The sequence below is a fragment of the Aulonocara stuartgranti genome (assembly GCF_965226115.1).
Source record: "Aulonocara stuartgranti genome assembly, chromosome: 3".
In the NCBI taxonomy this organism is placed as follows: domain Eukaryota; kingdom Metazoa; phylum Chordata; class Actinopteri; order Cichliformes; family Cichlidae; genus Aulonocara; species Aulonocara stuartgranti.
Genome location: NC_138941.1, coordinates 46,142,440 through 46,197,134, shown reverse-complemented (window position 1 = coordinate 46,197,134; position 54,695 = coordinate 46,142,440). Strand labels below are relative to the sequence as shown.

General features: G+C 41.9%; 3 protein-coding genes across 3 annotated transcripts; all 3 read left to right on the top strand.

The window, feature by feature from the left end:
• Positions 1 to 4,467: 4,467 nt before the first annotated feature.
• Positions 4,468 to 32,099, top strand: LOC309703815 (adenylate cyclase type 2). Its single transcript, XM_082528725.1, has 26 exons — positions 4,468 to 4,780; positions 6,328 to 7,578; positions 10,221 to 10,418; positions 10,618 to 10,779; positions 12,780 to 12,929; positions 13,648 to 13,802; positions 15,158 to 15,269; positions 15,387 to 15,514; positions 18,648 to 18,806; positions 18,888 to 19,047; positions 19,841 to 19,978; positions 20,127 to 20,152; positions 20,298 to 20,351; positions 21,178 to 21,241; positions 21,351 to 21,448; positions 21,549 to 21,633; positions 22,198 to 22,335; positions 23,361 to 23,438; positions 23,766 to 23,941; positions 25,882 to 25,966; positions 26,076 to 26,234; positions 27,480 to 27,626; positions 27,743 to 27,850; positions 28,044 to 28,158; positions 28,391 to 28,515; positions 30,433 to 32,099. The coding sequence occupies exons 2-26, from the start codon at positions 6,682 to 6,684 to the stop codon at positions 30,565 to 30,567; spliced, it is 3,852 nt and encodes a 1,283-aa protein (XP_082384851.1). The 5' UTR covers positions 4,468 to 4,780; positions 6,328 to 6,681; the 3' UTR covers positions 30,568 to 32,099.
• On the top strand, positions 32,010 to 46,576 carry cyld3 (cylindromatosis (turban tumor syndrome) 3). The gene is made up of 17 exons (XM_082528726.1): positions 32,010 to 32,099; positions 32,346 to 32,568; positions 33,054 to 33,171; positions 33,509 to 33,666; positions 36,373 to 36,873; positions 37,053 to 37,158; positions 38,427 to 38,887; positions 40,347 to 40,512; positions 40,666 to 40,807; positions 41,901 to 42,023; positions 42,479 to 42,570; positions 42,665 to 42,728; positions 44,076 to 44,274; positions 44,363 to 44,471; positions 44,557 to 44,675; positions 45,090 to 45,297; positions 45,381 to 46,576. The coding sequence occupies exons 2-17, from the start codon at positions 32,401 to 32,403 to the stop codon at positions 45,563 to 45,565; spliced, it is 2,919 nt and encodes a 972-aa protein (XP_082384852.1). The 5' UTR covers positions 32,010 to 32,099; positions 32,346 to 32,400; the 3' UTR covers positions 45,566 to 46,576.
• Positions 46,577 to 47,273: 697 nt separating this feature from the next.
• emc4 (ER membrane protein complex subunit 4) lies at positions 47,274 to 53,868 on the top strand. Its single transcript, XM_082525959.1, has 6 exons — positions 47,274 to 47,423; positions 49,052 to 49,196; positions 49,928 to 50,042; positions 50,657 to 50,810; positions 50,887 to 51,047; positions 53,153 to 53,868. The coding sequence occupies exons 2-6, from the start codon at positions 49,093 to 49,095 to the stop codon at positions 53,186 to 53,188; spliced, it is 570 nt and encodes a 189-aa protein (XP_082382085.1). The 5' UTR covers positions 47,274 to 47,423; positions 49,052 to 49,092; the 3' UTR covers positions 53,189 to 53,868.
• The last annotated feature ends 827 nt before the right edge of the window (positions 53,869 to 54,695 follow it).

The window sequence follows — 54,695 nt, the reverse complement described above, 5'->3', positions numbered from 1 at the left end:
TCAGTTTGTCTCTGTAGTCTGTACTTCCTGTCTTACTTTGTCACTTCCTTGTCTTGTGTGCATTGTGTTTAGTTAAATTTCTCTATGTCCCCTTCCTCCTGTGTCAGTTCCCTTGCATTTAGTCGATTCGTGTATATGTTACGTTTCCATTTAGTTATTTCCCTCCTTTGTTTCTTCCCCATGTTTACGTTTCATCTCTGCAAAGTTTGTGCTTTGGTCTCTGTCTCAGTGTTCATGCTTCCTGTTTTATTTTGGCGTCAGTGTTTCGTTTTTTCCCCTTTACAAAAACCTAAATTTAAAGTTTCACAATACATGTTTCAGCAATAAAATGCACCAAAAATGAAAATGTAGTAAATACGATACAAATTAAAACTCGTCAAGTTGATATTTAACTTGGTTCAGGTTTTAAAGGGTTCAACAGAAGCACCAGACGCACATTCACGTCATTCAAGGTGTGGTGCGCTTAGGTGATGCTGATGATGTTGTTAGCTCTCTAGTCAGTTACGTAGTGTCTGTTTCATTTATTTACATTTATTTAAATCATAAATTCAGGTCTATGTTAAATTCTTTGCGACTGTTCTGCCCTTTGGGACATTTCAAAAACACTTCATTTGTTTTAAAAATGCACTCTGTTTATTTTATTTCTTTCTAGCACACTAGCAAGCCACGATAATGGCTGTATTTAGCTGTATAATACACAAATGATCAGGTATGGACAATGGTGGATGGTAATAGGTTTCGCTAGAGACAGGGGCTGCAAATCAAGTTCACCTCGGGGCTCCATGAAACCTTGGGCTGGCTCTGAGTTCATCTTATTTACATAGCGCCAGATCACAACAGCAGTCCTCTTACACCGATTTAGATAAAGCCAAAGAATAAAACAAATCTACATGTGTAAGCACTTGGTGACAGTGGGGAGGAAAAACTCTCTTTTAACAGAAAGAAACCTTCAGCAAAACCAGGCTCGGGTAGGAACGGCCATCTGTCGCCAGCAGTAGTGCTGGGAGTGCATCATGCAAGATCAAGCTGTAATCTGAACCTACAGCAACGTGACTAAAAAGTTGATTCAGGATCCCCTGATCCAGCCCCAACTATAAGCATTATCAAAAAGGAAAGTTTCAAGCATAATTTCAAAAGTAGAGACAGTGCAAATTCCCAAAATCGAAACTGGGAGGTGTTGCCACAAAGCTGAAGGCTGTGCCTCCCATTCTGCTTTTAAAAACTCCTTCTGAGAGGTACAAAACATTTTTTTAAAAAGTGCTTTTTAAGGGTGGAACCTTGATTCTGCTTTAACAGTTGTGTCAAGTGACAGATCGCCTCATTGTCAATTCAGCATTTTCACCCCAAAACACTTCTGACTCTGAGTCGTCTTGAGACTGATTGGTGTTTACATAGAGCTGATCAGAAGTGCCATCCGTCCAGCCTACATAGGATACACCGAATCTAAGCTTCAGCTACATCTTTGGATGGAGGAAACTCATGTAAAAGCCAGAACAGCTGCACCACAGTGCCACCTTTAGCACATAAAAAGTTTAAAAGAAAAATAATCATTCTTTATTTATTCCAGAAGCCAAAAATAAGTCACAAAACACAAAAAACAAGTTAAATAAAAATAAAAAAGACAGCGTAATCACCATGACGAGACATCCACACCAGTGTCTCCATAATAAAAACCGATAACATTAACCTGATATCCATCAGGGCCATGATGATCCCATTCTCAAAAGTGTTGAGCCTGCAAACAAATTTACGGTATACATGAGGTTTCATAATAGAGCTTCAAATGTGCTGACATGGACTGTAGATTGCATACACTCAAAAAACATGAAATCTCACTGTTGCTGGTTTAAAGAATCATCTTTAGTTTTATTTTAAGAAGTTGTGTAATGTGGTTCCACCCAACTGCGTTAAGCAACTCCTGAGAAACTGACTGCTTTTATGGAAACGTTAAACTGGCTCAGCAAAAAAACAAAGTTTCACTGAAATAAATCAAACACATCAAGTAAACTTCTTCTCTGTTTCTTAGAATTCAGATCAAGTCAGTTCAGTTTTATACTGTAAGGTAAAGACCCTACAATAATAGAAAGAAAACAGAGAAAACCCCCCTAAGAGGAAGCACTTTGGTGAAAGTGGAAAGGAAAAAAATCCCTTTTAAGAGGAAGAAACCTCCAGCAGAACCAGGTCAGGTTTGCCACCAGATATTAATAACAAGTAATGATTCGATGCAGAGAGGTGTATTAACATATAGTGAGTGAGAAAGATGACTGAGGAAGATACATTCAGTGCATCATGGGAAGTCGCCACCAGCCTACGTCTACTGCAGCATAACTAAGGGAGGATTCAGGGTCACCTGGTCCAGCCCTAACTATATGCTTTAGCAAACAGGAAAGTTTTAAGCCTAATCTTGAAAGTAGAGATAGTGTCTGTCTCCCGAATTCAAACTGGAAGCTGGTTCCACAGAAGAGGAGCCTGAAAACTAAAGGCTCTGCCTCCCATTCTACTTTTAAATACTCTAGGAACAACAAGTAGGCCTGCAGAGCGAGAGCGAAGCGCTCTAATAGGGTGATATGGTACTACAAGGTCATTAAGATAAGATGGGGCCTGATTATTTAAGCCCTTGTATGTGAGGAGCAGGATTTTGAATTCAATTCTGGATTTAACAGGAAGCCAATACAGGAGAAATCTGCTCTCTCTTTCTAGTCCCTGTCAGTACACAATTAGCACACTGCTGTGTGTTTGTAATTTGAGATTTAGTGTTATCATGCATACCTGATCTTAGCACCCGCATTCATCACGCACGCTCTGCAGGATTGTAAAACCAGCAGCTGCACCATGGTACGAATGTGTGTGTTTGCTGATGTCATAAAATGACTGGTTTGCCAATATAGAAAAAATATTAGTTGACCAATAAACCTGATTTGAAAGATACTAGATTTAAATGTATATTACTTACGTACTATATGTGCGGTGTGTGCCTTTCAATCTATTATATCTTTGGCCTAAAGATACAATTTAAAATTGGTTATTTGCTAAGTTGTCACAACACTGGTTCATCCCTGTTTTATGCTTGAATGGTCACTGGTCACTATATTCTTCATTTCCGGTTAATACTTGTACAGCTGCTGTTATTGTGTATATACTTATTTATATTTAGATTTCTTCATACATTCTTATATAGTTCTATATTGTGTATTTTGTTGTACAGTTACTTTATTTTCAACTTTAATTTATATATTTATCTTTATCTTATTCTTCCCAGTTAAATTTACCCTTCATTCTAATTTGTGTTGTACAGTTATTTCATTTTTAACCTTAATTTATATTCTATTCCTTCCTAGTTAAATTTAGCCTTTTTAATTTTTCATATTTATTTCCTATCTTATTCATAGCCTTTTCCTTTTTTGTTTTCTTTAGGTCACGAGCAGTTGTCCAAGCATTTCACTACATATCGTACTGTGTATGACTGTGTACGTGACAAATAAAATTTAAAATTTGAATTTGAATTTGAATGATTCAGAGGTCAGTGTGAAGTGATTCAACAAATAGCAGAAATATTCCTCTGAGAGGGGTCAACAAACAGGCTCTATGTATACCTGCAAGTTGGTGCAGTGATTTCGACCTCTTACATCTATGCAATGAAACAGCTGTGATGTTTTCCCCTTTCGTTGCATATTTTTACTCCTTGTGAACTATTTGTACCTCCCATTTTCTCTCTTTTCCTACATCTTTGCTGTTTCTGCTGAGCTATACTGTTTTCATCATATATTTGCGTTTCTTGTTGGCCACTTTTTGTCACCAGTTTTCCACACAGTGTACTCTTTTTTGCACTGTTTTCATCTCATGTCTCCAGTTGTTTTGCAGTCTACAGTTACAAAAGAAATAGAAGAACCATTTTTCTGACCAAAGAGAAGATCCCATCTGAGTTTCTGCATGAAGTGTGGGTTCAGTTTTGGTAGCTTTTGTCTCTAATAAATGAAACCGTTATTTAAAAACTGCTTTTTTTAATTACTTGTTATCTTTGTCTTATATTAAAACTTGATTCGTGATCTGAAACTTGAAGTCATGATAAATATGGGGGGGGGGGGGGGGGGGGGAACCCAAAGAAATCGGGAAGATCACAAAAGCTAAAGATTAGAATCAGCAACTGGGGGGGGGGCATCTGTGAAATCCACACAGGAGTCAGAATTCAGTTATTTTAAACAAGAATCCAAAATTCCAGAGCTGAGGTTTGCTTTGCTGAAAACAGTCCAGGTTCACTGCAGCTCTCTCATTAGCTAATATCACCTCTAAAACCCCGAAACAGCGTCAGATCTTCAGCTTCCACGCAGGATCGCTGAGGAAAACACGACACACCTGCAGCCTGACCTTTGACCCGTCCTCCTCGACAGTCTCTGCCTCTCTGTTTACCTTCATCATATTTGCATAGCTGCTGCTGCCTGACCGGAGCGCTCGTCCTCGCGTGCTCACACACGCCCCCGCCCCCGCTCACCTGCCTGCCTCGCGCCAGAACCAATCCAGCGGTCGCTCGGTGCGCACAGACATACAGCAAGTTTCTGACGTCTGTTCTCGAAAAGAAAGGACTAAATTCACAGGATATTTTTCACCTTTTTTATTTTATTATTAATTTTTGTGAACTTCTGTGAAAGTGAAGCCTGCGTGTGAGCGCTCCGTGGATGACGGAGGAAGTTACGCGTAAAGAGGGAAATGAGGTTTACTGTGTGGGGGGGATCTAAGGCTGTAAGTGACAGTGAGTGAGACGTTAACATCATTAAAAAATGAGGTAAGAATGTCACCTGTCTTTCTAACACACTGACGCCGTTTAAATCGAGTAACTGTAGCGCAGATGTTAATGCGCAAAAGCGCCTTTTTTCCGCCTTGACGCACAGTTCACGTCGCCGCTTTAATTTATTACAGTTAAATCGGTTTTAAAGCGACAATAACCACCCAACAAAAGCAAGAGCCGCACGTCAAACGGATAGACCTATTTTAAACTGTTCTCACTCCTTAATATTTTCTCCCTCTCGTTTTAGCCAATTACTAGTTTATTAAACTCTGACAGATGCTTCCATCATCCATCAGAAACAGAGACAGAGGTGGCTTTGTTACCTTCCCCCTTTTATCTTTTTTGTCTGAATTTGCTTTTAAAGCTCTCTACAAACTCTGATTTCCAGGTTTTCCGTGCAGGTAAAATCTCTCTGTGAGAGGCTCTTTCTAAACTTCACCAGCTGCCCTTGAACTTGTGCGAGAAATCCTTAAATTGTGGGACTTTCTTTGGCTTGACCAATGATTTTTAGTCGCCAAAGTCAAGACAGTGGGTCGAGTTTGTGGCATTCAGCACACAGAATTAAGTTTAAAATAATTTTATAACGAGATTTTTTTTGTATGCTTTCAAATTGCCTTTCTTTGTTATATAACCTAAAAAAGGTGGTTTAAAATGGCTTTAAGTGTCCTGTAAGTGTTAAAAAAGAGATCCTGTTTTGTACACTTTATTAAACTGTCAATCTTAACTATGAAATAGTCTTTTACACAGTTTTGAGAACCTGGACCAGGTATCTGCATTGATTTTCTTGGAAAGCCCCTTCTTCTTTCTGTAAAGTGCTTCACAGACACAGAATAGAGTAGTGAAACCAGCAGGCATTGGAAAAGGACCACAAAGTAAGAACAATAACTGCGCTGTCTCTGCCACATGAGCAGACACAGTGCTCCTGTGTTAGAGAGTGAATGAAAGAAACCACGCTGTTGTCATTCAATCTCAAAGTGTGCGGCTTAAAGCTGACCTCCTGCGCCGGGTGCAGGTTGGTCAAGGTGAGCGGTTTGAATCAGATGAATTACTGGGTAATCCCTCCATGACTCTGCTATTAAATCTGATATCTGATGTTTTTTTTGCAGCAGACTGGACAGATCAAAAGAATATTTTAATCTGTGAATTGATGGGGACTTGGAAGTGGCAGTCATGATGTTTTGCACACTAATCAGATAGAGTGAGGAAAGGGGAAGAGGCAGATCAGAGCAAACCACTGCATCTAGGTGGTGGCTTGAAAAAATGTTTCCAATGCTCAGTGAGTGCGTCAGCTGCGTGTCATTCCAGTACACACCTGAACAGGGTAACAGTGTGTTACTGGGGAAGTGCCTGCAGCCAGACTAACAAGTTTTTTTTGCATAATGGGGAAAGGACTAGAAGAAGTCAGTCATTAAAATAGCATTAAAACCGAGGGCAGGTACAAACTGAGTGCGCGTGTTATCAGGCTTTGGAAGCTGAAGGTGAAGGCTTGGCTTGGTTTAACCTTTGCTGAATGTGTGGTCTTTCTGTCTTTTTCTTGTTGACAGGGAGACCCTTCTTCCCCCCAGTATGGATCAGAGCTCATCTAAAGAGGTTATCTTGCAGTTTAAGATTCCTTATCGACAATCTTTGGGTCCGTAACACATCCAGAGGGAGCGTCTTTAGCCTCATCGCCTGACTTGCAGAGTGCTGAAAACAGAGGAGCTGGACTCTCTCTGAAATACTCTCTGACTCTTCTCCTTGCTGCTCAGACGTTAACAGCATCCGACAAGGGAAAGTAAAGACAAACAAACACTGTTCAAGTGTGTTTTTGTCATGCAGAGGAGCTGACGGGCACAAGGGGAAAAGCAAAGTGACAGGTTGGCAGACTGTGAAAGCCCTCGCACTCACACTGGGTCACCATGCCAGACGAGTCCCGAGGCATCCAGGACGAGGGGAAGCCTGGAGCAGAAGCTTCGCAGCTGTCCTTGGTGCCAAATATTGTTGTCGTCTCCAACGACGGGGAGGGCAAAGTCAACGGGCGCAACATCATTGAGCTGGAGGACTTCACAGACAACTTAAAGCGCTCTGCTAAAAGCAGAAATGGTAGCACAGGCAGCCTTGTCATCGGAGGCGAGTCAGGACTCCGTGCATCCCAGGTTTCCGTAGAGGTGGGAGTGGCCAAGACTGGACAGGCCCCCGAACCAAACAAAGCCAACTCTTTGGTGAGGGGAGCAGGTGCAGATCGTGATAAGCTACAAAGTGACAGCAGGGATTCGATGCAAAAGAACAGCTGCAGTGATTCGGACTACGGCAGCTCAAAATCCCTTCCCGGTTACGGTGGCGCAAGTTTAAGCGCTGATTCCTGTGATGAAGAGCTGTCTGAGCTCGATGGAAATGTATTCGAAAAGGCTAGCCGGATCTCTCCCATCAATCTGTCTGAATCCAGCTTGAACACCTCTCAGCTTGAGCAAACCCCTAAAAACAGTCATGACAACTATAGCATTAATTCTAAAACTGACATAACTACTAAAGCAAAAACGAAAAATTCACTGAGTGGAAGCTCGCCAGAATTACCCAGTGTTTCCCCCAGGGCCAGCCAATCCGGGGACAGCATCGACATCAGGTGGGCCAACGAAGATGACGACCGACGAAGCAACCTGTCCAGGCAGACTGTGATAGAGGGCGTGTGCTGCTGCTATCAGGCCACCCACAGGGCTTGTCTGCAGTGCGTGGAGGAGACTCCGTTAATGGTGTCTGGACTGGTGCTGACATTGGTCTTCAGTTTGGTCATTATCATCGTCCTCGCCGCCACAAGGGTGAGAATTAAAGTGAACACTAACCAGCCATGCTTCAGTTTGGGAAATGCACCCCACTGAGCACCAGAGGTCCATTTCCTGGTCCCTTTATGTCTGATTTTGATGCAAGAGGGAAGTAGATGTCCACATCACACACAGTTGCTGTTTCCAAAATAAAAGAACGTGGATCTGTAGTTTCTTGAGTTCAAAATTTGATTGAAATTGTAGATCAGACAACATAATCAGTATCTTATTCTTATCGTATTCAGAGTTTTTTCTAGTTTTTGCTATGTAACTTTGCACTGTCCACTTTCTGCTGTAACAGAACAAATTTCCCACGTGTGGGACTAATAAAGGTTATCTTATCTTATCTTATCTTATCTTAACGCAGAGTAGCCTCATTGATGGCTATTTTAGTCCAAGTTTCCCTGGGCAAGATACTTCACCCCAAAATGCATCCATCGAGGTGTGATAGGCTGAGAGATTAAAAGTTCTTAGAGTTCAGTAAACAGTAAAGAGCTCTATAACTGTGTGTGTGTGGGAATCTGACTTCTGTTGCGCAGATGGTTGCCAGTAGGTGGCCTGTGACTGAGACCTAAAGCAGCAAAACATAGCCAGCATATAGAGTCAGATAAGTGCAAGTCACGTAGATGCCAAAGAATTAAAAGAAAAGATCAGAACTGCCACTTTTGAGATTATCAACATGAGCGTAAGCAAAGGAGAAATCTTACAGCCAGCGGCACCAAGAAAATGGAGGATTAAACCTGTTTCACCAAAACGCAACAGCATTCCTGTTGCACTTCACTTAGACCACATGACTTCTTACAATTGCAAGTCACTGTTGTACATGAAAGCCGTACATACAAGTATTACCTGCCTTTGAAAAGTCTGTTTTAAGTACTGTTTTCTGTCTCTAAAAAGGGGTGATCTGTAAGAACCGGTTGCTATCGTATCAGACGATACAATAAAAGTAAAACATCAAATTATCTAAAAAGCTAAAAAAAAATTATCATTTTCAGATAAGATCATATAAGTTAAGATATCCTTTATTAGTAGAGGTGGGAATCACCATACATTCCTCGATACGATATTATCACAATACTTAACGCACGATATGATATTATTGCAATTTTTTTAAATATTTTGCGATATTCAGATTCTGTACATAAAGGTAAACTTTATCAATATTCATTTTATCTAATATCAAAGTCTCACACTCCAACTTAACTCAATGCAACCATCTGGTACAATTATAGCTATTCTGAACTATGCAATTTATGAAAACTATGCAGCCCCTTCAGCAACTGAAGAATTTGAAAGTAAATTAAAACAAAATATAATTTTACATTAAATAAAAAAGTTTTAAACTTAATTAAAATAAAACATGTCTTAAATTAAAATAAGTAAACTGTCATGTTTATTGCTGCCATAAAAAAAGTTAAACACATTTGGACAGTGAAGGAATGTCAGGATTCTTGTTCAGAAAAAGGATCAACATGCTCTGAAGCATGTTCCAGTCCACAAAAACTTTTTTTGTAACAAAATATCGATTTCTGCTGTCCCTGTATTGATACATTATTAGCAAACAAAATATCACGATACTACACAGTATCGATTTTTTCCCCCACCCCTATTTATTAGTCCCATAAATGATAGGTAGATAGGTACATTCATATCATTACAGCAGTAGATTGGACAGAGCAAGAATAAATAGATCCAGTATAACCAAAGAACAATAATATTATACAAGATAAAATGTACATATATGCAAGGTAACATTTTCACTAATGGTATTTACAAAGGCTTCCCTTTATATCTAAATTTTGGGTGGGGGGGAGAAAGTTGATTAATCGCCTTTTTAGGCTTGAACAAAGGCTTTCACTCGAGCTTATCCCAAACATTCACTATTCACCTTTACCTGCTCAACAAGTTTTCTGTTTTGAGGTCTAAAAGACATCTAAGAAGTTAAATAAGATATAATCACATTTTGCTTCTCATTTATAGCCCAGCTAAGCTATATAATGACAAAGGAGAAAGCACTTCTTTTCATTGTACTCGTGAATTTCAATTCACTTTATGTTCTCTGAAACACATAAACCTACATTTGAGTCATAATACTGTCCAGTCTTGTGTTTGCACAGCAGTATTTAGTGCTAACGCTAGCCGCACACTGCATGTGCATCACCAAGCTAGCATGCTAATCTCCCTCCTGTTTAATTTATAAATACCAACTTTTAAAGTGGATAGATGACCATAACCCTTAGTCAAAACTAATATTTCCATTTTAAAAATAACCAATCCTCCCTGTCATTGTGAAAATTAAAATACCTTTACTTCCTGTGGCTGAAGCAGATTAAAAACATGGCACCACCTGTTTGAAGCTGAGCCCGGCTTTCACGTCTGATGAATACAAGCATTTTAATTTTGCTCCTTTGTGCTAAGCAGGCAGGTGTTTTTTGGATATAGTAAACAGCAAAGTAAGCTCTTCCAAATGCATTAATATTAATAGGAAGTGCTCCTTTCCCTGCCACTGTTAATGCTGTGCAGGAGTTTGTGCAGGAGCAGACAATTTAGTTTTCTTTTAGAGCATTTTTTAAAACTTTCAAACAGCTAAGATGTTGGTGACATTAAAGCACTATTTCACTTTTTCTGTCGCTTCACAGACAATAAGCGAACATGTGGGCGCTCTGTCCATTGTTAGCATTGTTCTTTGCCTGAGCACGATGCTGCTCGTCTGCCTGCCCTGGCTGGCCACGGTGAGGCGCTGTCGAGGAGCGCTGGCCCTCTTCGTCTGGGGGATACTATACATCACTGCGATGGTCTTCGTCTTCACGGGCGGACAAGTGACAGCGTGGGAACAGGTGAGTCCCAATGGTCCTGAGCACAGATAAATGGGAGGGTTACATCAGGATGGGCTCCGGTGTAAAATCTGCGCCAAATACACATACACATCTATCCGTGGTGGCAACTCCTTGGGAAACAAAGGAGAAGTTAAAAGTGAAAAGACGCCCAGGACAGCTGGGATAAGCTCTAAACTGCTGCATGTTTCTTTCTTCTTAGGTTGCGTTCTTCCTCTTCCTCTCTCTCAGCGTGTACACGGTGCTGCCTCTCTCGCTGGCCTGGGCCCTCATGGTCGGGATAGGGACCAGTGTTTCGCACGTCATCATCATCAGCGTCTACGTTCCTGTCACCAGACCAGAGACACCAGATCTGGCTGTGCAGGTTCACACACATGTCATATTTGAATATATTTAAACTAGTTTCTAACGGCACGAGGGTCATGTTAACCTTCCTCTTGTGACGTTAATTGTTTTTCCCTATTTCTTATTAATGAAAAGGGTTTGGTCGTGCTGAAATTATAATTGGTGTGTGTGCTTTGGAAGTTCATATGTAAATTTTGGAGAGATGCTTCCTTTTGCATGAGCCAGAAAAGAAAAAAAACAAACCTCAAATTCAAATAGAGTGATATAGCGGTATCAACAGGGCTCAGTTACTTTGGAAAAATGTAAATCACCTGTTGTTATTATTAGTGAAGTCATAAACACATGCAGTTGTGGTCAGATGTTCATATTCACTCATCATGTGCGTGACTTTTAATGATTTCTTTTGGATTTTCAAGGGTCAGATATAGACACACCCCCCACTAATAATTGGGTTACTGTCTCTTGACATGTTGGGTCTTTTGATATCCATCAACAAGCTTCTGGCATAATTCTGGCTAGATGTGTGGCTACTTATCTTGGCAGAATCACTAGAATTCATTTAAATAAGTTGGTTTCCTGGCACAGACCCGGCTTTTAAGCATAGTGAGGATGGGGACTGGCAGCGGCTCCCGGGCCTGGCAGATCCCCAAAGAAGGCATCCCCTAGAAAGCAGTAATAACTGTGTGTTACGAAGGTCATGGACCTCTGCAGTAATATAAGTGGTAGGCCTGCTAGCGAAGATAAGTAACCCCTGGCCTCAATAAGGTGGTCGAGGGGACTTTTGAAGGTCTTTCCAGAAGTTTAATGTTAGCCTACTCTATCGGATCCAAAACCAGTTTTTATGTATGTTTGGAAATCTCAGTATCTAGGGTTACTTCATGTCAAGTTGTTTGTAAGTGGCTTAGCGGCCCTTCTGTTTTGTTTGCTAGTCTTTTGCCTCATGTACATTGTGTTTAGTTTTCCTTCCTTTCCTGTCCTGGTTTAGGTTCATCTGGTTCGTAATTGCCCTGCTGTTTGGTTTTTCCCGATAACTCTCGTGTCTATTTAAAGCCTTTGTTTGCCTGTGTTTGTTTTACTGTTTTTCCTCCTCTGTTTCCTGTACATTGCCTGCATGTTTCCGCATTTGGATTTGAGGACTTTGTTTTGGGGGTCTGGGATTTTTCTGCTTCTGTAAACAAAGGTCAGTGTCTGTTTATTCAGCTCGGCTTTTGAGTCTGTATTTGGGTACGTGCTTTGCAATTCATAACAGCCTCATCTGACAAGAAAACTTTTCTCTGGATGGCATTTGGCTCGTACATGTGGAGAGCTGCAAATTCCTGTCGAGATTGAAGCAGAGGCTTCTCCCTTGGTCAACGCCCTCTCAATCCATGATGTAATATTGGCTTCAAACTGTGGACAGTGATGCTGGTGTTCCAGCAGTTTCCACTTCATGTTAGTCTTGAGCCTTGGTGGTTCGTGGGTTATTCCTGAACATCCGTGGGTCTTCTCTCAGGTCTTAGTGGTGACACATCGGATAACTTGTACTTACATAAAATCATTTAAACTGATGAGCTTTTGTAAGTCTACAATCTTTCCTTCTCAGATCTTCTCGATGAGTTCTATCAAACAAATCATTTTTATGCTGCAAAGAGAAACTACCAGTTGGAGTCAGTCATGACCACTTACGAGAAGTTAGTGAGAAGACACTGTAGAACATATTAAATGTTTAAGTGAGTGCATGTATATATTTGAGCCTCTATGTATACTTTTAAGCAGTATATGTTCAACCTTGTCCACCCTGGACAAAGAACAGCTCAAAGAAATCATTAAAAGTCCAAAAATTGCCACGGCATTCATTCAAGCTCATGATCCATGGATCAAATCAAATTAAATGTGTTTGTAAGCAGCTGTGCAGTTTGCAGTTCTCAGTTAGTGAAACATATCTCGTGATCTGTGTCTCTAATTTTCATATAACAGCGCATATGAGAGGACGGCTTTAAGTATAAACACCCCCTCTCCTCTGACTGTTTCTTCTCTCAGCTGGTGGCGAACGCTGTGCTGTTTGCATGCGTGAACGCCGTGGGAGTTTTTCACCTGTACAGGACTGAGAAAGACCTCCGGATATCCAATCAGAAGCGAGAGGAGTTCAGCGCCATACGCTCCCAGAAGGAAATAAAGAAATATCAGCAGGTCAGCTTCTCAAACAGACGTGACTCACATCAGGCCCACGAATTCCTTTCAGACCCGTTTCATTGTCGTTTCATTTGGGCAGAGCATTCGTCCGCTCTGCTTACCTTTGTTTAGCACATTGCAGTTATTTGCTTACATGAATGACACAAAACTAAAGTATCTGACCCCGCCCTTTACTGATTTTGGCTTGGCTTTAATGAAATATAATTTTGTTTCAATGTCTCTTTCGCTGCCAGCGTGACGAGCCAGAAAGTTAATTTTCTTCGCTCCTGCTTCAAATTTCCGAAATAAAGATACAAGAGTGTGCTTTAATCCATCCTACAGCTAAAGTAGTAAAATAAACAAATGAGATAATTTGATAAATTAATCTCTCCTCCATTCCTCTTGGGGGCAGCTCATTTAATTGACTCGTATGTGTAATCGCTCTCATTAAAGTCCTCTTTATGTGACACTGTATGCTTTTCTTGCTATTACTCCAATAGATTAATCATTCACTTGTCTGAAGTCGAGCAGCGTATATAATAGGCGAGCCTGAATGGGAACCATTTACAGCAAGTAAACAAATAGATGAAACTTGATCCACCGAGTAAACATGGCAGCGCTTCAAGGAGGCTTTTGATGGCCATCTCTTTCTTTTACAGCCATTGTGAACTCCTCACCCACCTTCTCTACACACACACACACGTAACCCCCGTCCTGTCTGTTTCCCCGGCAACAGGAGCAGCTCCTGCTGTCCGTGTTGCCACGGTACATCGCCGTGGAGCTGAAGACGGAGGTAATAAGCAGGCTGTCGAATCCCAAGAGCGACGACGAGAATAAATCAACTTCAAACAACTTTCACAGCCTGTATGTACGGCAGCACAGAGACGTCAGGTGAGCATCGCCGGAGAAAGTGCTGATTGTCCTTTCGTGATGTCGACTGTGATATCGTTCTATTATTCATGTTTGGTGGGATTAACTATCTCAAGAAGTACACGAAGTCCTGAAAATGTAAAAATATGCAGTGAATGACATCAGAATAAGAGATAGCAGACATTTTCAAGCAGGTTAGTGGGGCGGACTCGCCGGCTGTACACACGTGTACCAAGAAAAGACTTCAAAAGTAGGAAATCAGGAATGTCAAGCTGACTTTGCATCGTGGGACGCAAGCACTGATCTTAAGGGGGTCAGAAACTCTCCTAAGAAGACGTTTAACTACTCTTTGAATCGCTGACATACCTTAATATAAGAAAAAGAAGGTTTACATGACAAAGCAATGCTGCTGTAAGAAATCTAATAGGAGTAAATGTGTCAAATATCAGAAAAAGCTTTGGGTGGTCATTAATGAGACTGACCCGTAATTATAAAACAGAAGGTTTTTGTTAGCTGACAGAAAAGCTGTAAAACTGATGAAAATACAGTTAAAAGTGGGTCAGATTCGATTGGCGTCTTTACCGGCCAATTCCGGCACACGGCCCTTATGTTTGGCACGCCTGTATTAAATTGTCTCAAATTCAGGTGTGGACGGGTGAGGTCACAGTGAAAGTTTCCAGCACACGGTTCTGCTGTTTACACCACCCCCCCCTCCACAAACAAATGTAGTAGTAGCGTCATCTGTTTGTGTCTGATGTCTGATCAAATGACATAATGCTGACGTGAGAACAAGGCCCGGGCCCCTTCCTGAAGACAACACAAACACAGCGCTGTGTTTGTGAACCACTTTGATCTAGAGAAACATAATCATCTGTAACCACATGGCACCAACTTTGATATGGCGTCATATATGTGATATTTACGTTGTTCTTTAACATTACCGCAGGGTGCTGTTAGTTCAGACTTACCAAATTATGACCAAATGTACAATCTAAACATAGAAAGGTCTATATTTAGATTGTACAATAGGGCTACACCTTTAACATTTACACACCTGTTCTTATGTGTGTAAAAAGAGTTTGAGTTAGCTGATAAGGTATCTTAGCAGTTTTATCTAAATGCTTATAAAACATCCTGATTTTAGCTTGGTAGCAGGCTAACACAGTCTTGCAGTGCACTTGTGGAAACCTCAGAGGTGACGATGAAGGCAGTTTATTCGTTAGTCGCCAGAAATGGGAAGGTGTGAGGGTGGCGTGCAATGATTATGATGATTAGAAAGACTTTAAGGCATAGAACAGATCCTTTAATGAATGGATGAGTGTCAGTTAATAAGGCTTAAAGTAAAGTGGTGTGTTTGTCTGTGTGGGTTCATGTAGCATCCTGTACGCCGACATCGTGGGCTTCACGAAGCTGGCGAGCACCTGCACACCCGAAGAGCTGGTCGCTGTGCTCAACAAGCTCTTCGGCAGATTCGACGACATCGCCAAGGTGCAAATACCAGCTCACCCACCCTGAAATAACCCTTTCATTTCCCCACAAAGACTTGCTTTGTGTCAGCTCTGACCTCCCGGACTCACTTTCTCGTCCCTTTCTTTCCATATGTAGAGGAATGGGTGTCTTCGCATTAAGATCCTGGGGGATTGCTACTATTGTGTGTCTGGTCTGCCTGACCCCATTCCCACCCACGCCAAGAACTGTGTTAAGATGGGGTTGGACATGTGCACTGCCATCAGGTCAGTTTATCTCAAGTTATTTCAAGTTTTACTCATATGTATTTCAGGCGATTTTGTTTTTCTCCACACATACAGACGACTGTAAGAAAAAGAAATGTGCTTTACGTTTGTTTAAAACGTCTGACGTGCCAAAAATAATTTTCCATCTGAGTGAAGCACGTCGGTTTTGTGAATTTGCATGTGATGTACCCTGTTTAAGTTCCTCTTTGTGCTTGTTGCGCTCATATTCAAATGTACGACTGAAAGCAGACTTTATCCTGCTGCTGGGAGCATACAGTGGCAACTATAAAGAGTCCATAATACACTGGTGCTGTTTATTTCAGTGAGGTCTTGTGTGATTTTGTCCCACAATGTTCATGAAATGTCAAAATATCTGGCTTTGTTTGCACGGTTTTGCTCACATTTGGATAAAAATAGGTGTATAAATTTACATTACAGTGTCATGTGTCAGTCTGATGGGAAGATTAGTGATTGACATTAATGATTGGGGGTTATTTTAATAGTCTTTCATTTTTGATTTCCCCTCTAAGGCATAAATTAAAAACAACATTTTGTACAGAAGCAGCTTCTACAGGGCGGTCAGTGTGGGTTATTGTTTAAACTAACGAAACGTTAACATGAGATTATAATGTTCTTCCGCTGCATCACCATCTTTTCTTGTGTTTCACTGCACAAACAGGGGATTGCCACTTCTGCAAAGTATTTGCAGCCCTTTGTTTCTTATTTTTGTTGCTTTCATCATTAGCAGTTCCCAAGAACAGAAGTTTAATAAAATACAGTGTAAAAAAAATAGAAATGGAAGTAGAGAATAACAGAACAGAAGTTTCTTTTTTTTTAAACGCAACGGAAGAAAAAAAAAAGGAAAAAGATAAAACACACACAATGGATGTTTTAAAGATAAAACACAAAGGAACGGAAGTGCTGGATGTTTTTGATTTTTGATTTCTTCTTATTTTCCTTTCTTTTGTTTCTGGGTTTGTCTGTCTCACTGGCTCCTTGTTTTACTTTGAAGGTTTGCTTTTGCATGTGACCTGATCTGGTTTTACTTTCTATTCCTTCCTCTCCCGTTTCCCCCTCACTCATTGTTGTCACCTGTTGACTTATCTTTCCGTCTCTGCCCTTTGTTGAGGTCCACAGTGGTGCACTATGAGATTAACGGCTCAGCGAGCTGTGTCGAGCTTGACGTCAGAGTTTTCCATGTCAGGAAAACTGCTCGTTTCTGACCTAGCTAAATCACCATGGTAACTGATGCTGAACACAAAACCTAGTCTGGAGCAGGTCCGGAGTTTTTCCTTCCCACTGTCACCAAGTGCTTTCAAATACGGGCTGTCTGATTGTTGGCGTTTTCTCCGTATTATTGAAGGGTCTTTGAAGCAATGTATATAATATATATACAGTGGGGCAAAAAAGTATTTAGTCAGCCACCGATTGTGCAAGTTCCCCCACCTAAAATGATGACAGAGGTCAGTAATTTGCACCAGAGGTACACTTCAACTGTGAGAGACAGAATGTGAAAAAAAAATCCATGAATCCACATGGTAGGATTTGTAAAGAATTTATTCGTAAATCAGGGTGGAAAATAAGTATTTGGTCAATAACAAAAATACAACTCAATACTTTGTAACATAACCTTTGTTGGCAATAACAGAGGTCAAACGTTTACTATAGGTCTTTACCAGGTTTGCACACACAGTAGCTGGTATTTTGGCCCATTCCTCCATGCAGATCTTCTCGAGAGCAGTGATGTTTTGGGGCTGTCGCCGAGCAACACGGACTTTCAACTCCCGCCACAGATTTTCTATGGGGTTGAGGTCTGGAGACTGGCTAGGCCACTCCAGGACTTTCAAATGCTTCTTACGGAGCCACTCCTTTGTTGCCCGGGCGGTGTGTTTTGGATCATTGTCATGTTGGAAGACCCAGCCTCGTTTCATCTTCAAAGTTCTCACTGATGGAAGGAGGTTTTGGCTCAAAATCTCACGATACATGGCCCCATTCATTCTGTCCTTAACACGGATCAGTCGTCCTGTCCCCTTGGCAGAAAAACAGCCCCATAGCATGATGTTTCCACCCCCATGCTTCACAGTAGGTATGGTGTTCTTGGGATGCAACTCAGTATTCTTCGTCCTCCAAATACGACGAGTTGAGTTTATACCAAAAAGTTCTACTTTGGTTTCATCTGACCACATGACATTCTCCCAATCCTCTGCTGTATCATCCATGTGCTCTCTGGCAAACTTCAGACGGGCCTGGACATGCACTGGCTTCAGCAGCGGAACACGTCTGGCACTGCGGGATTTGATTCCCTGCCGTTGTAGTGTGTTACTGATGGTGACCTTTGTTACTTTGGTCCCAGCTCTCTGCAGGTCATTCACCAGGTCCCCCCGTGTGGTTCTGGGATCTTTGCTCACCGTTCTCATGATCATTTTGACCCCACGGGATGAGATCTTGCGTGGAGCCCCAGATCGAGGGAGATTATCAGTGGTCTTGTATGTCTTCCATTTTCTGATGATTGCTCCCACAGTTGATTTTTTTCACACCAAGCTGCTTGCCTATTGTAGATTCACTCTTCCCAGTCTGGTGCAGGTCTACAATACTTTTCCTGGTGTCCTTCGAAAGCTCTTTGGTCTTGGCCATGGCGGAGTTTGGAGTCTGACTGTTTGAGGCTGTGGACAGGTGTCTTTTATACAGATGATGAGTTCAAACAGGTGCCATTCATACAGGTAACGAGTGGGGGACAGAAAAGCTTCTTACAGAGGACGTTACAGGTCTGTGAGAGCCAGAGATTTTCCATGTTTGAGGTGACCAAATACTTATTTTCCACCCTGATTTACGAATAAATTCTTTACAAATCCTACCATGTGAATTCATGGATTTTTTTTTCACATTCTGTCTCTCACAGTTGAAGTGTACCTCTGGTGCAAATTACTGACCTCTGTCATCATTTTAAGTGGGGGAACTTGCACAATCGGTGGCTGACTAAATACTTTTTTGCCCCACTGTATACACTTATATATATTGTTTTATTTGTCTTTTGGTACTTTTTCTTATCTTCTTAGCACTGTGGACGAAACAAGGCCAGAAATGATCAGGGCTGAACTTTACTGATTTGATTCATGCCTTTGTCTCCCTGTAGTAACCTGCGAGAGGCAACCGGGGTGCAGATCAACATGCGAGTAGGCGTTCACACGGGCAACGTGCTCTGCGGCGTAATTGGCTTGCAGAAGTGGCAGTACGACGTGTGGTCAGATGACGTCACCTTAGCCAACCACATGGAGTCCGGAGGTCTCCCTGGGTGAGAGACGCTTAAAGTCAGTTTAAACATAATGAAACTCTGAGCTGTGTGTATTTTATTATTTCTACTGTTCATCTATAGGCGGGTCCACATCACAGAGGAGACGCTCCAACATTTGGACGGAGCGTACGAAGTTGAGGATGGGGACGGGGGGAGTCGGGACCATCTTCTGAAGGGCAGAAAAACATACCTGGTGATCGACCCCAAGAAGCCACACCGTCCTCCCAGGAGGCACGGACTGGTAGGTGTCTGCCCATCTATGAGGCACGGGTCAGGTATTTATATCAAACAAATGTGAACTTCATCCTACTCCTTTCCAAGTTTATAAACTATGTGGTAAATACAGATATTCACAGAAGCTGTTTGGTTTTTTCTTATACTTTGGTTTTCAGTTTACAGTGTGTTATGTTTTTATTTTATCAGTCAAATTTTTGTAGTATTTTTGATCCCTGGTAACCTTATTAATACCCACATTAAATTTTCCTGTTAAAAATACTGCAGCCAATCAAGCTGAAACACCTTTCATTTCCTCGAACCTTGGAAATCCCAACCTCTGACTTCAAATAAAACACGTGTTTGTCTTCTTGTGAATTTCTTTACAACTGCGGGGAAATCATCTCAAAAGGACTCGTGAAAATACCATCACTGTTCCCGCTCACTTGACCCGCGACTAAACAAACTTGTGACACGTTGTCTTTAAAAGGCAGAAGGTGCCAGATTGAATCTTTCGAGTGTTTTCTCGCTCTTGTGCCGCGCCAGAAGATCAAACATGTTGTGCCTCATTCCATGTTAGGAATTTCAGCCGTGTTTGTGCCCAGCTTAAGGAATCAACACGTTGCTGTAATATGTAATTTCACAACAGCAACCACAATGTAAACCGTTACGTGTAAAAAGGGAAGCTGTTAGATTAAAAACTGTTAGGAAGATGATAGTGGTGTCCCCTCTGGAAACCCTCTGTTGCATGTATTGTAGCTGTTAGGAAAATGAATCACAGTTCAAATCATGTTAAGCTGTAATATTTGCCCCAATTTCAGCCCAGCCATCTTACACCAGGGGAGAACAGGCAGCGAGCGTCACTGCGGATGTCTCAGTACCTCCAGTCCTGGAAGAGCGTCAACCCCTTCGAAGGCCTAAGCAACCCCGAGGCCAGACGGCCCAAGAAGTCAACCACCGTACGTATCTGTGCATTTGTGCTGTTGCTGCTTAGTTTCTCCCTCAGAAATGCAGCGTGTCACGTCACCTCCTTTGCTTGGCCTCTAATCAGCGTTTCATTATTAACTCCATTGTGTTTATCTTTGTTTGTTTGTGTGATTGATTCAGGAACGCCCGGTTTCACAAGATGACTGGTTAGTAAAAGATCACCAAAGATCACTAGAGAAGTCATGCAAAAAAGCATTAGTTGTTTATTCAAGTTTAATAGAAATAAATAGAACAATAACATCCATCCTTTAATCCCTGGATGTGTCTAACATGTTCCTCTTTCTTTCCCAGTTTGGTCATTGATAACAGTGTTAGGGGATCGCTGGACACGCTGGACATTAAAAGGTAAGATTTATTGTTTTTGTGCTCCTGTAGAGTTAAAACGGTTTTAACAGTCCTCTGAAAAACTCAGCACACCCCACGATTCAGTCGCTCGTAGAACTTTTTTGGTCCACTGTTCTTGGCAGTGAGGATTTATTTATGCACAGTCAAGCATTTGTTTCAGGTTGAGGTCTGGACTTTGCTTGGGACCAGTGTTGTGTTGCATCAACCAGTTTCAGCCAGGCTTTAGGTGACTGATAGATGGCCTCAAATTTGACTCTAGAACACTTTGGCAAACAGAGGAGTTCACGGTCGACTCAGCGAGCACAAGTTGCCCTGTGGTTGTAAAACAAGCCCAAATCATGACCCCTCCACCACCGTGCTTCACAGCTGATAGTCTGTGTTTGGCTGCGCTTTGTAAACCTAACCTGTTCATTTTTGAGAGAAGAGGCCTTCCATACATGTTCAATCTTTTTCTAACTGTGCTGTCATGAACTTTAACATTTAACATGCCAACTGAGGCCTGTAGAGTCTGAGCTTTGTGCAGTTTCTCTGAACATAGCACAGTCTGACCTCGGGGGTGAATTTGCTGTCAGATCATGTCATTGTGTTAACAAACACCTGACTGCTCCAGAGCAGCAAATTAGGTGCTCTGACACCTGCTGATGTTCAGTTAATTAAGGACATTTGACATTAACAGTGCCTGACTCCAACTGTACCCTCTTAACTCCTGTGGACGCCGTGGGGGTGTATGTAGCTTTTCATTAAAATTAATTTAAGAAACTTGATTTGTTGAATATTTCTGGCTTCTGTGATTCGTCCTCTGATTGTTTTCCAATCTTTCACTCAGGAAGAGAGCAAAGAAGCTCAACTGTTTGACTCTGCTGTTCAACGATATCAACTTAGAGAAACAGGTAGATTCATTCAGGTCAAAGATGAGATTACTGGACTTTTAAGCGCCTTTAAGGTTCTATTGAGCATTTTTAAGCCATTTACACTATTTTTTTGTTTGTTTGTTTTCAGTTCCGCTTTTCAGAAGTGGAAGGTTTGCACCACTCAATGAGCTGCTTAGGTTTAATTTTCGTCGCTCTTTTCACCGTCCAGATGCTGGTCTCTAAGACGTGAGTAATACTGTTTCCTGCTTGCCGTCTCACAAGCGCACACGTCTTTTATTATTTGGGGAGAAAGTGGTGTGAACTATGAATTTTCACTCTTCCACAGGAACTTCGTGATGGCGGTGTCCTACGGTGTGACCTTTGCAGTGATGGTGGTGTTCTTGTTCATTGCTTTCACTGGATACTTGGAGGTAAACAAACCCAGGCGGGCTGTGTTTAATACATATCAACAGGTGATCCGCCTTTTATCGACAGTCCAGGTTTCAGTGTCAGTGGTTCTTCAAATGAAGAGAAAACACGCGTACGTGCACCTGCGGTATGAACGGTCCAGGTTCAGGGTTGACCGACGGCTCCAGAGGAACACACAGGAGCTTTTGCACATTTAGTCCTGCATTTTTTATTTTTAATACAAGACAAAAGCAAAGAAAACAATGAAAACCAAACCATGCACACCCCCAATCTTATACCAACTCTCGCTGAGACACATTTAACACGCCTCTGTCCATCTCCTCAGTCCGTTTCTGCACAAGAGTACCCCTTCACTTTTACCGAGTGTTATCAACGTTATCATCTCACTTTAACTCTGAAAAGAGCAGCGATTTAAATTCAGTTTAATTTAATGAAATAGTGCTTCACAGTTTGGATGAAAAGTGCAAACGTCTCAATATGCAGACACTTGTTTATGCACAGTTAAAGCAACTAAAATCGCTGCAAATAGCTTTATTAAGATAGCATTTTTTTTTATTGTTTCACAGAAATGGCGTTCCAAGATGCCGGTGGGTGTCCAGTGGATATCTGGGCTATCCCGCGGCGTCGCCACCAGGGCTGTGCTGCGGTTGTTTGTGATCATTATCTGTGTGCTCATCACTCTGCTGATGGCCATGCTCAACCTTGTAAGTTCCTTCATCGGTCGTTCTGCCAGTAACGTCTCAGAGTAAAAAACAACTCTCTTTTTGTTTCATTTTTATTTATTTTTATTTTTTTAAAGTGCTCTTGACCAACAGTTCTCCAGGCTTCCTGAAGTTCTTTCAAAGTTGGACATCGGGTGCTTTTTCATTCATTTTCAGTCCAGTCGTTTTACTTTTAGAGGAAATTTTCTGTTTTCTACTAGCAGCTGGTCGTAATAAACACATTTGTTCCCATTTCTTTAGTTGAATCTATTAAAAATGTGAAAGATAACTCAGTCTGACAGACATAAAAATTGTGTTTTTGTATCAACAAGGTTATTGCCAAAGAGCTGAAAACCTGCTATATCTCATTATAATGAGTGTTACCTTTTTTAAGGACACACTGGACACCAGCAGATGATCCTTAGAGAAAAAATCCACCAATCTACTTTTCTCTGCATATTTCAGAGTGGCCTGTTGTTGTTGGCAGTCTAAGGCACACCTGTGCAATATTCGTGCTGTCTAATCAGCACCTTGACACCTGTGAGGTGGGACGGATTATCTCGGCAAACGAGAAGTTCTCACTAACACAGATTTAGACAGATTTGTGAACAGTATTTGATAGTAATGGGTCCTTTGTGTCTGTAGAAAAGGTTTCAGATCTTTAAGTTCAGCTCATGAAAAATGGGAGCAAAAACAAAAGTGTTGTGTTTATATTTTTGTTCAGTGTAGAAACAGTATCAGCCTCCCCAGAACTCTCCCAGATCTCAACATATGCCCTATATAATGTATTTCAAAGCACGTTTGCATCTGTTTCAGTAAATCACTGCAATTATTTCCTATATTCCTAACAAAATAAAAAGAAATTAGGGGTGACTCAAGACTTTGGCACAGAATAGCGTTTAGCTATAAATTCATTCAAAACAAAACAGTTTATGGCTAAATAATTATTGATCTTTTGTAGATTAACTAAATGGGCCTCTTTACTCTGTTATATCTCATTTACTGTTTTAACTTTAAATTTCTTGCAGCACTTCCTTCCTGGAAATAACTGCACCAGCATAGCCAACACCACAGTGTGGGAAAGTTTGAAACTCCACACGCTGCCTGTGAGTAAATAAATGCTTCACTGCACCTTTATTACATGTTAAATAATGTACTTTATCATTTCTTTGGGGCAGTATGATAGTTTGTTAGATTTCTTCATAACATTGTTATCTATAGATCTATGTGACTTGTTTTTTTGTCTCTGCACAGACTTGAACGTTGCTAAAATACTTGACATTTAGCTCCTACATTTCTGAAAGATATTTGGCCAAGAGAGTTACATAGCTGCTTGAACTTATTGGAACATTTCACTCGAAGTATTCCAAGTCACGCCTAACCTGTTGTACTCACATATTTCTCCTGCTACCTCCCTCTGTCCAAACATGCAGTATTACCTGTACTGCTGCCTGCTGGCCATGCTGGGAGTGATTGTGTTCACCAGGACGTGCATGTCTGTGAAAACACTGCTGCTCACGCTGGCTGTCGTGGTTTACCTCGCCCTCTTCCTCTATGTTTTCGAGTCAAGATCAACCTGCCTCATCGAACTGTTTTATAATGGTTCCAAGTGAGTACATTTCACTTCTCCACATATGGAAAAAGCCAACGCTGATAAACAAGCAAAGCACTCGCCTCATTCTCCACATTTCCCAGAGCAATGGTTACAATAACTTTGCAAGGTTCAAGTCCTCCAATATCTCATGTTTGTAGCAGATTTTAATAAATAGATTTCAAAAGGCACTATTGCATCAGTTGATACCATAGTGTCTAAATGAAAATGAAAAAAATAATAAAAATAAATATGTTTAAAAAAATAAAGAATTGTAAAAACGATCAATAATAATAATAATAATAATAATAATAATGAAATGCAAATAAATAAATAAACAAATAAATAAAATAAAATGATAAAATTTAATTATAAAATAAATAAATCTTGAATGAGTTTGAATCTTAACCTCAAGGTCAATCTCAGGTTTTCAGAAAATGCTGTGAACACGATGACTGGGAAGGAACGATTTTCAAATAACAGGACATGAGGGGTGGTGGTTAGTATTTTTAAATGTTGGCAACCACATTTAAGCTGTAAATGTGATTTTAAAGACAGAACTTTTCCTCTTATGTTAAACTTTTCATGATAAATAAAGCTGCAACTAACATCTACATGTGTTTTCATGTGTCTTTTTAAAAAGCCAAAAATGAAAGAAAAGTGTAACAGTATTTTACTAACACCCCCCAGCCCCACCACCACCACCACCCTCCCCTCCACAATAAGAATAGTCTAAGCAGACAAGCCCAGACCTCCCTCAACCCCCAGGCTGCCTCCTCTAGTCTCAGTTTATCTAGTGTGACACCCTGGTGTTCTCAAGCTGGCTGACAGATGTAATCTACAAACAAAACACTTCATGTAGGAAGCATCCCAGTCAAATACCTGAACCACCTCAACTGCCTCCTTTTATGTGGAGTATTGGGTCTACTCTGAGCCCCTGAGCTCCTAACTCTGGGGCTACGTCCACACTCGCCCGGATAGATTTGAAAATCCACACTAGCGTTTTCAGTCATTTTCACAGAGTTGTGCGTCCACATTGAAACGGCTAAAACGCTTACGTTCCAGTACAGCGCATGCGCAAAAGCGAGTGAGAATTAAAGAGTTTGAAAAGCTATCCGGAGCATGTACAAACTGATGTTAATCTTTTTTAGGGCTGTCAAAATTGAGAGCAATCAAAACAACTGCTGTATAATGCCCTCCGCTATCTTTGTTTAATTGGTCGCATGACGGCATCACATGACTAAAATGCGTCATCGTTTTAGAAAGTTTCCATTTTCGAGTGTCCGCACTGCGACGGGACAGCTCCGTTTTCAAATGTATGTGTTTTCGTGAGCGTTTTCGAAATGCTCGATGTCAATGTGGACGGGAGGCCAAAACTGAGAGAAAACGATGCGTTTTCAAATGAAAACCCATTAGTGTGGACGTAGCCTAAGTCCTCCACCCTTTTCCAGTTGAGAAGCATGACCTTTTTGAAAAAAAAAAGGTAAACACATCACCAGGATTTTGGTTTATAAATGATCGGACACAAATCAGCCGCTCCACTTTAGAAGTGTGCTGCTAATCTTTAATAGGGGGGGGTCTTAATTATCCACTTCAGCTTTAAGCTATTTGTTTTAGAACAGCACTGAATGTGGACGAGCCTCCACAGGAAGTAAAAGTGTGCAGGGAGAGGGTGTAGGAGATGAGGTGGAACTGGGCCATAGTGTGCTTTGCCAAGCCAAAGTGTTGGATTTCCTACTCTTTGTCTACCTCTGAGAGTCCAGATTGTGAATCCTGGTCTGGAGTTTCACATCAGCATTACTTATTCATCGGCTTTCTATAGACTGAGGCCCGCCTGGGGGCGCCGGCCGCATCGGCTGTGTGTGATACAAGACACTGGTCTTTGAACATATGTAATGGAAACATGTTAGAAGCCTGCACGGTTCTACAAATAATAACATGCATGGGATTTTCCACAGGCCCGGGGTCCTGAAGGACCCTCAAATCATGTCTGGGATTTGGCTGTCCATCTTTTACATTGTATGCATCATACTGGCCAGACAGGTGAGTGTGTGTGTTTGTGTGTGTCCGTGTGCAAGAAGTTCTTTAACAAAGGAAATGCCGTGCATGTCACATCCGGGTTTAAACCAATGCTTCTTCGCTTCTCTCTCAGGATGAGCTGAGCTGCCGTGTAGATTTCCTGCTGGAGCGCTGCTTCAAGACAGAGAGAGATGAGATGGAGACCATGGAGAACGTCAACAAGCTCCTCCTGCAGAACGTCTTGCCACTCCACGTCGCCTCTTTCTTCGTGGGCAAAAACATCAATAACCAGGTAAGTAAGACATTCCCAAGGTGCACAGCTTCTGTCCTTTATCTGTTCAATACAGATCCAGTTGGAAACAAGCCTGATATTCATATTTATCTTCCACTGTGTGACATTCCGAGGAATTTAATGAGGAAATATGAAAGTGGGTGTGTAAGGAGGATTTGCAGCACCACATTTTTGTCCTTGGAGCTTTGCATGATTCACAGTTCAAAATAATTCTTATTTATCAAGAACTGCTCGATTGAGGCAAAAATCAGTTATCCCGTTTGATTATTTGGCACAATTGAACATAGATTTAAGGAATATTTTTAACAAACCGGCACGGTGGTACAGTGGTTAGCGATTTAGCCACACAGCAAGAAGGTCCTGGGTTTAAATCCACCATCTGGTCTTTCTATGTGTGGAGCTTGCATGTTCTTCCCTCTGTGTTAGCTCTGTGACAGATTGGTGACTTGTCCAGGATGTACCCTTCCTCTCACCCTGTGGCAGCTTGGATAGGCTTCGGCCACCCACCTGCAGCCCTGAATTGGATAAATGACAGAAGACGGATGGATTGATGGGGAAAAAAAACTTTATTTGAAAGCCAAAAAAGAGAATTTAGGTTTAAATCTAGTCGGTTGCACACCCCTATATTTGTCTTTTGGCTTTGGTGCAGCTCCTCAGTTCATCCTCTATCAAAGACAAGCTGCTTTATCTCTGCCTTTAAGCCAGTTTTCTTCTGATTGGCTGTCCCCTGCAAACAGAAGGTTTGTGAACGATGGGCATTCTTGGCTGAGATGGCCATATTACGGATGTCCACTCTGTTTGACGTCATACAGTGAAAGAGTAGACGACAATCTCAAAAACAGTGCTTAGAGTGGTTTTAATTCTCATGGCCTTTACTTGTACATACTCTGACCTTGTGTGAATTATTGGTTAACAGCACATATTTGACAGGAAATAAAGGGAAAAAAGTTTCTGCTTCATATATTTTTCTTACTATTTGTACCACCTCAATCATTCAGTCAGCCATATTTGAGAGTAGTTAGTCTGAAAACACTGTGGAGGGAAAAAAAATCAATGATTTTTGGATGTTGAGTGAGTTGAGTGTTGGCACCAACACGCTAGTTTCCAGTTATGAAACCTTTTTGGAGTTTCATGTGCAAAAAGCAGCAGAACAGGTTTGACTTGGCTCCTGCATGCAAATTGGATGAAAATAGGCTTATGCTGGAATTATTTTTTTAATCATAATTTTATTTTACATCCTTTCAGGACCTGTACAGTCAGTCATATGACTGCGTGTGCGTGATGTTTGCATCGGTGCCTCAGTTCAAGGAGTTTTACAACGAGACGAGCGAAAACAAAGACGGCCTGGAGTGTTTGCGATTCCTCAACGAAATCATATCAGACTTCGATGAGGTATGAGGAAGCTGACGGTGTGAAGTCCTGCTGCTGTCAGCACCAGCCTGCTGGAACGTTTTGTCTTTTCTGCCTCTTTCTCACTCTCTCTTCCTCTTTGTGTCTCTTTCACGCAGCTTCTTTCAAAGCCCAAGTTCTCCTCGGTGGAGAAGATTAAGACCATCGGCAGCACCTACATGGCCGCTGCAGGGCTGACACAGTTGGCTCCGGGGGATGAAAGAAAGGTTTGTGACCCTGAAGTCACAGCTTTAGGTTATTACCTGCAGGTTGCACACAGGATGACTGACATACTCAGGAAAGGAATTTGGATTTGCAAATCCAGGCTTGCAAAGCCGTCTTCTGGTCCACTTTTAAAGTGTAAACAAACTGCACACGCTCCCTCTGACTGAATACTGTGATCTCTGGCTCCCCCTACAGAAATGTGACATGTCCTACAGCCACGTGCGCTCCATGGTGGAGTTCGCCATCGCTTTGATGGCCAAGCTAGAAAACATCAACACACACTCTTTTAACAGCTTTAAATTGAGGATTGGTGAGTCTCTGCAGAAGAATAATGCAGATGTTACAGATTATTTATAGTCTGGTTATTTATTGTTATTTTCAGAGTCGAATCAGAAGTTGCATGATGTCTGTTTATTTTTCATTTTTATAAACAGCTAAATGATTTAAAGAAAGACAACACGGGTGCATGGATGGTGCTGATCTCACCTCCTCAGACAGTCTTGATAACCCTGAAATAACTTCTGTCTGCTGTTCACCTTCAGGGATCAACCACGGCCCAGTGATTGCAGGAGTTATCGGAGCCCATAAACCTCAGTATGATATTTGGGGGAACTCTGTTAACGTGGCCAGCAGGATGGACAGTACAGGAGTACTGGACAAGATCCAGGTCAGTTTTGTTTTTTGGAATATATCCTGAGTCTGTTTCTCTCACCAGTGTTTGATGGATTTGGTGTAACAAGCCTATAATATGATAATAAAATATTGTATGGTGGTTTATTGATGTTTGTAAAGGCATTAATGCATTATTAAAGGACGCCAGTCTGATGAAAGTTTCAATATTGTTCAGTAAGATAAGATAAACTTTATTTACTGACTCTCAAAGGTTAGGAAAGTGGTTTGTTACAGCGGCTACAACTCAAACACGACCTAAAATAGCTTATAGAAGAAGAACAAAATATATGGCTCAATAAAATGACATAAGGACACAATACGACAAAACAAATATTTCAAGGTAAAGTTCTATTAGATAGAAAAAAATCTAATAAAATTTTAATGGAGACTATTTTTGTTGTGTGTTTTTTAGGGGTATTTTTAGTTTTCTGGTAAGAATGCCACACAACAACACTACAATAAATGTAATGGTTTTCTAGGCCTGCAACTTCTTCCTTTGTCCGGTTTCCTCAGTATTTTAAGGACATCCCGCTCATCAGGCTGAGATATGCCAAGTTTTCAGCCAATAGCTGCCTGTGAATCACCTTGTTGGTCCAAAAACACTATTTCATGTATGTCAAGCTGCCATGTGCTGGTTGTGTGAAGCAGGCAAGAGAGGACTCAAGCGCAGACTCATGGAGGCAAATAATAAATTTTTTAAGTTAATAATAATTTATTGCAGAATATCACACAATGCAAAACTAACTAAAACTGGAATGTACAAGTAACTAAGCAGGCAGGCAGGCAGGCAGAACACATAGCAGGGAATGAAGGAGACGCAACACTGGACAGAGGGAGACAGAGGCTTAGATACACAGTACAACGACGAGGGAACAGAAAACACATGGGAACACAGCTGAGACAAATTAGACATGACGAGACCAGGGAAGCTAAAGTAAGCACACTGAACATGGAACATAAGACCTTCACAATAAAACAGGAAATGAAGGAATGCAAGACTGACACACGAGTTTGACAGAGCGGAGGAACGGCAGACAAAGGGGGGACATGACGGGCTGGGGGAAACGTAGAGTGGAACGCAAGAAAAACAAGACACAAGAGGGAATCTAATAATCAAGGAACTAAACAGAGACTACTAGTGAACCAGAACATAAACCATAATACAAAATATTACCAAAACACAAGAGACTCAAAATGTAGGGTCAAATTGACCCAGAACCATGACACAAGCTATGCTATCTTTGGCTTTTTTTCAATAGATTCAACTAAAGAAATGAAAAACAAATTAAGTGTTTTTACAACAGGTTGTTAGTAACAAAGTGGCTAAATTTGGTCCCTTGCTTTTTGTTTGGGAGCCTTTTTTATGCTTGAAGGATTCAAGCATAAAAACAACAAACATTACTCTTAAAAGGCAAAAAGAATGAACTGAAAACGAGTGAAAAAGCAGCCAATGTCCAAAGAAAACTTTGAAATACCTTCATAAAACCTGGAGAACTACTGTCCAAGAGCATTTTAAGAATGACAAGAAAGCTGACTCTTTGGAAGCAAATCTAAGGCTTTAACATCATACTGTACCATGGATAGATAGATAGATAGATAGATAGCACCATCGGGTTCTCGTTACAATAAGGTCTTGATGTCTACTCCCCTCGTCATTGGTTGGACGTGCTGAGTGACAGGACGTGGTCGGATTCATATAATCGAATTAACTGGGGTCAGGACTTTTCTTAATGTGACTCCAGCACAACACCATCTTTTCTTTCATACTGAGCTGTGAGCTCTGCCTTGGCAGCTCGTTGCCTCTTGTGCTTTTCTGTTGCCTCAGGTGTGTTTTTTTTTTGGCACAGCAGCTTAAAGATGCCTGGAGAGACATATAACCTAACTCTTTTTATTGTCATTTTCTGGCTCGCAGGTGACCGAGGAGACGTCCCAGATGGTTCAGACTGTGGGATACGGCGTCACTCTCAGAGGAAAAGTGAATGTGAAGGGGAAGGGGGAGCTCACCACCTACTTTGTTAACACGGATCACACGTCTCCTGATTTCTGATCAAGCCTTCACTGCAGGCCACGGCCCAGACACAAGCTGCAGGTGCTTGTTGTTTGTCTGTAGCAGCCAAGCTCACACTTGCATGACTCATTCTGGGGTTTTCTTTTTTTCTTTTTCCACACGGAGAAACACAATCAGTGTGAAGGACTTAAAATAAAACACCATTGTATGTTCAGCCAGGCCGGCAGTCATTATAGACACCTGCACGGCCTCTGTGTGATGTGACGGCAAAGGTCAACACCCGGCAATCATTCACATTCACCGAAGAGAAGCCACCTCAGACTGGTCAAAGGAAGGCGCACAACTGCGAGCAAGCAGCCGAAAGCAGGGAGCTTTCCACGCATGCTGCCTACTGTTTCTGTACTGTATCTGTGTTTCATGTGAAACTGCTGCAGACACTTTTCATTGTATTATTATCAAAACATTAAATGAAATATGCTTTTTTTGGTACATTGGTCGTGGCTGAATCACACAGTACTCGTGTATGAAGTTAGAAGGTACCAAAGATCACTGCTGTTATATGAAGGATCATATAGGATTTACATTTAGAGGATTTTATTTTAGATTATTTATGTTTTTCACTACAGACATTTAGGTTTTAGCTCAGATATCTTTACATTTTTCACTTTTTTTTTTTTTTATTACTGTATTGCTGCATTTGCTGTTTTCTGATATAATGACTCGTCATTGAAGGAAAAACACTGGCACTGCTCATAACTTTAGCTACGCCTGTGAAAAGGGTTTATATGTGCAGCTGGAAACAGGTTTGGTAATATTTTTGCTTTAACCTGAGGGAATCACAAGCTGTTCCATGGGATAGGAAAGAAAAATATTTGTGTAAAATATATTTATTTTTGCGATTTTTTTTTAGTTATTGTTATTATTCTCTAACCTGTGCTTTTATTGTGAAATTCTGAAAAAAAAGGACTGGCTGGTCATATGTCCTCACTGCTGGAGCCAGAGAGATTTAATAAAACCATATAGCTCTGAAATATGATTTATTTATCGAGTGTGGCCCCATAGCTGTCATTAATTATGCTGTAAAACATCAGAATATCAGTATAATTACGCCATTAAAAAAGAGTCACATGATGCACATTTGGAAATTTTGCACTTTAAAAAGACTTATTTTATGTTTTAAAGGATCCTATTCTGATTGTGCTCAGAATATTTCTTCGTCTTCTTTTTTTGGATGTGTATTTCTGTGTAAGTTGAAGAATTCACTCTATTTATAAGCTAATAAAAAATTAAAAAAAACCACATGTGGTGTTTGTGTGTGTGTGTGGAAGCTTCCTACGTGCATCAGTGAGCACTTTAACAAGAACTGTGGAATTTCCCCCTTTGCCTAACATGGTAACGCCCACAAGTGCTCTGATTGGTCTACGCTCCTCCCTCGGTTATGGCTTCTAACTTGCTATTGGCCCCCGCCGGTGTCAGTCAGCCCGCTTCCTGCTTCACAGTATGGTTTGTTATTGCAGCGAAGCTCCTTTAAATGTGAGGGGAAATGTTGACGGTCGGAGCCCATGAAGTTGGTGAGTTTCTGATAGACGCCTACAAAACTTACAAAACTAACCGTGTGTCTTTGTCTGTTGAGGAAATGACGGAAAGTTAGCCTTTTGCCATTTCTTTTGACAAACCTTGAGTTTGAACGCCAGTGAGGAAAATTTAAACGTTACCTGCCGCTGCTGCCACTTGGCCCGACAGACAGGTTGTTTCTTTTTTTCTTTTTAAACCCTCTTTACGTATCTTTTAATTAACTATTTTTCTCAAATTTTTAGAAAAATGAAGGGGTTAATTCGACTGTGAACCAGCCACACTTCACACACACGTAAGATGTCAGGGGCCCATGAGCAGATCAGGAAGCGCCGCCCCCCCAAAACGTTCTTGATCTCGACCGACATAAAGGTGCGCGACCAGCTGGAAGGTACCATTTCGCTACAGCGGGGGTTCATCTGCCAGGAGCAAGATTTGGATAAAAAAGGGGACAGCCCCTGGGTTAAGGTATTAACATATATTTGCATTCACAGATTTACACAAGATTTGACACATGGAGGAACTTGTTGTGTAGTGCTAGGAGGAGAGTCTGAAAGGTGCTACCATTTGTCAGCGTCAACTTTACTAATACAAGCTGTTTTTATTTCTCTTACTTAGAATGATTAAAATTAATTAACATTGGTGGAGTAATCTTGAGTATTTTGCGATAATATTTCGAAAAGACTTTTAAAGTGGTGTTTTTGTGCAATCTCAGTTAATTATATACATTATGCATCACTTGGGTGGCCCATGTCTTTTGTTGCTCCTAACACATTCACTATGTTCCACTTCAGATTCGAGCATCCACCAGCCGCTGCTGAGTTCCTGCTTTTAAAATCGTCAGAGTTAAATTTCCTGTTGTTTTGTTCTTAATTTTTCTTTCATACTCCACACCACCATCCCTCCTCTCCCTGTTTCTTTCTCCCACATGTGTTTTTCCTCTTTTCCTGCAGGTGTTGGACAATGACTTCATGGGAAAAATAGAAAGGAGAGTCTTAATTGATGTCCCAACTGACCTCACTGGCTTGCTGGAGGCTGTTAGAGATCCAGAGGCTCGAATAAAACTTCTAAGTAAGAAGCAAAATACTGCAGATTTTACAGCTGCTTACTTAAAATGTGCTCGAAGCTTGATTTAACTCACTTTCTAAGGAGAGAGAGTTCAGATTTGTGTCTCTTAAGTGCTGCCAGTTACTCATAAGCTGCCCTGTTTTTACTGCACACTGTGCACACTGTAATGGCTGTTTATCGCAGTAATTGTAGAGCACACTGAAGCTTTTCTCTATTATAAGTACATTTATGGCCTGAAATGTGACCAAAAACTGTCCCAGAGGATGTTAATCAAATGTAATTAGAAGTTTGTAATCTGCTAATTATTTGTTTGTTTGTTGTATTGTTCTGTGTTTTTCAGACCAGCCTGGGAAGCTGCAGCAGTTGGCTTCTCTGCCGTCTGACTCCCCGCTGTGGGTCCAAATAGGTCAGCAGGATGAGCTGGCAGAGGCAGAGCTGAAGTACATCGGGCCCTTAACCAGAGGAAGCAGCGCTGTGTATTTTGGGGTCCAACTCAAGGTTGGCTTAATCATTGGATTGTTTGAATTTTCAAATATTTTAAGTTGCTTTAATCAGCAGTTTGAACTACTTATGCGTTGCATGGTATAGCTGATACTGTTGAACCTGCTTTGCGGTTTCTCACTACCTACAATAGCTGTTCGTTACCAAACCTGGGCAAAAAAAAAAGATGGCAGCTAAAGAGCCAGAGTATAAAATCGCTAAAAGAAGAGACTTCCTGGGATCTTTTTTTGACTCATTACCCAGAAGCTTCACAGGATCAGTGCTGATATTGCTCTGTGGGTGCTAGCTGTACACCAGTCAGCTACACTGTTAAAACCACCCTCCACAGCAGAATATTTACAGTTGTGGTCAGAAGTTTACATCCACTGAATGTCAGGGTAATTTTGGACTCATAATTATATCTTTCAGTTGTTCTTTTTCCAGGGTGGGATAATTGTACAGCATACATCTTTAATGACTTAAAAAAAAAACAAGAATTGGGTGCACAAGTTTTAAAAAATGTTTGGATTTTCTCTAATATGCACATTGTCAAAAGTATAAATACAGGCTCAAATATATACATACACCCCACTAATATATATTTAAGGATCGCTTTGCAAGTTGCACCATGACCAGACTCTATTGGTACCCATCAGCGAGCTTCTGGTTGAATGTTTGGCCACTGTTCTGGCAGAATTGGTAGAGTTTATTTAAACTTGTTGGTTTCCTGGCCAAGGCCCAGCTTTTAAGTGTAGTTCATAGATTTTTATTAGGGTTGAGATGAGAGATTTGGGAATACCATTCAAGAAGCTCAGTGTGAGCTTCATTCATCCATTCCAGTTTTAATGTGTGTTTGGGAACATTGTCCTGATGACACCCAACTATGTAAACTTTCAACTGTCCAGCTGTTTTGAGGGGAAGTTGAAAAATTTGGAGGGAGCCCTCCTTCATTATTCCATCCACTTAGGACAATGTATCAGTATCACTGGCAGTAAAACAGCCTAAGAGCATGATGCTATCACCACCATGCTTTACAGTTGTTACAGTGTTCTTTGGTTTGCATGTCTGACTATAAAAAAAGTTCCCCATTTCAATCGCGTTTGAAGGTGTCAGTTATGGAGCAGGGGCTTCTTTCTTGGTCAGCACCCTCTCAGTGCATTGTTAGGTCACGCTGTCTTCACTGTGGACAGAAGCACTGGTCATGCAGCAGTTTCCATTCCATGTCAGGCTTGAGCCTTGGTGGCTCCTAAACATCCCGACCAATTTCCTTCCATCAGAGGTTTCTTGTTTTGTTTTTGTTTTTCCCATCTTCTTCCAGACATTGGCAAAATGGTGACACATCTGAAATCCTTGTACTTAAGTACAGGAAGAAATTAAATTAGAAATTAATTTTTTTAAACCTATTTGGAAAATATCCACTTTGAATGCTGGTTAAACATGTCGTCCATTGACTGTATTTTCCTCACATCAGATTACATAAAATAACCACTGGATCCTCACCCCTGTGTGTGAAATCAAGTGACCCACAGATATTTATAAAAACCCTTCCTAATGTTGTTCAGGTTGCCCCTGTGCTGCCAAACTATCTGCAGACCTTTGGGATGTGAACCTCTGGGAGTGTCCTATACCTTCGGCAGTGTGGTGTTGGCAGCTGATTCTTTGTGTCCTAAAGGTTGTTGTTGTTGGGTGAGGCCTCCATGGATAAGGTTCGTTCAAGCAATGCTTGATCAGGCTGCGATCTGGCCAGTTTGGACCTTGTTCATCTGACAAATGCTGTCACAGCCTGAAGCACCAGGTTGCCAGGTTCTGCAAGAGCTTCTTCCCACAGGCAGTCAGGATTGTGTACTCATTTTAAATACACATAATCATGCACTACAGACACACAATCCTATAATTGTTTGTATACATGAAAACACACAGTCATCCTCCACAATGCTTCCTTTTTAACTGTTGCTGGCTTGTGCAATAGTTTTGTTTGCATAACTTTAGTTTAATATTCATCAGTACAGACATTCACATATGATGACTAACCTTCATTGCTGTTGTGCTGTTTTCATATTTGTAAAGCTGTTGGGTCCACTGTGCAGTCCTCATGTCTGCTGCAGTAAAGTTGACTCTGACTTTGACTTGTAGCTAACTAAAATGAAATATGACAAAAAGATACAGGTATCAGAAATACAAATAAAAACTAGATGTGTACTCACTAAAATAAAACAATAGTACACATGAACGCTCTTCAGATAATTATGTCAACCTGTGTGAGGAGGCTTTGGTGTGACTTTAACTCAAGTGTTTATGTTGTAGTACTTGTTATTAGTTTCTTAAATGTGTTCTATTGAACATTTCTAAAAAACAAAATAAATAAATAAAAGCTAAAATGAACAGGGTGGAGACTAACCAAAGCTACATTTATCTGAAAAGAAACATTTGGAAGTTCATAAAAATAAATAATGTAACTCATTAATTCACACTTTTCCTACAGTTTGCTGTCCTGATGGGGAGGCTGCAGCCATCAGGGAGTGCCATTGCCAACAATAATCAGTGGCTGGCACAATCATCACAATTACTGCATACATAAAGCTCCAAAGTTTGCGAGCATAAAACTGCACCAAAATATCCGGGGAATCAAATCATAGGTTTATATACAAACCACAGATGTAGGAGCTGAGTTGCTGTGTCACTTGCAGTGTAACTATGTTAACTGTGTGTGTGATTGTCCTCCAGGGCTCAGCGGTGGGTAGGGGAAAAAGCAACGGCACTTACAAAGGCCAGAGGTTATTCACCTGCCCCGAAGCTTGCGCCCTCTTCGTCCCGGCCAGTCACATCAGGCCCCGCCAGTGGTCCAGCAGCTCCGAGGGACACCAGCGACCCCGTGAGCGAGAACACCGCAGCAGCAACGGTCACCATAGCAGCAATGGCCGCCCGAACCATTTTCAGCTGCCGCCCCAGCAGCAGCAGCACCAGCACAGTCGTCACATTAGTTTCCACCAGCATCCACCCAACAGCTCTTCTCAGGTGTCCCCCTTTAGCATCCTTCCACGAACTGCAGACTCAGCACCCATCACAGCTCAAAACCATGTCCGAGGCCCTGCGTCACCCCCGCTGTTTCGCCCTGGTCAGCGTGTGTGTTTCCCCCTGGATGACAAAGTCTGTGCAGGGGAAGTGGTGTTCTGTGGGCCCCTGCCAGGCCGGGCCTCATCAGGAATGTACGTGGGAGCCATTCTGGTCAGTATGACCCATGAGAGAGAGAAGATGTTTGTTTGTTTGTTTTGTTTTTTTGTAGAAAATAGGACATGTTTTAACTGTTAGCAAAAAATATTTTCCCTCGCTTTGACGGTCTTATACAGTGTAATGGTGAAGCCGTTCTATTTGCATTTAATGTTTGACTCTGTGTTGTACATTAGGACACTCCTGATGGTAGCTGGGACGGGACTTACAAGGGAGAGAAGCTCTGCCACATTCCTTCAGTCCTTTATGGAGCGCTGGTGTCAGTCAACAAGGTTTCCTTAGGTAAAGCAGCTGTTTACACTCAGAAAGTTCAGGCCTCAGTTATTTCAGGTAACTCAACAAATTTAGATTTTAAACTTTAGATTTTAATCACTCTTCTTACCATAAATTGACTTCTATATAGAAAAATTTAATTAAAAAATGGCAGATTTAGTTCCAGTATTTTTCCACAATTAATACGGTCAAATGAGAATAGACCGAGAAACATAGAAACAATAAGGCTAACCTGCCTAAATTTGGCAGCTGTCCACATCAAGGTAATTTCCTTGTGCCTTTTTCAGCTCTGCTTCCATTTTTAGATTCTGTGGTTGAGTCAGAAACACAAACAAAAAACCCTGTATTACACCTGACTTTGTTAACTTTTACAAACTACGCAAATCTAGCTTTTTTCTTTCATTACAGAAAGTAAGTCATTACAATACTTGTATTACTTTTGTGTTACCTGCATCACGTCAACCATATAAACCTTGGGCCTACATAACCACACAGTGTCTTAAGGGGGATTCTTTTCATTGGTTTACTAAGACGCGTTTAAACTGTTTACATGAGGTGATGAAATAATTTTGCTTTTCCCTCATAAACTGAAGTCACCAAGAGGGAAAAGACAAGTGCCTCTTTTCTGTCCACCTAACGTGCACAGATCAACCTGACAGCAGTTCTGGTTTCTTCCTGTTAAAAGGGAGTTTCTCTTTCCCACTTTTGCCAAAGCTCTTGCTCAGAGGGGTTATATGATTGTTGGGGTTTTCTCTGTATTATTGTAGGCTCTTTCACTTGCAATATTGTTTTTGTGATTTGGCACTATATGAATAAATATGGAATTAAAATGAACTGTGAATCAATACACTTCCTAAAATGAAACGAAGCTCGATAAGTCGCTGTCTTTTTTCTTTATGCTAGAAGAGCTAGAAAGCAGCAAATGACAACTTTGAAGGAGGCACTTACCAAGTTTACATCAAATTGTGAAGTGTTTTTGCTTGTAATGGGTCACTTGCCACATTTTTTTTTTGACCTCACCTTTTTATAAACATCTTGCAGAAAAGAAACAATTAACACCAACAATGACTAAGTAAAAGCAATACAGAGATGTGTAACTGAACCAAATGAAAACTCAGTCAAAACAAGGAATTGTGTTTTGTCATAAGGGCTGAGTGGACGTGAATGAGGGCTATGTGGACACAACTGTGTTTACACCTGAGCTTTGTAGAGACGAAGCGTTGCAGGAGCATAACAGTAAAAATAAACGTCTAACATCTTCACTTCTGCGTCCTCAGAACCAAAGTCCCATCGAACCAACCCCACTCAGAAATCTTCCAGAACCGTCCTGAAGGTGGCACTCCCCCCAGTTACTAAATCAGTCCCTGTATCGCCGCCTGCCTCTGCACCAAAGATAGCCCTGATGCCCCCAATCAAACCAGCACTTAAATCTCCCCCTCTGCCTCTGCCAAAACCCGCCCAGAAACCCGGGCTTCCTCCCCCTCCTCCTCTACCCCCTCCCAAACCGCAAGGCCTGACAGCCGGCCAGCAGCAGCACACCAATGGTACTCACGGACCCGCCTCACCGCTGAGGGCTCCGGGTAACGGTGACGACGCAGCAGAGAATGGAGAGGCAGGATCGGGCAGCAATCTGGAGGTCGGGTCGATGGTTGAAGTGAATGATCCGCCGCTGTTTGGAGTTATCCGCTGGATTGGATGGATAAACGGGATTTCAGAGCCAGTGGCAGGAATCGAACTGGTAAGGACAGTTTGTGCCTCAGTTTTTATTCCCTTATTGAGGTTGTACACTCATACAGAGTTTTCTACATCAGTTTTTTACTTCCCAGACGGATTGAAAGCAGTTGCTACTTATAACTGAATCATTGTTTTCTTATGCCGGTAAAGTCGTGTTAGCATTATTATTTAAACAAAAACGGGTTATTTCCATCACCACATTTGTCACCACATATCCTTTTTCATTATTACACAAACTTCCTGTTAACTTTTATGAGGGCAACGGAAAAGGAAGCCGCAGTTTGTTTACACTTAAGATCATTCGTTCTTTGTTAAAGGATACCTTTCATACCAAGCATTCATGTTTCTGCATGTTCTCTTTTCAAAGAAACTGTTGGCAGTTCTTGTGGATTGATTCCTGATAAAGTCTTGCCTGTTCTTGATCCTGTTCTGTGTTCTGCTGGCTGCAGGTGGTCTGAGAAGCCTCTGCAGAAGTGCTTTAATGCTGCGTTTTTGGAGGACAGCTCCTATTACATAAATACTCTGTATATATTTTTCTTGTCACTTGATCCATGACCTCAGCAATTTTTTACCTGGCGGGTTCATGGGCCCAGTCTTTAGTTAGGAGTTTGAATTACTACAACATGATGTCCATTTTGTAAATTATCGTCCCATTAAGAGTGAAATAGGTCAAACAAAGCAGGGTTTGAGTTGCTGAACTCGCAGATTCAAAAGAGGATATACAAATGTTTGACCTACACATGCACTGAAAAGAAGAGATGAAGGCATCAGGAACTCATCAACTACTTAGCCCCCTGCACTTGAAGTTGCAGTATGCTGCTCACTGTCTGTGGTATCTGGTGGCCATGTGACTATGAATCACTCCAAGTATAGATTAGCTTAAGGTTATAGAGATAGATCTGTTATGTAGGAGTCTGGGGACTGACTCATCCTGAGAGACAGCCTCAAGTGGGCATTAGAGGTACTGCAGTTTTTGGCACTTGTGCTGTGGTTTCACCTTTTTGTTACAGAGGTTACAGCTTCAGCTACATTAATTGTTTGTTTGTTTTTTAATCTATAGCAGTTGTAATGGCGCATCAAGCATCAGTACAGAAACTGATTTCTTCCAGTATATTGTTCCAATGGATTCATTTTTACCATCAACAGCTGAATCAAATACTTTGTTACAGCAGCAGAGGAAACTTGGAGTTTGATGTGTGGGCTCTAGGCACAAATATGCCGCATATCACACAGGGGGGTGATATGAGCCCCAGAGGGAGGATGTCTTTGATTTGCAAGGCAGGTCAGTACGTAGGGCTCAGGCTGCCTGCCTGGAGCAGGTCACAGGTGTCACTCCATTAGTTTAATGACCTCCTATCATGCTGGTTTGCAATAGGCTAATAAATCCCCACTGTGTGTGTGCGTGTGTGTGCGTGTGTGCGTGTGCGTGTGTGCGTGTGCGTGTGTGTGTGTGTGTGTGTCAGGAACAGGAGCTGTCTGCTGGAACGGATGGCAGTTACCTCGGGGAGCGTCACTTTCGTTGCCCGGCCAACAAGGGGCTTTTCGTAAAGCTTCGCAACTGTAGACGGGACTCCAGATTCCCCGCCCCCGAGATGCCTGTCAATCAAGTGGAGCGATGCAACTCTATAGGTAAAGTAGGCTGTAATCTGACACAAGGCCACGCCAGCACCTCGCCGTCAAAGCTCTCGGTCTCATTTTTGCATACGTGCTGATAATCGCTGTTAAAGCAGCATTTATGACGCTCTGATATCTAATACCATCTTCTGTGTCTGTGGCTGCCAGCCTTTGCAGAGTGGGGCAGTGAGCGCGTGGAGGAGCACACTCCTCCTGTGGAGGGGGATGAGGCCCGGGAGCTCTACCAGGGCTGGAAGAAAGGCATCCAGGGTCACCTCAACTCCTGCTACCTGGATGCCACGCTGTTCAGGTAACATCTGAGACATTAGTTACTGTCCTACATCTCATAGAAAGAAGACTGTTGGTGTAAATATGTTGTTTTGACAAAAGCTGGTTTTTCAGATTTATACCAGATCTTTCAGATTGTTCACAAAAAGGCTGATAATGAATGTTTTTTGTCACTGTGATCTACAGCAGACATGCTGTGCCTCTGCTGTGTATACTGTTACAATACTGTACATACAATACAATACATATTAAATGTGACCATTAGAAGTGATGCATGTGACAGGCTTATTTCTGCTGCTGGATGAGGAAGAGAGTAGATATGACTAAGACCGTCATCTCACAACTCCGCCCACGTGGAAACCAGGGACTTAGAGGAAGGTCAGCAGTCTAAAACTGCTACCTTCAGTTGAACATATCAAAAGCAAAGACATGAAAGTGCACTCGCATATGATGTCACATGTCCGACTGTGGAATATGTTCAGTGTTATAAATATCTTGGAGCAGTTATTGTGAAGCTGTGTGCAAGAATGTTTGAGAAGGCTTCTTTTCTTCCACGTTGATAAAAACAATGATGATTTTATTTTATTGTGCTTTTACTGAATCGTTCTTATCTTTTTCTTCTTGGTGTCCTGGTTTGGATATTTACATGTAAAGAACAGAATATCGCTCAGTCAAATGGTGAAGTGGTCTAACAGGCTGATCGGTGAAGCACAGCTGAACCCAAGCATCCCTGCACACCAGACAGTTGCAGCGGTTCACTGGTTCGATTTCTTTTTGCACAGAGTTTTAGTTTCCTCCTTCTGGACAAAGATATCTGGTTTAAAAAAAGCTTTGTTTATGCAGCCGTCACGCAGATAAACAAATTATAGCTTTGCCAGTTTTGTGGGCTACATGATGCCCCAAATGAATTATTAATAATTCTCACTTTTAATATTTTTTGCATGATGTATATTTGTTGCATTGAGAGTGTGCACGTGAGGATGGATGATTCACCACTGCTGAACTAATCTACCTACAGGTAGAAATGAAGGAGCCTGGCATTAAATGAGGGGGTGCACCAAGATTCCACCCAGCTGCTTGTTTTAAACCCCACCTGTGTGCTTTTGTCTCCACAGTCTGTTTTCCTGCTGCAGTTCAGCTGACTGTGTGTTATTCTGGCCCACCGACCCTAAAACCGACCAGAGCTCCAGTCAGGCTCAGGACCTTCTACGCTGCGACATTGTCAACCCACTGCGGAGGTCTGTGCTGTTGTCACTGGTCATTGTTTGGTTAAAATGAACGGGGAGGTATGATGGAGGGACTGTTGTGCCCATTTCCTGTCTCCTTACTATCAGTTTCTGTTGTCACCATCTCTACAACAAAAACTGAAGTTTCTCTAGTGACCACTTGAGACTGGCTTTAAAACACGAGTCAGTGGCCATGGTTATCTGATAACAGTACTAACACTACTGCTACTTATCCAGAATAGTGACCTTTGGTATCACAAGCATGTGGAGTTTAATCCAGTGTTCTGTTTGTGGTCGTTAAACACAAATGTCATTCTAATAGGAGGCCCAAAAGGTTGCAGTCATTAAACACCACATGTTCACGTGTCGCTAGGCTGAAGCGCTCATAACTTTAGTTTGTGCTCACATTCTTGTTATATATCTGTGTGACGTGTCTGAGGCGCTCCTGTGCTGCCGTGTTTTTAAAGGTACGGCTATGTGTGTGCCAGTAAGACAATGGCGTTGAGGCGACTGCTGGAAGCTGCGAACAGTGATATGGGCTTCACCAACCAGGAGAAAGGTATGCAAGTGTTCTCCTCCACCAGGGACTGTGCTGCAAACATAGTTAAAGACTTCGAGGAATGCTGTCATACCTCTCTTGTTCTTTCTGTCAGATCCTGAAGAATTTCTCAACAAGCTTTTCCAGCTTCTCCGAGTCGAGCCGCTTCTCAAGATCAGGTAATGTTGCCGACACTTGCTGTTTTTTCTTTTCTTTTTGTCTGCATGGACAGTTTCTCACTGGACTGTTGTTCCCAGATTACCTGCACACAGTCATTATCACACACACAGGTTAGCTGTTGCATCGACGCGGTTGGAAGTTGAATTTGGATGACGTTTTTCCAACACTGTCGCTCTTCTACATTTCATGCATTCCTCTGTGAGAACACAACCTGCCACCAGTTCACTTTTGTTCAAAGGTGATGGAAATATTTGCCTGGTTGTTGTTTGTTGTTGTTGAAGTTCACACTGTCTAAATCTAACTAAAGGAAAAGGGACTTCCAGCCTGGAGGTCAAACAGACTGTGGCTCTTCCTAAAACTATTTGACTTGCCTCTTGTGTCTATAGTGTCCCTGTGAAGACTGCGTTCAGTGTTTTCATGCTTGTCCATGTTGTTATTTGCTTAGAGCTCGATGAAGTGTTTCACCTCCCTTTTATGTACTTCAGTGACTCAACGGATCTCAAACTTGACCTCTGACCTTGACTTCAAGGTCACTGTTATTCAAACTTGCCAGTGTTTTTTAATAGATGCACCTGTTTTATGAATTTGAAAGTCCTGTGTTGCACTGATCTTGAGTTATCGTGACCACGTGGCCCGCCCGCCTGTCTATCGTTGGCAGGGTAATGACAATACCCCATCAGTCTTTTATAGCTGAAGGGTAAAAATGGCTGCAGGTCCTAAAGAGTTAATGCAATACTCTCATTGAACCCATTGAATTAAAGCTGGAAATTGGCTCACATCTTGTTTGATTTAAAGTCTACTGTGAAGGCGTGCAGAGACAAAAACTACAAGGAAAATTATTATCATCCAAATATTTATGGATAACTATATGCTTACACAGCCAAGCATCAAAGGTGGTCATTGTTGTAATGCCTGCTCTGTCAGTGTTTTAGGATTGCACCCGGTGGCTTTGTTCTGGTGTTAAACAAGGTCTCGAGGGAAACAATAACAAAGCAACACTGAACGAGACATGATCCACAGTGCAGCCAGAGGGCAGCATAATTAGACAGCTAGATCTCACAAGCTTGGCTTGCAGACTGCATTTAAAAACCGTACACACACACGCTGGTGTTTCATTGATAAAACCTGAAGCATAGACATGTTGGATGGGCTGCACCACACAGAAAACCACATGCTTCAGGAGGTAATATTTGTTTATGAATTCCACAACAATGTATCGAACGTTAAAGGTTTAGCAGTTAAAGGTCAAATTCAGTAGCTCGAGTTAGAGGAGCTGAGGCCTGATCATCACCTAAATCTTGAGCTCATTCTACATATTTAATTCCCTGCCTTCTTCCTCTCCTCAGATCGATGTCTCAGCAGCCACAGGAGTGTCACCTCTATCAGCTCTTCCCTCCTGCCCTTACCCCCTCTCCTTCCTCGCCCGAGGCTCTCTCCCCAGTCAACTCCCCGATCCCCCTCTCCTCAGCGTCATCCATGAGGGTCGCCAGTGTCCAGACCCTGCTGGAGTCCTCCTTTCTCCACTCCGGCCTCAAGTTTGTTGAGGTGATAGAAATAAGCCAGAGATTTCACATCAATATGAGTAAAAAGGAGTTGCTATATTTTCTTATGTGTGGCTTGATGTGCCCACCAGGCTCCCTCTTGCCTCTTGCTGCTCATGCCGAGGTTCGGGAAAGACTTCAAAATGTTTGACGCCATCTTGCCGACCCTCAGCCTGGACATCACAGACCTGCTGGATGACAGTAAGGACGATCACAGGGAGCGATTTGTTCCTGCTCATTGAAGATTTGAAGTAGCTTAAGTTTTATGTTCTCCTTTCTCTTGCAGCTCTGAGGCAGTGTACTATCTGTCAGGCTGTAGCCGAGTGGGAGTGTCTGCAGTGTTACGATGATGTAGACATCACTCCTGGACATCTGAAACAGTACTGCAAGACCTGCAACGTTCAGGTAGCCCTTCACTGCTTCAGGTTTATAGAGACATGCACCAAAGAGCCTCTGCTTTAAAGATGGAATCATCTGCAGCAGTCCAGCTTAATTCAGCCCAGTGTTGTGGTTTTCTGGATCGCTGATACTCTGTAGACTCGCTCGGTACTCTGTACATGATACCAGATTAAGATTGTACCCTGTGCTGAAAGTTGGCTGCCAAATAAGCACTCTTATTTTGTGTCTTACTCTGCACTAAATATCAGATATGTTTATAACTGTAACTGCTAGATGCTGCTGCTTGCTCCTCACATAATCTCAGCACTCCACTCTGTCATCCAAGTATGGGCACTTGTGATTCAGTGGTTGGCTTCATGGTAGCTGCTGCCGCCTTTTATATACAGTCTGTGTTTTTTACTCATTGACTTTGATCACCAGGTCCACAGTCACAGGAAACGAGCGTCCCACAGCCCGGTGAAGATTGGCGTCCCCGGGGAACAGTGGACAGGCCCCCTGCACTGCACGCGACAGCGAATGTCTCTCTTCGCTGTGACGTGCATCGAGACGAGCCATTACGTGAGCTTCGTCAAGAACGGGCCCCTCGACACCGACTGGCTGTTTTTCGACAGCATGGCGGATCGGGAAGGTGAAACTCAAACACGATAACCGAATCTTACATTCAGCCAGCGAGGAGCACGCGCTCACGTTTCTCCATGTGCTCTCACACAGGTGGAGAGAACGGCTTCAACATCCCCCAAGTGAAGGCTTGTCCCGAGGTGGGCCGCTACCTGAGCTTGTCAGAGGAGGAGCTGAGCAGAGTGGACCCCAGCTCCTTGAGGGAGGCTGCGCGTCGCCTGCTCTGCGACTCGTACATGTGCCTGTACCACAGCCCCGAGCTCAGCCTGTACAAGTGACACGGACACTCAGCACAGACGTGCAGACTGAAGTGGACGTGTTGTCCTCAGGTTCTTCCCTTCGCACAGCTGTCGGAATAAAACGTTGCACTTCAGAATATCAGGTGTAACATGAAATCTGCCTTATTCTCACCATGACCAGCATTTTTTTTTTATTACTCCCTCCTGTGAAGTGGGGTTAGAGACTGAAGTTCCCAGTGAGACGGGAATGTTGAAGTGCAGCTTCTTTTCTTTGTGGGTAATGTTAGACACACAAACTGGCCTTCATGTACAGACCCAGGAGGTTTTTTGTAACAGAAACTTTGCTCATCACCCGGAACACTCTCCAGAATTGGCTGCCCGCAGCTTCACACACTCAGAGATGTAAAAATAGCAGATGTAGCAGCAAGAGTCCAAAGGTTTTTAAGAAGATGGTGTAAAACAGCAAAGGTTAAGCTGGTTGACGTTTGTTATTGGGGCTAATTTTTTGGGTCATCCATGTTTAAAACTGCTTAAGTGCCAAACTGCTGCAGATTTATGGCACGGCCTTAATGTTCACATCTTCTGTATATCAGGAGTTGCAGTTTGTCTACAAACAAGATGCACTTTAAACTCTTTCGTGAAGTGTTGCCCAGTAAAGGACGACAAGTGGTGAGGGTCTGAGAATAAACCACCGTCCATCCAGAAAGCAGTCAGCCATACTTCCACACTTCTACTGTGCCTGTTGAACAAAGAGCCTTATGTTTAGGTAAAGAGCTGTGTACACTTGCCAACCTGCTGGTGAGTTTACCTGTGCCTTAATGATGCTCTCACACTGTATGAAACCACTGTGCCTGTAACATGTAACACTTGTACTCTGCACAGATCAGTTTGCACTGCTTTATTTACACGTCAGTTCATCTGTATATAATAGCATTCCCTGTAACTGACAGCACAGATTGCACATTGATGTTTAAACTGTTAGATTGCTTACAGGTTCTTTAATGCAATCCAGCTACACGCAATGAGAATAAAGATTTGATATTGTTCCTATGTCTTAGTGTTTTTGCCTTTTTTTTTTTTTTTTTTTTTTTTATTGTTCAAATTTGTCAAGAAATCTAAAACATGTGGGACATGTCCATCTATCTTCTTCTGGTTATGGTGGATTTAAACCAGGACCTTTTTGCTGTGAAGCAAAAAATCCACACCGCTGTGCTTCCCAACTCTTAAACGGCTGAGTGAGAAATAATCATAATTTTCCCAAATCTGCTCCTTAAAAACATGGGTTCTGTATATTTTCTATACGTTCTTCCAGTGAAGCTTTCGCTAAATAAACTATAATATATAATATTTAAACGGGAAACGACAAGAAACATTATCAATATATCAAAATAAAACAAAAAATCACTGACCCATCATACCTTTAACACTGTTCTGTGGATTTTCTCTATCGACCACAAACAGAACACTGGTATCACAAGCATGTGAAGTCTACATTATATATTATATTGTCTACACCGCCTGGGGGGAAAAACTGCCGTTCAATTTTCCTCAAATTAAATAGTCTTGCCACAATTAACCATCCATGTTATTTAAATGAATATTCACTTTAAGTCTTCTCCGTATATGGTAAATTTTTTTAACCCGCAAATTATTTTCTATAACTTAAAGTAAAATTAATTATTATATTTTCCCCTTGAGGAAATATTTTATTTTATTTTAGCGGACATATGACGTAATATCCGTATCAGCAAACTGCGTCATCATTTAGAGCCCCGGAAACGTCGAGAGAGCGACGAGGGGGTTATCTAAACCTGAGCGTACGTCGGAAGCTTTGACTCTTTCCGTTAAAACGACACCGATTAAAGAAGCTCCTGAGAGTGTTGGCTGTTTCTGTAAGGTACAACATTTTTTGAAATAACGCTCCGCTGCCTCGTTCACCTATAACGTGCTGCTTAGTGACAGCGTTGTGAGGCGCTGGTGACCTCCTGCTTAGCTTCTGGTCGGCTCGCTTGTATTTATAGCTGGCAGTGTGTTGAGTACACACTTGAACCGTTAATGTTAGCTCTCCGGGAAACTGTGCTTAGTGTTTTAGGTCTATAACAACAGAGGTGGCCGCTGTTAGCAGGTGCAGAGACACCGAAGCTGTTCCGACATTTTATCTGCAGAAAAAACAGAACTGGCTGTTATCCCAGGATCGATCTGTTACAGAAAGAACAGGTTGGAGACAAACTGGGAACTCTGATAGTAATAATTTATGTTGTTTAGGGGCCATTCCTCTGTTAGAGCATGTAGAGATCACAGTGTGTTCACACACTGCTAGTTGCAGAGTAAGGTCTTCTCTGTTTCTCTTATTATTTTTTATATTTTTTATTTATTGTTTACTCTATTTAATTTGTAAAATATGTGTACACACACACACACACACACACACACACACACACGTAGAAAAATATTAGTATACACATCCAGAAATGCATATACTATTATATATTGTACATATATTTATTAGTTTCAGATGTAGCCATTCTTGTATTTTGCTTGTTTACATTATTGTATTCTGCACAACTCTGTTGCTTGTGAAGCTCGCACACAAGAATTTCACTCACATGTGCTGTACCAATGTACCTGCACATGTGATGTGACAATAAAAGTGATTTGATTTGATTTGATTTGATATTTGACAGCATTAAAACACACACACAAGGTGACAGGTCACTGGTCACTTTATTAGGTACACCTTTCTTTCTCCATTGCCCTCAATACATTAGACAAGTAGGAATGTCAAGACGTCCTGCTGAAGTTCAAACTTGAGCATCAGATAAGAAAGTAAGTTGATTTAAGTGATTTTAAACATGGCATGCTTGCTGCTGCAAGACATGCTAGTCTGAGTATTTCAGAAAATGCTGATCTGCTGGCACACAACCATCTCTAGAGTTTGCATGGAAAATATGTAGCGAGCCAAGTTCTTTGAGTGAAAATGCCGTGCTGCACTTAAAAACTAGACAACAAAAAATGTTGCCAGGTCTGATAAGCCTCCATTTCTGCTGCGACGTTCAGATGGTAGGGTCAGAGTTACCAGTAAACAGCATGAAAGCATGGATCCATTCTGCCTTTATCTGCAGTTCAGGTGCTGGTGGTGTAGTGGTGTCCATAACATCTTCTTGGTACCAACTGAGCATCTTTTAATCTATTCTGTGAAGATTTAAAACAGGTCTGAAGTGACAGCAACTGTATAGCTGCTGCTTCTGCAGTAGTAAAGGTGGCTGTGTGTGGTTAAGGCAGTGTTGCCTGTGTTGATGGATTTGTGGGTTCTATTTTCCTGATTAAATGTAACATTACTTTATAATAAGTGGTTAAAATGTTTTCCTTTTGGGGAAGATTAAAAGGATGAAACCTGTTCGATGTCTGAAATCAATGACTTCCATTTATCGACTGGTGTTTTATTCTCATATTTTGTCTTTGGCTTAACAGAAAGCTGCACAAGCCTTTTACGTCTGCAGTTATTTATGCATCCTATCTGTGCAGGTGCTTTCTGTCTCCGAGGTCCAGCAGTGTAGTTGGTTGCCATGGCGTCTCCAGGAGGACAAGGAGGAGGAGCTCTGTCAACAAGAGGAGGAAGCGGTGCCAGGAGGATGAAGTGGGCTCTGGAGCTGAGCCTGGGCAACACCAGGTAAATGGAAACTGACACGTACCCTGAACATTTGTCCACACCACCAGGAGGTGTGGACTAAAGCTCTGGCGTAGAGGTGAGAGTAGTGCAGGTAACAGCTCTGTCCAGGTGATCGAATTTACATGTAAGATATGATTCTGGCTTTAATGAATTATTAAACAACAAGTCTGTTATCCTGTAATGGTTTCACTTTTCAGCACGTCCCTTTCAATATTTCTGCCTCCCTGCATTACCAGACTGCTGTGTTCCAGGTGTAATTAAAGTTGAAAAAAGTCCATTCAGTTCAGTACAGGTCGCTGCTTTTATTTAAAGTTTCATAAACTGAGAATTTAAGTAATTGTGTTACATTCAGTATGGCTCAAAATCTTTCCTGGCAGGTAATTGTCCCATTCCCAGTGAACAGTTTGGGAGTGTGTCCTGTCTAAACTTAGAAGTTGTACATCGAATGCTCATCTTGATTCAACGCCAAAGGGCATTTGTGTCTCCTGCTAGACTTAAACTAGCAACCTTTTACTTATGTCCCGCCTAAACTACAGATTATTTCTGCCTCCAAACTTTTTAGAAATCAGCTAATCCAGTTTCTCTTTGTTTACCTGGGCGTCCTCACAGTGTGTGCATGTGGGCTTTACACTCTTGTCTTGAGTGGTTTAAATGCTGATATTAAATTAAACGGCAGAGCTTATGAGACGGTGAATAAAGGTTAAATCTGGTCATTTTTATTCCCGCTGCAGGAGCCGCGGTGACCGGCAGGGCGGTCAGGGAGATGTGGTTTACCCCATCGGCTACTCTGAGAAACCGGTCCCCGACACCAGCATCCAGGAGACTGACAAGAACCTGGTGGAGAAGGTGAGAAAAGCTCCAGATACACACATTTTCCCTCCTGTTCGACTGGTCCCAACCACCAGTCTGTGGATTTAATGTCTATTTAACTTCATAGGTGAAGCTACCATTGCTGAATTAGTTATGCTTTACTTTGTGAGAAATAAACACAATAACAAATCTTTTTACAGTGACCATCCAGATTTTGTTTTTACTGTAGTTTTATAGTTTTTGTACTAGCTTTATAATGACTATAATAACCATGGTGTACATAGTTATTCTGTCAAACATGTGGAATCAGTACTTTGGGCAGAAACTGGATGTGGATTTTGGAACTGGCACAGAGGAGAGTCTATGTGCCTTCTCACAATGAGCGGTCAGCCCGTACTTTGGAATAGGTGCCTTAAAGACAGTCGCTTTTATTTTGATAGGACATTTAAAACGATAGGACTACAGTCAAAATGTTTCCTCACAAGAGTGTTAGAATGAAGGTGATCTGCTTAGAATGAAAAGAAAAGAGCTCAGTAAAGAAAGCGAGGCTTAGTTTTGGGTGGACGTAAGAGGGTCTTTAGCAGGGATTTAAATCAAACATGTGGTACTTGGTCTGACCCCGCCCACTCTCTCGTCTTGCTGTGGTGCAGAGGTGCTGGGACGTGGCCCTTGGGCCCCTGAAGCAGATCCCCATGAACCTGTTCATCATGTACATGTCGGGCAACACTATCTCCATCTTCCCCATCATGATGGTGTGCATGATGGCCTGGAGGCCCATCCAGGCTCTCATGTCCATGTCTGCCAGTGAGTATCCAGCGCTCGGACACCGTTTATGTTCCTGACCGGATGCTAACTGCTCCTTTCATTCTCTCTGCCTCAGCCTTCAAGCTGCTGGAGAGCTCCAGCCAGCAGTGGCTCCAAGGCCTCGTCTACCTGATCGGAAACCTCCTGGGCTCGGCGCTGGCCATCTACAAGTGTCAGTCGATGGGACTGCTCCCGACACACTCGTCCGATTGGCTGGCGTTCATAGATCCGCCGCAGGTAAGGTCGTAAACGTGCAGCAGGGATAAATTGTTCTTCAAATTGATACCCTAACTGTATCTACTAAAAATCTAAGATGAGTTTGACCTTGACCTGAAGGTCAGAGGTCAAGTTTTCTGAATATCTTGTATATGCAATGACTTGAACAAGGGCTGAGATGCAGATTCTATAATTGATACCATAGATGTGTGTACTAGGAGGCTGACAGGTAGCACTGCTGGTACCCAGTGTTTTTAGTAGTTGTAGTAATATTAATAATAATGATAGTAGTAATAAGAATGGGTATAATGGTAGTAATAGTAAAAAATGATAATAAATGATGACGTTAACCTTTAGAATTGTCCCTTCTGTTTAAGTGTAAAGTTTAAGTACATTCATATTTATAAAACTTGTCTCAGTTTGTCCACAAAGAAATCCACCAGCACAGCCGATGTTTGGGCTTAAACTTTATTAAATTAGATAAAGGTTTCTGCAGCTCATTACCCCAAATTTCTGTGGACCCCCTGCTTACAAATAAAAAGGGAAAGCTGTAAGTGGTTTGTTTACAGGGGAAAATAAAAACACCTCATTGTTTGTCATGACGGAGCAATACAATCTGCCACTGAGCAGATTTTCACACTTTGTTCACATTTTGAGTAATTCTAGTTAAAAATACAGCCAATAAAATGAGGTACAGAGTCTGACACAAGCTTTCCATTAGCTCAGCTTTTGGCTTCATCGGACTGTTTGTTGATAAAAGCTGCTGTGAGCAGCTCTACATGTTTGATTTGGCAGATTCTTTCTAATGCAGCCTTTGAAGGGATGTGTGTGGAAGTGGTGACCCTTCACTTGTTCTGTGAATGTGTGAACCACTGCGCTGTCTGCCAGAAACACAATACCTGAAAAATGGCCCAGTAGGTTTGGTCTGTAAAGTAATTTTTTCATGTTTTCAGGCTTTTTGGCTTCTTCATTAAGTTCTTATAAAACAGACGTGTCACGATCCTCAACCTGCTGAACTACTGTTTCTAGCTCAGTAGGGGGCAGAATTGGCTTAGTTTCAAATTCTCCTGAGGTCATGGAAGACACCTTGCGTTATCAATGATGTATTTATTTGGTCGTCAGAAACATCTTTGTAACATGCAGGAACAAATAAAATCTTACCTTTTTAATGTTAAAATACCTCAGAGTGGGCCTTTGAGGGGTGACTGCACATAAACATCAAACAGTTAATGCTGAGAGTCTGTTTCCTTCCTTCCTTCCTTCACAGTGTGACTGAATCATTTGCAGGTCTGCTTGCAAGTAAAATGATTGCAAGTTGGTTTTAGGTGCAGTGAGCAAAAGTTCCCTGATGTGCTCTGGGGAGGAGATGCACATCCTTCTGGATTTCCCTCAGGAAGAGTATGCAATGTCCCTGAATCAAACATACGGAGCTAGTTGCTATGGCAACCGCTTGTATAAGTGCACAGCTGGAAGTAACTTTGTTACCAGTTTCACTTGGTATTACCCAGCAACCTCCTGCAACCACTTCCCAACCAGTTGGGAAAGGTTGCCTGATGGTTGCTAACTGGTGTGTAGGCCTGTGTGAATTAGAAAACAGTCCAACTTGGGCATCATTTACCTCTTTACCCCTTGAAAGCAGACTTGGAGTAACATCTGAAGCTCTTTTCATCACTGAGTGGTTTATGTCATATTTAAGGCCTGTTTACGGGAGATATGAATGACTGTTTGCATCAGAAGTTAGTGAGGGTGGTGTCTGCCTGTGGAGCTACCCAGAAAAAACCCAGAAAATATTCTAACGGTGGTCAAAGCACCTTTTTATTGATATATGCTGAGGTGTCAGAGGGGAGGTCTTCAGATGTCGGCTGTATAACTCCTTCTAGTGTCCACTCATTTTCCAGCTCGCAGTGTTTCAGGCTTCTTTATTTTCCTGTCACAGTGACAGCCACGTGTTCCTGACTATAAGAGCTTGAAACCAGCAGCTAACTGCCAATTAATTAAGTATGGGTAATTAGTTTAACCGAGTAGTGTTTCCCAGTTTTAGTGTTTCAGTTGTCACACAGGTCCCTGCGGTGTTTTGTCACACTGGTTACTGCCTCTCACTGTACCCACATTTGTCTTCTCCACAGAGGATGGAGATCATGGGAGGAGGGATGGTGTTGTGAAGAGGACCACGTGTGCATGCAAAGGATTGATATGTTGACCTTCAGAGGTTAGATACTGTAAATACTCCACCTGAGCCGCACCACCGAGGCCGCCCGGCAAAGCTGACATGGAGGAAAATCCAGCTGGCTTTTTTTTTTCACGTCCTCAGCAGATCCAGGCTCGAGCGCAGCAGCTAAAATGGCACCGCCAGGGTTTCATCTCACACACACATACACTATTTGCCTTTTATCAGAGAAACGTTACTTCCGCCAGCTGCTCTGCTTACGTTTGCCGTCACCTCTGACGTTCTTCTTTTCTTAAAGCCAGCTGATCATCATATTTACTTCTGTTCAACTACTGTAATTTCACTTGATACTTCACATGCTAAAAATACGAGATTATCGACAAGGTTATTTTTGGAGGGTAAACATCACTAATGGCAGAGTGTTACCTGTAACTCCCGAGGGAGTCCCTGGGAGGAGGTCATTTCTCATGAATAGTACAGTAGTTTTCTTTTTTGTTTTTCTTCCATCAGTCGTTCAGTTTGTTGTGAACGCTTCATTATGTTAACATGAACTCACCAAGCTAGCCCACAGCATTTACTCACCTGTTTAATTTATAGGTTTGTTTAATTTATGCAGATTTGTTTTTTCCCTATGAAAATATTCTAGGAAATAAATCCTTATTGGTTGAATTCAAATGAGTTTGGATGTTTGATTATTTTTGCAGTGGTTTTTTTGGTAAGTTGTTTCATGAAGATACTTAATGTTCAGTGGAATTACACAGAAACTAAACTATAAAACTTCTAATGAAGGCTGTAGGGGTGGCAGAGCAGGTCAGCCACTAATCTGAAGGTCGGGGGTTCGATCCCAGGCTGCCTCCTGGCTGCATGCCAAATATCCTTGGGCAAGATACTAACCCCGTGTTTGCCTACTGGTGGTGGTCAGAGGGCCCGGTGGCGGCAGCCTCGCGCCCCAGGGCAGTTGTGGCTACAGTGTAGCTTGCCATCACCAGTGTGTGAATGGGTGAATGACTAAAGCGCTTTGGGGTCCTTAGGGACTAAGTAAAGCGCTATACAAATGCAGGCCATTTACCATTCATGTTTTTGGTGATTTAGGTGTGAACTACTGGGGACCATGTCAGACTTTGGATCTTCTTGTCCAACATGTTTAAATCTGGAGGGAAAAACTTCAGTTTATTTGCTCAGTTATGATATTTTTCAGCCATAAGCACGAGAGTTGTTTAATATGTCAGAGTGATATGATATTACACAATATGACTGGTTGCAAGAGAAAAATGCACACCTGAAGGCACGGCCGATAAGATTGTTTTTAGTTGGATATTTACCGCACCCTGTCCACAAACCCAGTTCAAAAGGTCTGAATCTGATTTAGTTTGTTGGATTTTCTGAGATGTCACAAAGCCTCCCAAGTCTCTTTTTGGTTTTTTCAAATGTTTGTCTATCATAGTCATAAAGAACACTAAAGGATTTCTGGATTTATACTGGGGTTGGCTTCAAATGTTAAT

Bases quoted from the DNA above. Each gene is read 5' to 3' on its own strand.
- LOC309703815 (XM_082528725.1), top strand. From the start codon at position 6,682: ATGCCAGACGAGTCCCGAGGCATCCAGGACGAGGGGAAGCCTGGAGCA. The intron at 10,780-12,779 runs GTTCACACACAT...TTCTTCTCTCAG, and splicing joins CACCAGATCTGGCTGTGCAG to CTGGTGGCGAACGCTGTGCT. The intron at 15,515-18,647 runs GTCAGTTTATCT...GTCTCCCTGTAG, and splicing joins GACATGTGCACTGCCATCAG to TAACCTGCGAGAGGCAACCG.
- cyld3 (XM_082528726.1), top strand. From the start codon at position 32,401: ATGTCAGGGGCCCATGAGCAGATCAGGAAGCGCCGCCCCCCCAAAACG. The intron at 36,874-37,052 runs GTCAGTATGACC...GTTGTACATTAG, and splicing joins TGTACGTGGGAGCCATTCTG to GACACTCCTGATGGTAGCTG. The intron at 44,472-44,556 runs GTAAGGACGATC...TTTCTCTTGCAG, and splicing joins CACAGACCTGCTGGATGACA to CTCTGAGGCAGTGTACTATC.
- emc4 (XM_082525959.1), top strand. From the start codon at position 49,093: ATGGCGTCTCCAGGAGGACAAGGAGGAGGAGCTCTGTCAACAAGAGGA. The intron at 50,043-50,656 runs GTGAGAAAAGCT...GCTGTGGTGCAG, and splicing joins ACAAGAACCTGGTGGAGAAG to AGGTGCTGGGACGTGGCCCT. The intron at 50,811-50,886 runs GTGAGTATCCAG...TCTCTGCCTCAG, and splicing joins TCTCATGTCCATGTCTGCCA to CCTTCAAGCTGCTGGAGAGC.